The sequence below is a fragment of the Phacochoerus africanus genome, chromosome 8, assembly GCF_016906955.1.
Source record: "Phacochoerus africanus isolate WHEZ1 chromosome 8, ROS_Pafr_v1, whole genome shotgun sequence".
Taxonomy (NCBI): domain Eukaryota; kingdom Metazoa; phylum Chordata; class Mammalia; order Artiodactyla; family Suidae; genus Phacochoerus; species Phacochoerus africanus.
Genome location: NC_062551.1, coordinates 78,390,474 through 78,451,421, shown reverse-complemented (window position 1 = coordinate 78,451,421; position 60,948 = coordinate 78,390,474). Strand labels below are relative to the sequence as shown.

General features: G+C 49.3%; 1 protein-coding gene across 1 annotated transcript; it reads right to left on the bottom strand.

The window, feature by feature from the left end:
• Positions 1-5,810: 5,810 nt before the first annotated feature.
• Positions 5,811-31,632, bottom strand: CDA (cytidine deaminase). Its single transcript, XM_047792412.1, has 4 exons — positions 31,306-31,632; positions 16,215-16,326; positions 11,368-11,425; positions 5,811-6,332 (listed from the first exon to the last, which is right to left on the bottom strand). Exons 1-4 carry the CDS (start codon positions 31,457-31,459, stop codon positions 6,216-6,218), a joined length of 441 nt encoding a protein of 146 aa, XP_047648368.1. The 5' UTR covers positions 31,460-31,632; the 3' UTR covers positions 5,811-6,215.
• Positions 31,633-60,948: the final 29,316 nt, after the last annotated feature.

Below are 60,948 nucleotides of genomic sequence, written 5' to 3'. Positions count from 1 at the left end.
AGCCCAAGAAATGGCAAAAAGACCAAAAAAAAAAAAAAACCCCAAAAAAACACCCACTAACAGTATATAGAGAGGGGCTCATCATGCAAGGATCTCCTGTTTCAGCTCCCTCGAAGCCCAGAGGTGTGATATTTTACTCTTTTTGCTCTTTCTTCTAAGGTTTCTGCCAGATCCCTAATATCGCTCCTGATGTGGCAAACTGAGCTATTTAAGGCACAGCGCTGACCACCTCCCTCTCCGTTTCTCTAACACATACTCACACACATACCACTGGAAACTAATAGCTGGCAGAGCCTCCTTACCTGCCCGCTTGCATCTTTCACAAGTGTCCTATCTTTTTTTTTTTTGACTTCTGTCTTTTTAGGGCCGCACCCGCGGCATATGGAGGTTCCCAGGCTAGGGGTCCAATTGGAGCTGTTGCTGCCGGCCTACACCACAACCATAGCTACGCCAGATCCAAGCTGCATCTGCAACTTACACCACAGTTCACAGCAACGCCAGATCCTCAACCCATCCCTGAACAAGGCCAGGAATCGAACGAAGAGAACTCTCAAGCGTCCTATCTTAAAAAATCTATGTCTTGCCTACCAAAAAGAAAAGAAAGAAAATAGCTGATAGTTACCCTTTGGAATAAGGTGAATTCCTTCATAGAGCCAACCAGGCCTGCTTCCTCTGGCCCGCCTGCCACCCTCACCAATGTTTCTGGTTTCTTTCCTTTTCCTTGTTCAGGTGCATTTTCAATTTTTACATTTTTAGAGGGACCGCTCTCTGATATCCCCTCCCCTTGATTGTGGGCTGGACTTCAGTGACTTGCTTCTAAGGAATAGAATTTGGCAAAAATAATGGGATGTCATGGTTAGATTATTGCTCCCTCTCTGGCTCTCTTGCTTCCTTCTTCTGAGAGAAGCCAGCTGCTGTGTTGTAAACTGCCCTGTAGAGAGGCCCACTTAACAAGGAACTGGCTAGCAACAACAACAGCTGGTAGGAATCCTGCCAACAACCACACGTGTGAGCTTTGAAGTCGAGCCTTCAGATGAGTCGGCAGCCCCAGCTGACACCCTAACTGCCGCCTTGTAGGAGACCTTGAGATGACTCAGCACAGCCCAGATTCGTGACCTGCAGGAGCTGTGTGATAATAATTTTTGTTGTCCCAAGATGCTAGATTTTGGCATAATTTGTTCCATGGCAATAGGTAACTAATATGATCATTATGCTGTATTTTTCTGTTCAGTCATTGAGGTTTTTTTTTTGTCTTTTTGCCTTTTCTAGGGCCGCTCCTGCGGCATATGGAGGTTCCCAGGCTAGGGGTCTAATCGGAGCTGTAGCCACCGGCCTACGCCAGAGCCACAGCAACGTGGGATCCGAGCCACGTCTGCAGCCACAGCTCACGGCAATGCCGGATCCTTAACCCACTGAGCAAGGCCAGGGATCGAACCCACAACCTCATGGTTCCTAGTCGGATTTGTTAATCACTGCGCCACGACGGGAACTCCCAGTTTTTTTTTTTTTCTTTTTCTTTTTTTGCTGTGCCCAGGACATGGAAGTTCCTGGGCCAGGGATCAAACCCATGCCCCAGCAATGACAATGCTAGATCCTTAATCCACTAAGCCCCCAGGGAACTCCAGTCATAGAATTTTTAATTTCCCTTCCCTTAACTTCTCCTTTCCATAACCCTTTTTTTTTTTTTTGTCTTTTGTTGTTGTTGTTATTGCTGTTGTTGCTATTTCTTGGGCCGCTCCCGAGGCATATGGAGGTTCCCAGGCTAGGGGTTGAATCGGGGCCGTAGCCACCGGCCTACGCCAGAGCCACAGCAACGCGGGATCCGAGCCGCGTCTGCAACCTACACCACAGCTCACGGCAACGCTGGATCGTTAACCCACTGAGCAAGGGCAGGGACTGAACCCGCAACCTCATGGTTCCTAGTCGGATTCGTTAACCACTGCGCCACGACGGGAACTCCTCCTTTCCATAACCCTTAAACACTATGAACGACTAGATGTTCCTCCATGCTCGGATAATTATATTAAAATATTGTGTGTGTGCACATAAGACTTATTAGGCCATTCCATTATTTATTCTGCAACAGCATTTTCTGGCTTCGTTTCTGACATGGGCACCAGAGGGCCCCTAGCATCTGTCAATCATAGTCGGGTCCTCCTCTCCTCAGAAAAAGAGATCCTAAAGAATCCTGTAGTTTGCATAAGCAATTAGCAGCAGTTGGCAAGAGAGGCAGAAATATACATGCTTCTATTTATGTCTGTGGGAATGTGGGACTCTGCTTTAAGGTCCTAAAAACCACAGGCAGCCCTGAACAATAGAGCACATGCTCTCTGAAATCACAGCCCCCAGAGCAGCAGGGCTGCACCTGAAAGTGCTTTTATTTTAAACAAACACCCCCAGCCCCTCTGCTGCCAAATGAATGTCATTCTTCCGAACGGACATCGTTTGGATAATTTCTGGAATCCTTCTTTATAATGGCCTTCCCCAGTCTGTGCCCGTGCAGTATGAGAACACTGGGCTTAGTCCTCCAGACATTTCTCATTCTTTGGCCGGCCCCGAACCCCATGCCCCAACTGGCTGACCCTTCTCATGCCCTGGCTGAAACGTCCCTTCCTCCCCACTGCTCTGCCCATTCTCAGGCAAGCGCCACTCCTCCCATGACAGACCCCCAGAGCCCTTTCTTCCCCTTGGGTGACCCATGTCATGAGGTACTGAACTCATTCAGATGCCATTTCCCACCAGTAGACAGAGCCCTGTGGGGGCAGGGGTTTTATCTTTTTTACTGCTGCATCCCCAGGGTCTGGCCCCAGCCTGCCCACATAGTAGGCATTCAATAAATAAGTGAATTAACACTTAAGTTTACATCTAGGAGTTCCTGTCGTGGTGCAGTGGAAACGAATCTGACTAGGAACCATGAGGTTGCAGGTTTGATCCCTGGCCTTGCTCAGTGGGTTAAGGATCCAGCATTGCTGTGGCTGTGGCGTAGGTCGGCAGATGTAGCTCCAATTAGATTCCTAGCCTGGGAATCTACATATGCCATGGGTGTGGCCCTAAAAAGCAAAAAAAAAAAAAAAGAAAAAAAGGTTTACATCTAAAAGACTGTTTGCAAAAATCAAATCCATCCTCAAAGGACCCAGATCTGTTACCCTTAATAAAAGTTCAATAGCTGCCATGTATCAAAAGCCTTCTGAGGGCTCTCAGCAGTGCATTATTTCCTTCAATCCACTAGACAGAGTTATATGCTGGGAACTGTCATCCCTCTTTTACACATGAGAAAATTGAGACTCGAGTAATGAAATCACATGCCCAAAGCCACACAGTCTGGAGGCTGTTCAACTCCACAGTTCAAACCTGTAGCCATTACGCCATAGCATTTTTTTCCTGCTAAGTTCAAAAAAATGTTTTGGAAATTTAAAAAAAATTACATATCCCCACAAAGGCAAAACAACATGAATCTAGATTCCTGTTGAACAGAATTTTAACAGATGTTAACATCTTGGCATATTTTTCTTCCAGCTTCCTCCCTCCTTTTTTTTCTCCACTCCTCTTTGTTGAGAAGGGTGGGCTGAAGGCCCCTGCAGCCATTTCTTTCTCCTTTTATGCTTTTTTAAAAAAATTTTTTTAGAGCCATGGGTTGAAGTTCCCAGGCTAGGGGTCAAATCAGAGCTATAGCTGCTGGCCAATGCCACAGCCACAGCAGCACAGGATCCAAGCTGCATCTGTTACCTATACCACAGCTCATGGTAACCCAGATCCTTAACCCACTGAGTAAGGCCAGGGATTGAACCTGTGTCCTCATGGATACTAGTTGGGTTTGTTACCACTGTGCCACAGCAGGAACTGCCCAGCAGCCATTTCTAACGAAAGGCAGGGTGGGATTTTGCATCATGCAGTGATGTTGGAAATATAGCAGGTGGGTCTGGGTGTGCAATGGAAAAGCCAGTCCTACCAGACAGCAACCCCTGCAGATGCGCTGATCTCAGTAGAAAGGCCTCCCAGGGGAGGGGTGAATTACCTGTCCACTTCCTGTGTCCCCAGCAACTTGCTTGCTTAGGAAAGAGGAAAGCTGCTCTCGATTCTCACCCTGGCCAGCAAGGCTGGTTCCAAGGCCACCTCCTCCAGGAAGGACACCCAGAGCTGTCAGCCCCCTGGATAGGGCCAGGCCGGCTCCTTCCCTTAGTCAGTCCTCACTTTCCTAATTGCCCCAAAGACGTGACCCTCCTCACGCCCTAGAAGGTAACATCCCCTACCATTCCCGCATCCCCCCAACCCCTGCCACGTCGGCCACACTTGCACTTGGTACCCGCCTAGATCACAGTGTGTGTTTCTGTGCATTAGTTTGGTTCTGTTTACACCTCTCTCTCCCTGTCAGACTGCAAGTTCCTCAAGGGCAGAGATTGTTTCTTTCTTCCCTTTCTGCTTCTTAGGGCCACATCTGCAGCATATGGAAGTTCCCAGGCTAGGGGATGAATCAGAGCTACAGCTGCTGGCCTACACCACAGCCCCAGCAACACCAGATCCGAGCTGCACCTGTGACCTACACCACAGCTCATGGCAATGCTGGATCCCCAACCCACCGAGTAGGGCCAGGAACTCCTGGAGTCTGTTTCTTTTACATCTTTCTCTCTGCAGTATTTGGCATATAACAGATACCCAGTAAATAAAGACAGCCAGACATCAGCTGGGGGAGAGTGGAAAAAACCCTTGGAGTCAGACAGACCTGGTTCAAATTCCAGCTCTGCCCCATCATGGTGTACAGCAAAGAGCAGACACTGGGAGTTCCCACTGTAGCTCAGTGCGTTAGGAACCCAACTAGTATCCATGAGGATGTGGATTCGATCCCTGACCTCACTCAGGGGGTTAAGGATCTGAGGTGTTGCCGTGAGCTGTGACATAGGCTGGCAGCTGCAGTTCTGATTCGACCTCTAGCCTGGGAACTTCCATGAGCCACAGGTGTGGCCCTAAAAAAAAGAAAACAAATTAATTTTAAGAAGAATAAAAAAAGTAGGTACTGTTTTTAGACTAGAGTAGAAGTTACAGAATCTGGATTCTGGTTTGAACTTTGCTATAGTCTTGAAGCAAGTTATTCTCCCTCTCTGAAGCCCTGGGCCCTCGCTGTAAGAAGAGGGGGATACCCACTTCCCCAACTTGTTGGGTACTTTAAATACAAAATAATCCATGTAAAAGTACTCGACACACAGTAGGTCCTCAGAAACATTTGATATGTTCTCTAGACAAACTTGAGCCTCCCCCTTTATACTTTGAAATCAGCCACAACCAAGGGGGTGATGGCATCTAGTGCCCGGATCTAACAGCCTCAACCAGGCCCTAGAAATGGCTGGTGGCAATTAGACCTGGCCCAGCAGTCTCCCATCTGGAGAAAGCAGGGTCAAGAAGCCAAAACTCGGAGTTCCCGTCATGGCTCAGTGGTTAACGAATCCAACTAGGAACCATGAGGTTGCGGGTTCGATCGTTGGCCTTGCTCAGTGGGTTAAGGATCTGGCGTTGCCATGAGCTGTGGTGTAGGTTGCAGACTCGGCTTGGATCCCGCGTTGCTGTGGCTGTGGCTGTGGCATAGGCCGGCGGCTACAACTCCGATTCGACCCCTAGCCTGGGAACCTCCATATGCCGCAGGAGCGGCCCAATAAATGGCAAAAAGACAAAACCCAAACTCAGCTCTCTATGCCTAAAACCCTGCTCCACGGTGCCTACTTCCTCTCCTGGCAGAGAGAGTCCACCTTTCTATAAAGACAAATCACCCCATCCCTCCTAAGAGAGGAAGCAAGGATTGAGACATAGCAAAACCGTGCTCTCCTGAATCAGGACGCTCCATGATGTTTATAATTAGAAAAGTTGCTCAAAGCGGGCTAGAACCTTGTGGAGGCTGATGGGGAAGCAGCGCAGACTTGGTTGGAATTTTAAAGAGGCTCCACAGGAAGGAAAGAGAGGGACGAGGTGCTCTGAGCCCCAAGGAGGACAAGGCAGTTGCAACGTGGGGCTCTGACCCAGGCTGGCGTAAAACCCGTTATCACTTCAGTAGAAATCTGATGCTCGAATGTCATTTGGAAAAGTCATCTCGCCTGGTGCCTGTGGGCTTGGGAGCCATTCGGCAGGAGTCCCCAGGTCCGTGAGAACGTCCTCATGAAATTCTCCAGGTGGCTGTCCCCTTAAGCAACATGTGGGAACTCAGGGTCTCCCAGGATGTTCTCCACCTTTCACTGGATCTTCTGCAGGTCCTCGGGCCCAAAGGAGGCCGGCAGCAGCTCCTGGATGGTCCTGACAACGTATGTGCCATCCGGCTTGGTCATGTAGACGGCCCAGTTGGTGCCAAACTGGAAAAGAGGCAAAGCCAGTGTGAAGGAGGCCGTGCTGCCCAAGGGTTAGAGCTGAGATGGGGTCGAGTCTGGTCCTACCTCCTGCTGTCTAAACTGCCTCTCTGTGCCTCAGTTTCCTCATCGGTGAAATGGGAATGACAATAATCATACCTGGTCCATAGCGCTTGAGGGAGGAGCCAATGAAAGATGGCAGCATGTTAAGCAGTTAGCACAGTGCTTGGCACACGGGTTTTTTTGGGGGTTGTTTTCCTTTTTTTGTGGGGGGGCCCTGCAGCTGTAGCATATGGATGTTCCCAGGGTAGGGGTCACATCGGAGCTGCAACTGCTGGCCTACACCACAGCCATAGCAATGCCAGATCCAAACCGTGTCTGCGACCTACACCACAGCTCACAGCAATGCCGGATCCTTCACCCACTGAGCGAGGCCAGGGATCAAACCTGCATCCTTATGGATACTAGTTGGGTTCATTACTGCTGATCCACAACAGGAATTCTGGCACATGGTTAATGGGCAATAAATACTCTGCTCTGGAGTTCCTGCTGTGGTGTGGGATCGGCAGTGTCTCTGGAGCGCTGGAGCACAAGTTCAATCCCCGGCCAGGCATGATGGGTAAGGATCCAGAGTTGCTGCAGCTGCCGCAGGGGTCACAGCTGCAACTCGGATCTGATCCCTGGCCTGAGGACTCCATACGCCTCAGAGCAGCCAAAAAACAAAAACAAAACTGTCCTAGGGCTTTGTAAGAAAAGCATCTAACCCCTGGGTCAGACCTCCTCCTGCTATGACGGAAAACAATTAGTATCTGCTCTCCCTAGAGACTCTCGTTCACTCCCGACAACCAGGTTGCCGGCCTGCCTGCCCTATCACCCTGCACTTTGAACATGCACGATTTCACGAGCCACACTTTGAGGTCGATGGCTATTAGTCCCATTTTACTGATGAGGAAACTGAGGCTTCGCGGGGTAATGTCAGCCAAGCAGATTTTCAGCTCAAATCCGTCTCTGTCCTTCTCTTACCTACTAGGAGCGAACACTTGCTCGCTGTGTGAGGTTGGGCAAAAGTGAAACTCTTTGGGTCTCTTTTGATCTGTGAAATGGTTTTAGAGACAAAAGAATGCCTTTGGCCGGAAGATAGGTGTCCTGGGCAGAGAGCCGAATCAGCTGTGGGGTAACGGCAAGAATCTTGGAGTCACCAGACCGAGGCTTTACCTGGCCAGGTGCTGTGAGTATCAGAGGTGATGGGTATAAAACACCTGGACACAGTGCCTGGCATGTGGAAAATTAATTAAGAAGAATAGGGAGGGAGTTCCCATCATGGCTCAGCGGCTAATGAATTGGACTAGGAACCATGAGATTGTGGGTTTGATCCCTGGCTTTGCTCAGTGGGTTAAGGATCCTGCGCTGCTGTGAGCTGTGGTGTAGGTCGCAGATGCAGCTCGGATCTGGTGTGGCTGTGGCTGTGGCTTAGGCCAGCTCCGATTGGACCTATAGCCTGGAAACCTCCATATGCCACAGGTGCAGCCCTAGAAAAAGACAAAAAAAAAAGAATAGGGAGTTCCTGTCGTGGCTCAGTGGTTAACGAATCCGACTAGGAACCATGAGGTTGTGGGTTCGATCCCTGGCCTCACTCCATGGGTTAAGGATCTGGTATTACCATGAGCTGTGGTGTAGGCTGCAGATGTGGCTCGGATCCCGAGTTGCTGTGGCTCTGGCGTAGGCCAACGACTGCAGCTGTTTCAATCCCTAGCCTGGGAACCTCCAAATGCTACAGGAGTGGCCCCAGAAATGGCAAAAAGACAAAAAAAGAAAAAAAAAAGGAAGAATAGAAGCTGTTCCTACTGATGGCTAGTGGTTACTAGTGACAGCTCAGGTTTACAGCCTGCTGTTCATGCTCTTGTCTGAATCACCAAGTTATTACCCGGCACAATCAGTCTTCTGGCTTTTATAATTTTTTTTTCTTTTTCAGCCACCCCAGGGGCATATGGAAGTTTTCCCGGCCAGGGGTCAAACCCCAGCCGGGGCTGCAACCTAACACCAATGCTAGATCCTTGACCCACTGTGCCAGGCCAGGGATCAAACCTGTGCCTTCACAGAGACAGGCTGGATCATAAATCCGCTGTATCACGGTGGGAACTCCTGGCTTTTTATTTTCATTTTTCGGCTGTGCCCATGGCACACAGAAGGTCCGGGGCCAAGGATCAAACCCTTGCCACAGCAGTGACCAGAGCCACAGCAGAGGCAGCACCATTCCATAACCGCCAGGCCAACAGGGAACTCCAGTTTTCTGACTTTTTAAAATGTTTTAAGGGAGGAAATCTTTCTGTTGGCAGGCTCTGCCTGAGGGTATGGCTGAAAGTGGAGTGGAGGCGAGTGTAAGTGCCAGGCCCCAGGCCCCCAGGCTTCAGCTTTTATGATTTGCATTTTGGTTTCAGTCTTGCCTCTCTCCCTCAGCTTTTCCATTCACCTTCTCTCATTTGCCGACATCTGTTTGGAGAAAACAGCAATTAGACCAAGGCAGGGCCTTGGGAGTCAGGGAGCTGGCATCCTTTTGTGATTTCTGTATGTGGCCTTGGACCTGCCGTGGTGCTGGGCAGCCATTTCTGTCCCCTAATGGGAGATGAAGTCCATATTGTGAATTCTGTGCCTTTATGGGCAGCATTCTTATCTGCATTTGGGAAATGATTTCTGCTAACTGTGTCTGGTTTGCAGTCCTGGCAAGAAGCCGAGGGAAGACACAGATGTTCGCACATTTGAGAAATGCTCTGAAACCCTGAGAAACAAGAGCAAAACCAGAACAACTCTCACGTCTCCCAAATTCAAACAACTCCCAAAGCAGAAGCCCCCATGGGACATGCAAGTCCTATTCTGCAAAGTACCATTATGTCGCCTCAGAGGTCAAAAATAATCTGTCCCATCTATAGGATCGTCAAGGCAAGGGAGGCAGCTGTGAGGAGCATGGGCTTCGTGCTCAGCCTGAACTGGCCGTGGATGCCAGCTCACCTGCCACTGACTGGCTGGCTGCATGGCCTTCGGCAGGTCATTTCACTTCTCTGGGATGTGGGATAGGCGGGGCTTGGGGATTAAATGAGATACTGCATTTAGAGGGGCCCATGGTGCCACGTTAGAGCTCGAGGGGCTGGGGATTCTTTAAACTGGTGGGTTTAGCCTTTCAGGGACTCTGGAAGACACAGCCCCTTTGTGAATCCACGAAGGCTACTGATATGCCCCCTCCCAAATGTATGAATACACACCAGAAAATTCACTGAGCCCTGATTCAGAAGCCACGATCAAATCTACCCCTCTGTTTTTAGAATCGAAGAAACTTGAGGCCTTGCATCAAGGTGTTTGTGAAAAGTACCTCAAATCCCTTAAATACCTTCTGAAAATCATCAGTGAATCCCCTTTATTCTTTTCTTTCCCCAACTTTTGTTTTAATGTTATCAAATATACATAAGATCGACCATTTTCATCAATTTTTTTTTCCCTTTGGGCTGTGCCTGCAGCATGCAAAAGTTCCCAGGCCAGGGATGGAACCCATGCCACAGCAGTGACAATGCTGGATCTTTAACCCACTGAGCCGCCAGAGAACTCCCATTTTAACTTTTTTTTTTAATGGCTGCACCTGCAGCATATGGAAGTTCCTGGGCCAGGGATTGAATCCAAGCCACAGCTGCAACCTACATTGCAGCTGCAGCAGCGCTGGATCCTTAATCCATTGCTCTAGGCCGGGGCTAAAACGCTCACTTCTGCAGTGACCTAAGCCAGTGCAGTCAGATTCTTAACCTACTGCGCCACAGTAGGAACGCCCCATTTTAACCATTTTTAAGTGTACAATTCAGTTCCCTTTATTCTTAGAATAAAATTTACCCTCCCTTCACAGCCTCCTAGGCCCCATGTGATCTGACCCTTCCCACCCCTCTGACTTGACCTCCAATCACTTTTCCTGCCTCACTCACCATGTTCTAGCCTCTCCGGCCTTCTCGTGACTCATCCAGCCCACCAAGTGTGGGGACATTAAAGTTGCTGCTTCCTCCATCTGGAAATCTTTTGTTGACCTCGGTCTGCCTCATCTCTTCTCATTATTTATATCTCTGTCCAAATGCCCTCTTCAAAGAGAGGCCCTTCCTGGCCATCTAAAGCACTTGGCAAACTCTTTTCCATAAAGGGTCAGATAGTAAATATTTTAGGCCTTGTGGGCCATAAGGTGCATGTGGGTATATATATATATTTTGTCTTTTGAGGGCCGTTCCATGGCATATGGAAATTCCCAGGCTAGGGGTTGAATTGGCGCTGCAGCCACTGGTCTACACCACAGCCACAGCTATGCCAGATCTGAGCTGCCTCTGTGACCTACACCACAACTCACAGCAGTGCTGGATCCTTAACCCACTGAGCAAGGCCAAGGATCAAATCCTCATCCTCATGGATACTAGTCAGGTTCATTAACTGTTGAGCCACAAGGGGAACTCCATGTTGTAACTCCTCATCTCTCTATGTTGTAGGGCCAAAGCAGCCAGAGACAAGTGAATGAGTGGGTGTGGCATGTGCCAATAAAACTTTATTTACAATAACAAGCAGGAGTCTGGATTTGCCCCTGACCTATTGTTTGCTGACCTCTGACCCTGATCTAGAGTATCACCAGCTGCCTCTTCTGTCACTCTAGTCTCCTTTTTTCTGCATTCTTTTCTCTATAGCCCTCATCACGCTCAGAAACTGTGTATTTATTTTGTTCCTTATTTATTGTCTGTCTCCTGCACTAGACTATAAAGTCTGCTAGTGCAGGGCCTGGCCTGTGTTTTCACTGCCGTCTCCCCCGAGCAAGGTCAACGCCTAGCACAGAGCAGACACTCAATAAGTATTTGTTGAATGAAAGAATAATTTCCAGTGATTCATGCAAGCTTGGGAAGGCCTTAAAAGTCAGCCCAACCCAGCAAACAGGACAGTTGCTGTGTGTCCTCACTGGCAGGTTGGCTTGGCTCCCATGGCCTGGAAAAGCAGGGAGTATCCATTCCAGAAAGAAAGGAAAGCTGCTTACCTCTCTCATGACTTGCCTGCAGGCCCCGCATGGCGAAATAAAATCATCTTGCAGATCACTGGGGAAGCAGAGAATCAAACACAGATCAGTCTCTTCAGAGGCAAGAGGCTTAAACTCAGGCCCTGAGGCTTGCCTGGCTCCAGATTCAGGCAACTCACACCGGGCAGTTCCTGGTTCACAGATGCACTGTGTTCTAGAGGCTGAGAAGGGCACAGAGCTTTCCACACTGGCAAGAGGCAAGGCCATGGGCAGAACCATGGCTTCCACCAATGAGTTCAATAAAGCTTTAGTGAGCACTTACTGTCACTCCCACCCCAGGGACACAAAAGTTAGGGAGAATTTGTCTATGACCTTCAAGAGATTGCTCAGCCCAGTAGAACACTAGATAAATTATCTTATTTATTTATTTATTTATTTATTTATTTATTTATTTATTGCCATGCCCTGTGCAATGCAGAAGTTCCTGGGCCAGGTATCAAACCCGAGCTGCAGTCTGGACCTGTGCCACCTGGACCTGCAGCAATGCTGGATCCTTAACCCCCTGTGCATCACGGGAACTTCCAAACATTGTTTGTTGTTATTGTTGTTTTTGGCTGCACCCATTGGATGTGGAATTTTCAGGGCCAGGGCTTGAACCCATGCCATAGCAATGACAATGCTGGATTAATAATGCATTAGGCCACCAGGGAGCTTCCAAGTATTTTATTTTATTTTATTTCACTTTAGTCTTTTCTAGGGCCGCACTAGAGGCATATGGAGCTTCCCAGGCTAGGGGTTTAATTGGAGCTGTAGCCACTGGCCTACACCACAGCCACAGCAATGAGGGATCCAAGCCACATCTGTGACCTACACCACAGCTCATGGCAATGCTGGATCCTTAACCCCCTGAGTGAGGCCAGGGATCGAACCTGCAACCTCATGGTTCCTAGTTGGATTCGTTAACCACTGAGCCACAACGGCAACTCACAAATTGTCATTTTAAACAAAATGCAGTAAGAATGCATGGTAGAAAGGGGACATTTCCTGACTAGGAAGGGAGAGAGAGTATTTTCTGGGGGAGATAGCATTGGGCCCAGCCTGTGGAGGTTGTGTAGAGTTCACCAGTCACCACTAGTGAGCACCTGCTATGCTCCAAAGCTCGGTACTAGGCACTCACTAGACATTATTTCATTTAATTCTAGGATAACCTACATGTAAGAATGACCATGTTACCTTCGAGGATACAGGTTCAAGGGAGGTGAAGTAACAGAGTGCTATTCTGAAGCTCTGAGTGTTGCAGGCAAGGCATAGAGTCTGTGCAAAGGCCCTGAGGCATGAAAGAATAAGACACCTGTGACTCAATGAGAAAACTGGGCTCCTTGCATCTGTGAAAGTCAAAGAAAAGAAGCTCATGGCCAAGGGGTTGTCTCTGAGGATTAAGGCACCTGGAATCAGGCCTCCAGCTCTGAGCAGGACAAAGGATGGTGCTTAAAGAAAGAGTAAACCTCCAAGTGTGATGAAGCACCAGAGGTTAAGCCAGTGGCCACCCTCATCCTTGCTCTGCTAAGACACACAGCTCTGTGATATCTCTGGAAGATTACAGGATTTAAAATTTGGTTCTTTTTATTTTATTATTTTTTTCTTTTTATGGCTGCCCCTGCAGCATATGGAAGTTCCTGGGCCAGGGATCAAACCTATGCCAGAGCAGCCACCCAAACTACTGTAGTGACAACGCCAGATCCTTAACCAGCTACACCATAAGAGAACTCCTCTCATCCACTCTTTGGAGACTGGACTCTTCCCAACAGCCCAATGGGTAGGCATTTCTCTCCTTCACTTTACAGATGAAAAACTGGGCCCGGACTGCTGAAGCAACATACCCAAGATCAAAAGTGGAGCAGGCTTTGAAACCAGGTCTCACTAACCTGGGAGCCTGGGCTCTTAAGCTTGACTCAACATTCTGGCCAAGAGTAAGAATGAAAAGCTGGGGGAGAAGAACCATCCCAGAATGCGCTGGGTACACGGGAACCATCCTGCCTCACTTTCCCTCTTCTCCCTCTCCCCTGTTCTCTGCGCCTCCTGCCTTGTGCTGGGCATTGATGGTTTCTTATGGTTTGTGCTGACCTTGGGCACACACGGAGGGCAACTTATAGGACTTGACAGGCTGGAAACCTGTGACTTTGAAGACAACAGCTGGGACCCCAGAGGGGCAGGCTTATCGCCCCACCCCATTAGCAAAATCCCACCTGAGCTGTGCTCCCTCCATCTTACAGCCTTGGAGGGGCTCTTCGACTGTTCACACCCATCAATGTTAACAAGGGAGCTGGCACTTCCCATTCACAGGCTCAATTTTACAAATCATTAGTGTGGTAATGACCGCATTTCTGGCTCGGGGATGCCAGAGCAGGCTGAGTCCCCGGAGAGAAGCAGTTGGGTGCTGGAAAAAAATGCAGTTTTTGTGTAAACAAGGACATTTGCTAATCATCACTAGCAATACCCAGTCATGTTTGAAAGTAGATAATGACCAAGAGAAAAAGCCTTTCATCTGGAGTTCTCAACAGAGCAGGCTACCTCACCATTCCCCTTTTGTTGACTTTGGCCTCCTTTTCCCCAGAATATCATTATTTTCTTGGATCAACCTTGAAATTAAGTTATCCCCCCCTCTTTATAAAGTGTAATTCACATCCTGATCTCTGCTCATCCGCACAAAATGTTCCCAGGGTGGCCTCATTTATTCCTCCCAAAGCCGGACGGAAGCCAGGACAGACGTTGGTCACAGCAAGAGCTCCTGGAAGCTGGGGCCCTTTCTCCTGAAGCGCATCCATGGCTCCAGTTACTCAGGGGAAAAAAACCTTCAGTAATGAGGTCCACTGCGGGGCCAGACGGAGGCCAAATTTAGGATCTTAAAAAAGAAATGGCATCGACCTTACTCTCAACCGCTGCATTTCTTCCAGAAGGGTCTTGTATCTCCACCACAGGAGAGAGATCCACACTCCAAGTCCATGACCCTTGTGCCCAGATGTCTTTAAAGACTAATACTTTGGCAGCTAGGCAGTCTCTTTCCGGGTGGATCCAATACTTCTCAAATTATTTTCCTTGAACCATTATCCTTTTTTTCTTTTTTCTTTTCTTTTCTTTTCTTTCTAGGGCTGCACCTGTGCCAGATGGAAGTTCCCAGGCTAGAGGTCTAATCACAGCTGCAGCTGCTGGCCTACACCACAGCCACAGCAACTCGGGATCTGAACCTCACCTGCAGCCTACACCACAGCTCATGGCAACGCTGGATCCTTAACCCACTGAGTGAGGCCAGGGATCAAACCCACATCCTCATGGATATTAATCAGATTCTTAACTTGCTGAGCCACAATGGGAATTACCCCCCACCTTTTTTTGCACCATTATCTTGCTAACAGAGCTCTCTCTCACAGACAATGCAAGAATACATAGTTCAGCTAGTACCTGTTGTGGCGGAGCAGCAGAAAGGAATCTGACTCATCCGGGTGTGGGTTTGATCCCTGGCCTTGCTCAGTGGATTAAGGATCTGGCATTGCCGTGAGCTGTGGTGTAGGTCACAGGTGAGGCTTGGATTCTGTGTTGCTGTGGCTGTGGTGTAGGCCGGTGGCTGTAGCTCCTATTCAACTCCTAGCCTGGGAACCTCCATATGCTGCAGGTGCAGCCCTAGAAAGCAACAACAACAACAAAGAATATACAATTCAACATTAAGTGAGAAGCATAATGGGGTCCAAATTAACAAAAGAGCCTATTCATGCACCTTGCATCCTAAAGCCAAAGAGGTGGGGTCCAGGGCCAGCAAGAACCCATCGAATTCCCTCTGAGGGCACACCCATGGGAACTTGGATATTTATGTGTGAGGCATGTAGAGAGAGAGTTGATAAGTGCCCTTGTGCAGCCAGAACCTGGGGTGGAATCTGATCAGTATAGACCATAACCCGGACTTCCCTGGCTGTCACCCCTCCAGCTTGTCCTTGTGTCCTGGGTCTTATACGAGAGGTGTAAGACTGATGCCAGGTGAAGGAGCCGGCTAAAGATTCTGGTTTTGGCTCAAGGAAAGCAGAGAAGATGGTTCCCTTTCCTGGCAGGGGCCGGCACAGTGGAGTGAGCCCTCGAAATGCTAGAGAGGTATCTTCTGCTTCTCCACTAATTCCCAAGGAAGTTGCTCGACCTTTCTGGGCCTCAGTTTTTTCAACTGTAAAAACGAGTACAGTGTCCAGGAGTCTCTACCAAGTGATTTTTAGGTCCCTCCAGCTTTAGGTTACTATGTTGCCTTTCTTGTCTTTTTTTTTTTTCTTCTTTTTTCTTTCTGGGGTCTCACCTATGGCATATGGAGGTTCCCAGGCTAGGGGTCTAATTGGAGCTACAGCTGCCAGCCTACACCACGGCCACAACAACACGGGATCCGAGCCACCTCTGTGACTGACACCACAGTTCCCTGCAATGCCGGATCCTTAACCCACTGAGTGAGGCCAGGGATCGAACCTGCAACCTCATGGTTCCTAGTCGGATTCCTTTCCGCTGCGCCACGACGGGATCTCCCTAAGCTGCCTTTCTGTTGTATCTGGAGGGATTCTGTGGTACTTTGTGCCGTGTTGTTATTAGAACAAAAGCACACCTGCCCTTGTCTTAAGAGTTGTTTTTGTTGTTTACCTGCTTTTCAGACTCACCAAGGGCAGAGTCCATGTCTTATTTATCTCCTACCCTCCACACTCAGCCCAGCCCTGCAGTGCTTGGCTTGGCAGAATTGAGAAGTAAATGCATGTTAGGTGAATGAGTGGATGAGTAACAGGTGTGTGGGGGGTGCTGGCTGAGTGGCTGAATGAAGGTTGCCATGACTTGCCTTTCACACTCACCTGGCGATGGCAATTGCCCTGAACTCTTTGTATCCTTCTGAGATGGCCTTCTGGATGGCGGTCCGTTCAGCACAGACGCCCAGCGGGTAGCAGGCATTTTCTATGTTGCACCCTGAGAAGAGAGGAGAGCCCAGCGCTATTTCCAGCAGAACCACTTCCTGTTGTGTGTGTTGAGTAAGAGGCTTGCCCCATTCCAGGACAGGGAGGGACCCAGTACTCAATAAGGAGGGAGAAGAGGGCAATTTGACTGGGAGCACTGGGAGCCTCTGTGACCCACTGGTGCCGTGGCCCTTCCTAAGAACCTCCCACTCTCATTACTTACCTGATACCTGCATCTCGAGGCACAGCCTGGATGCAGGGGCAGCGTAATAGGGCAGATTAATTTAGCCTCATCTCCCCAGCAGAGATCAAGGCCAAGGGGCAATGCCGAGGGTTGAGAAGGCGAGCAGGACCAACCTCTTCCCAGCCCTGGGTCTCAGAGACAGAAGCCACAGGGTGGGGCATGGTGGTGATCCTGATTCAAAGATCGGCCTTGGGTAACATTTTTGGTGTGGATACCATTTGTTGGAGTTCAACTTGGGTTCTCTGTGAGTTACACTGCAAAACAAATTGTCGAGACAAAATACACTAACAAAAAAACTCCCGAGCTTTGTAAAAGGTGCCAGTGATTGCACAAGCCTTAAGATAATCAATCCCTTGGAGTTCCTGTTGTAGTGCAGTGGTTAACAAACCTGACTAGGAACCATGAGGTTGTGGGTTCGATCCCTGGTCTCACTCCGTGGGTTAAGGATCCGGCATTGCTGTGAGCTGTCGGCTCGGATCCTGCGTTGCTGTGACTCTGGCGTAGGCCGGTGGCTACAGCTCCGATTAGACCCCAAGCCTGGGATCCTCCATATGCTGGGGGAAGTGGCCCTAGAAAAGATCAAAAAAAAAAAAAAAAAAAGATAGTCAATCCCAGTATTCCTGTTGTGTCTCAGTGGGTTAAGGACCCAACATTGTCTCTGTGAGAATGGGGGTTTGATTGCTGGCCTTGCTCAGTGGGTCAAGGATCCAGGATTGTTGCAGGCTGTGGTGTAAGTCACAGAGGCAGCTTGGATCTGGTGTTGCTGTGGCTGTGGTGCAGGCCTCAGCTGTAGCTCTGATTCCACCCCCAGCCCAGGAACTTCCATATGCCTCAGGTGTGGCTATAAAAAGAAAAAAGAAAAAAGAAAAAAAAAGACAATCCCCAGGCCTCTGGTGGGAGGTAGCTGCCGAGGCTCAAAGCCTCCAATAAGGGGTTCCCCCCAGTGGGCCTCTCTGGAGTGTCCCCGGGGACAATGGGCAAGGGCTGTTCCCAGGATATAAAACGATGGTGTAACCAGGTTGGCTGCCCAACAGACTCCCCATTTTCAGGGAGATGAGGCCAAGAACAAATGGCCACAGGAGCTGGGCTTTCCCCTGACAGTCAGGGTGTGACATATAGCACGTGGCTCTTCATACCTTGTCCTTTTCCCTGAGGCAGGATATTCATTGTTCCTCAGGATTCACTCCTCCTTCTTTTAAGCAGGACAAGTGATTCTCATTCCAATATGGCTGATCACGCAGAGACTACACTTCCCAGACTCCCTTTTGCAGCAGAGTATGGCCATGTGACTTGGTTTCTGCTAATGTGATGTGGCCCACAGTGAGGTGGGGAAATTCTGGATCACATCTTTTGCAGAAACTGCTGGTCTTTTCCTTCCTTTCTTTTCCCTCTCTGGGCTGGGGTGGCACAGACAGCTTTGACCACTTTATGTCACAGGGATGGAGAACTAATAGAACAGAAGGGATTTGGGATCTTGGCCAACTCGTGGAGCAGAATTGAGTTGCCTGTTTGCCCTGGACAAGCTGCCTACTGTCTTTATTTTTGGCTGTCCGTGGGAAGTTCCTGGGCCAGGGACTGAACCCGTGCCACAGCAGCTGCTCAAGCCACTGAAATAATGCCAGGTCCTTAACCCACTGCACCACAAGGGAACTCCCCAGCTGCCTACTTTAAATCATTATGTGAGGGGAAAAGAGAACTCTGTCATGCTTGAGTCCTTGTATTTTGGGATCTTTTTGTAACAGAAATGTTTGCTAAATACAGAAATTTGTGCTAAAACTAAGATATGACTAACCATATGGTGGCCTGGTGGTTGAGGAGATGGTTGTCACTGCTGTGGTGTGGGTTTGATCCCTGGCCTGAAAACACTGCATGCCACAGGTACAGCCCCCACCCCTGCAAATCTAGGCATTCCCGTTGTGGTGCAGTGGAAATGAATCTGACTAGTATCCAAGAGGATGCAGGTTCAGTCCGTGCCCTTGCTCAGGGGGTTGGGGATCCGGCATTGCCATGAGTTCTGGTGTAGGCTGCAGATGTGGCTCGGAGCCCACGTAGCTGTGGCTGTAGTGTAGACTGGTGGTTACAGCTCCAATTTGACCCCTAGTCTGGGAACCTCCATATGCCATGGGTGTGACTGGCCCTAAAACAAAAACAAACAAACAAAAAATCTAAAATATGTGGTATTGACTTGGCGGCTAGGCAATGAGAAAGAAAATAACAGCTATAGCAAGATGGAAAGCTTGCTGCTCTGTGACAGGTTATTTGGCAAAGCCCCACCCTGCAATAACCTGGAAGGCAGACCATGTTATCTCCCATTAGGATTTTTCTCCCTGGCACTGGGAGACAGCCCTGTGGCAAGGATCGGAGTAAGGCTGTCATCTCCACCCAGTCATTGTTTCAGATGCCTCAAGGTAGCTGTCATTAAAATGAGGGAGTAGGGCTGGTCTGGGCTGGGCAGGGAAGCCAGTTTGTGAAAAAGGGAAGTTGGTAGCCTTAAGAAATATGCACAGGAGTTCCCGTCGTGGTGCAGTGGTTAACGAATCCGACTAGGAACCATGAGGTTTCGGGTTCGGTCCCTGCCCTTGCTCAGTGGGTTAACGATCCGGCGTTGCCATGAGCTGTGGTGTAGGTTGCAGACGCGGCTCAGATCCTGCGTCGCTGTGGCTCTGGTGTAGGCCGGTGGCTACAGCTCCGATTGGACCCCGAGCCTGGGAACCTCCATATGCCGCAGGAGTGGCCCAAGAAATAGCAAAAAGACAAAAAAAAAGACAAAAAAAGAAATATGCACAGAAAGGATTCGTTGGGTGGGGTCCTCCTCTATGAAAGCAACTGGGAGCAAATAGTCCAGAAGGTTTCTAAGGTTTTGATAGTATTGAATAGCCAAAGAAGCCAAAAGTCTTGTCCATGAAAGCCTGATTATTCAATCACTAAAGAAATCCCTAGGCCCAGAGCTCCTATCCTGGCACAGCGGAAACGAATCCGACTAGGAGCCATGAGGTTGCAGGTTTGATCCCCTGGCCTCGCTCAGTGGGATTAAGGATCCTGAGTTGCTGTGGCTGTGGCGTAGGCTGGCAGCTACAGCCCCAATTGGACCACTAATCTGGGAACTTCCATATGCTGAGGGTGTGGCCCTAAAAAGACCAAAAAAAAAAAAAAAGTGAAAGAAATCCCTAGACCCCCCTGAATTCCATTAGCAGTTGACAGAGCTGTGTGGCCCCAAGGAAAGCCTTTTCTCCAGCACCCACTTCAGATGTATGGTGGAGGATGAGAGTGGTCAGAGAAGAAGCTCCCAGAGGGTAAAGCGGGGGCCCCAGGGACAGTGGACAAGGAGGTTACACCTGAGCAGAAAGGGGAGGCAAGGAGTATTCCAGGGCAGGGAGGATAACTTGTTCACCGGATGTCCTGTTCTTCCCTTCTCACAATGGGAGATTTGATGACAGGTAGCCTTTCTTACTCCATGTTGTATATTTTAGGAGTGGTTGTGAAGTGGGGGGCAGATGATTATTTTTTAGTTTTCAGGCCACTACATTAGCAAGGCACCATCTCATCCTGAGAAAGGGGACTGTGCCCCACCATGGGATCCTGCTCTTAGCTGGGTGCAGTAAGCAGGTGGACTTTCGAGTTGCCACCCTCAGGAAGGTGGTGAGTCCTACATGTGGGAAGATGTACCCAGATACTTACAGGCCACAGGGGGTCTTGTGGCAAAGACTAATTGTTCCCAGTGTTTACACCCCTAAAGAATCTACTGGATGGATTTCCCTTATGGCACAGAGGGTTAAGGAACTGGCCTTATCACTGCAGTGGCTGGGATTGCTGCTATGGTGCCAGTTGTGGCCAAAAAAATTAAAAAGGAATCTATTGGAGTTTATCTGGGTACATGCCTATCCAGCTGGAGACTATATTTCCCAGCCTCACTAGAACCTTTGGGCGGTCCTCTAAGTTTAGCCAGTGGGATGTGAGTGGAAGTATGGAGTGAAACTTCTGATTGACATTTATATAGGCAGCCGGCTTGCCCCCTCCTCATCGAGGCTGAAGCATGGATGTGATATGTGACAGTTTTGAACATGCAGATGAGGACACCACTCTAGAGATGGTGGGACATCAAGGCAGGAGTCTGACCTCCTGAACAACCTTGTGAGCATAGCAGAACAGGCTGCATGTGCTGGACTCCAGCCCACCCCTGGTCTGCTAGATGAGAGAGAAGTAGGCAGCCATCTTGTTCAAATCACTGTCTTTGTATCTGTTTCATCAGCTGAGTCTGTTCCTTATCTACTGCACTCCCTTTCTTTAAGTCTGAGTCTCTATTGTGTTTGTGCAGAATTTTATTCCTCCTGCAGTCATCGAATTTGGCCACTGTCTCCCCATACATTTTCCTCACATATTTTTCTGTCCCTTCATTGTTTACATTGGCCACGCAGGAGGTGTTAATCATTTAACCCATCAACCAGTATCATGGTTCTCAGGACCACAGGCTTTCATGTCCAGGACTGATGGAGAGGGATGGGTATCACCAGATGGCCTGCCCTGTGGGCTGGTGCCCTGGCAGCACGTTACCTTTTGAGAGGAGAGAGGGTGTTCACTGAGAATCCAGCATGGAATGGCCAGGTGGTGGTAGGTGGGGACAGGTATGGAACCCTGCTTTGTGGAAGGAGGATGGGTGTGTATACAGGTCATCAAATAGTCTTGAGCATCAGTGGTTTTCACAACTTAGCACCTCTTCCTCTTTTGCTTTCTGGAGAATGAGCCTCACTTCATTTCTCAGCACGTAGTTCAAATGAGAGTTGCCAACTTTTTGCACATGACTTTGTTATTGGCCCAAGGATGAGCACCCGATCCACAGTGGTCCAATCAGAGTTGAGCACCTGGCCCACAAGGGCCAATCAGAGTTGAGTCCCTGGCCCACACTGGGCCAATCAGAATTCTTTTCTGTGAGGGATGTTCCCTTCCTCTCTAACACTAAGAGCTGGGCCTGGGCCTTGCTGGTGGCCTGGCTTCCCTTCTTTATGGAGGAGACCAAGAAGAGGCAATGAAATGGACATGTGGATGAGAGATGGTGGGAAAAGAGTCTGGCCTGGTGCCGGCTGCCCCTGCAGCCCAGTGACACTCCAGGTCTTCTACCATGTAGTCACAGGAACCAATACACTCTGCTTTTGTCTGAAATAGTTTACATGTTTTTCTATCATTTGCAGCTTTTGCAGAAATCGGTTCCTAGAATTGGGGTACAGAACAAGGAGCAATCAAGGCATTGCAACCCTGAAAGCGGCTGTTGACGTTTACTGACTGCCTACTTTGTTTTTTTTTTTTTTTGGTCTTTTTTTTTTTGCCTTTTCCAAGGCCGCTTCCGTGGCACGTGAAGGTTCCCAAGCTAGGGGTCTAATTGGAGCCATAGCCACTGGCCTACGCCAGGGCCACAGCAATGCAGGATCCAAGCTGTGTCTGCAAACCTACACCACAGCTCACGGCAATGCCGAATCCTTAACCCACTGAGCGAGGCCAAGGATCGAACCTGCAACCTCATGGTTCCTAGTTGGATTCATTAACCACTGCGCCACGACATTTGTTCATATCCACACATGAGTTCCTGGAGCCTAGAGATCCAGTCCTTTACTGCTCAGCCTCTCTGCTAGGTCAGGAAAAGGTCAATGAATAAATAAACCAGTATCTCTCACCTCCCACCTAATCTCCCCAGCCTGGTTCCTAATCTCTGCCTGGAATGACTTCCTTGCCTTCTCCTACCTGGCTGCCCCTCCCGCCTTTGCTGACCTTCGACCTTGCTGCACTGGACTCCTGCCTCTCCTGGATTAAGATCCTCGCCTGCCTTGCTCCCCACTCCACTTTCTGTCTAGCAACCTCCCAGCCCTGCCTCTTCCTGGACTCAGGGACACTCCCCATCAGACGTGATTCACAGAAATCTTGGGTTTTGCTGATAGGCTGTGAAAGCCAAAAGCTGCCAGACTGCAGAAGGCCCAGTCTCTAAGGGCAGGAGCCTGTGTCTGCTTTTGAAGTTCAGAATGGTCTCCTATAGAGGCACCTTCCTTTACTATGTGTAAAAACTTCAACAGGCCAGTTAAGGAGAGGGGGGCACGGGGACAGAGGTTGTTTAAGAAGGGAGCATGCTGAGTTCCCGTCGTGGTGCAGTGGTTAACGAATCCGACTAGGAACCATGAGGTTGTGGGTTCGGTCCCTGCCCTTGCTCAGTGGGTTAACGATCTGGCGTTGCTGTGAGCTGTGGTGTAGGTTGCAGATCCGGCTTGGATATCCCCCTTTGCTGTGGCTCTGGTGTAGGCCAGTGGCTATGGCTCCAATTCGACCCCTAGCCTGGGAACCTGCTGCGGAGTGGCCCAAAGAAAGAGCAAAAAGACAAAGACAAAAAAAAAAAAAAAAAAAAGGGAGCATGCTCACATACTCCACTGTTTAAACAGAATGGTTTTTTTTTTTTTTTTTGACTTTTTTAGGGCTGCATCCGCAGCACATGGAGGTTCCCAGGCTAGGGGTTGAATTGGAGCTGCAGCTGCTGGCCACAGCCACAGCCATGCCAGATCCATGCCGCAACACCAGATCCATGCTGCGTCTGTGACCTATACCACAGCTCACGGCAATGCCAGATCCTTAACCTACTGAACGATGCCAGGTATCGAACCCGCAACCTCATGCTTCCTAGTTGGATTTGTTTCCACTGTGCCACAGTGGGAACTCCAGAATGTTGTAGAAAGAGCCTGTAGGTTCTGGTTTGCCCTGGGACCCTCTGCCCTCCTGGCTCTGAGGATTTGGGAAAGGGACTGAACCATCTTGAAGCTCAGGGTCCTCATTTGTAAAATGAAAATGACAGTGCCTTCCTCTCAGGCCTCTAGTGAGAATGAGTTGAGATCATGCATGGAAAGCAATTAGCACAAGGCCTGGGGCAGAGTAAGTTTTTACCAGCGGGCGCTGCCGTCCTTAACTGCATGAAAGTTGAGGCTTGGGCGATGGTAGGCCTGTGTGACTGAGCTTCTGCTCCTTGTAGACACAGTGTGACTGCGGCCCCATCTCTGTCCTTCAGGCAACTTGAAATCCTTTCCAGAATTACAAGGCCCTCGTCATCTGGTGCCAACCTGCCTACTTCTTGGACCTCATTTCCCTTTGCTTGCCAGGATAGTCCTGCCACAGGGCCTTTGCACCTGCTGTTCTAACTGCCTAGAGCTCTCTTCCCCCTCTAGGCACATGGCTCACTCTACCCAGGTCTCTGCTCAAATGTCACCTCCTGAGAGAAGCCTTCCCTCATCACTCTACCTAAAATTCCTTTCTCCTCCCACACCTGGAACCCTCTCAATCCATTTATCCTGCTTTAACAACTTAACACTTCCCTGAAATAAATGTCTTTATTATCTAATTTCCCCATTATTCCCCAAGTATAAACAAGTATAACTTCCTGAGGGCAGGGACATTGTCTTTTTTTTTTTTTTTCTTTTAATGCCCCCACCTGCAATATATGGGGGGATGAAATTGGAGCTGTAGCTGCCAGCCTGCACCACAACCACAGCAACGCCAGATCCAAGCTGTGTCTGTGACCTACACCACAGCTCACGGGAATGTCGGATCCTTGACCTACTGAGCAAGGCCAGGGATCAAACCTGTATCCTCACGGATACTAGTTGGGTTCGTTTCCACTGTGCCACAATGGGAACTCCTGACTTTGTCTTCTATTGTGCACTGTTATATGCCCAGGGCCTAACACAGTGAGGCCAGGGAGGCTCTCTGTTACTTGCTATTGAATGAGTGGAATCTCCCACTTTAGTGCTACTTCTCTGAGATGCAAAGGAATAACTGTATTTGGGTCCTCTGTTAAGTTCAAGTGCAATTTCTCAGTCTTGCTTGGGGAAAAAAAAAACAAAAACAAAAACAAAAACAGAAGAAAAGGAGGAAGAAGAGAGGAAGGAAATCCTTGGCCATGAATTGCGATCCTGAAAGGCCAGACAATTTTGTTTTGCTTCCCAAGCCCAGAAAACAGCATGTCACCTATCCAACTCCATTCCCAGCATTTCCCTTAACTGACTCTGAAATACACAGAAGGATGAGCTGGGACGGTGCCAAGTTAGGAATCCATCATTATAAGATTGGACCGAAAATAATACTGTGATGACAGTGCTGTTATTACTAATTGTTTTCTTTTAATATTTTATTGCTTTCCTTTTATCTGCTAGGCACTCTGTGGAACACTTCATCTGTATTATGTTATTGTTGTTGTTGTTTTTGCCCCAGCTGCCCCCAAGGCATATGGAAGTTCCTGGGCCAGGGATCAAAAATGAGCCAGAGTGGCAGCTTATGCCATAGCTGCAGCAATGCCAGATCCTTAACCCACAGCGCCGGGTCCGGGATTGAACCTGCACCTCCAAAGAGACAAGCTGGATCATTAACCCACCGTGCCACAGCAGGAACTCCTGTTAATCTTGTTAACAGCTCTGTAAGGCAGATCCTATAATAACCCCATTTTACAGAAAGTAAAAGCTGAGGTGTGGGGCAGGGAGCCAGGACTCACATCCTGACCTGTGGCATTTCAGTGAGGATGTTTGAGGTAGTTTGGTGCTTCAGGCAGGGCTCAGGTTGGATGTCATCAGGACATTAGCTAGGAAAGAAGTTCACAAGGAGGTGATTCGGACCCAGTCCCCTGGAAAAGAGAACACTGCTGGAGGGTATGGTCCCCCTCTCTGCGTCCCCTCTGTCTTCTGGCAGATCTTAAGATTAGAGCAGAGGTTCTCACGATCAAGCAAGTGGGCAGCAGCATCTTCTGAAGGGCTTCTTAAAAGATTTCTAAGTTCCCATTGTGGCTCAGCGGTAATGAGCCCAACTAGTATCCATGAGGGCTCGGGTTTGATCCTTGGCCTTGCTCAGTGGATCAAGGATCCAGCATTGCTGGGAGCTGTGATGTAGGTTGCAGATATGGCTTGGATCTCGCATTGCTGTGGCTGTGGTGCAGGCTGGCAGCTGTAGCTCTGATTCGGCCCCTGGCCTGGGAACTTCCATATGCCTTGGTGTGGCCCTAAAAAGCCAAAAAAAAAAAAAAATTTCTGAGCCCCACTCCTGGAGTTTCTGCTTCAGTAGCTTTGCACTTGAGCCATTCATATTTCTAAAAGTGCCCAGGAGGTGCTGAAGACCGCACACAAGAATTACCAAACTAGAGAAATGTCACGTCCATGTCCTTGAAGAAAGACTCCACTCTCTCCACATTCCTGTCTCCCTGTCCCCGACAGGTGCAATGCACAGGGTCACAAATGAACTTAGAATAAGTGAGCTATAGAGTTGAGGGGTTTTACTGGTGTCCATCTTTGTAATGAATTGCTTTCTTTTTTGGCCATGCCCACAACATGTGGAAGTTCCTGGGCCAGGGATCGAACCCTCGCCACCACAGTGACAATGCTGGATCTTTCATTGCTAGGCCACCATGGAACTCCTGTAATGAGCCACTTTTGAATGAGAGTGGAGAGGGCCAAGGAATGAGGCTGGCCCAGTGGGTGAGCAGGGCTGTGGGGAGAGGAAGGTGGTTAGGGAAGCCTGCTCAGACTCACTTAGAAGTGCCGTGGGTGGAGCTGGGGGGCCTGGGTTGGGTCAACCGCTGCAGAGAGGGGTCATATGGAGCATCAAAGAGAGATTGTGAAGGAGACAGGGAGCCCAGCAGGGAACCAGGAGGGCAGGGGCTGGTTGGGGGAAGAAGGATGAAGAATCAGATGGGTTTCTTTTGGTTTTTGTGATAGGGCTGCACCTGTGGCATATGGGCCTTCCCAGGCTAGGAGGTGAAAGCAGAGCTGCAGCTGCCAGGCTACACCACAGCCACAGCAAGGCCAGATCCGAGCTGCATCTTTAACCCACACCACAGCTCATGGCATCTCCGGCTCCTTAACTCATGGAGCGAGGCCAGAGATTGAACACACATCCTCATGGATACTAAGGTTCCTTACCACTGAGCCACAACATTAAACTCCGATGAAGGATCTGGAGCTGTAGCCACTGGCCTACATCACAGCCACAGCCAAGCAGGATCCAAGCCTCCTCTGTGACCTACAACCGTAGCTCACAGCAACATCGGATCCTTTAACCCACTGGGTGAGGCCATGGATACTAGTTGGGTTCACTGCCACTGAGCCACAAAGGGAACTCCCATTTTTTTTCAAATACAGTTTTTTTCCTCCCAAATTACAGCTGATCTAATAAAGTGCTCCACGCCCACCCCCATGGCAATGAAACATATAAAGTGCTGAAATCCCAGAGAGAGGAGGGAAGCGGGAGACTGACCATTGCCAAAGTCCTGAGGGCGTGAAGAAAAGATCCCCCACTCCTTGGGGGCAGGGGGGCCTGCAGGGTAGTCCTCCTAGTCTCCTCCACCCCCTCCCTGGCTGAGCACTGCCACATGGGAGGCCCTGGCTGCCTCCATCCCCTGCCCCCCATCCCTCTTGGGTCCCCTCTCTATTCTTTGGGGTCCTCACTGCCCCTGCCCCCAGCAGCTCTTCCCTGGGGAGTTCCCCTCTTCTCTGCAGCTGCCCCCCAGGTAACCACAGATGGTAACTCTTATAGTTATTAATTACCATCCTGGTGGCCCAGCTGTGAGGGGCCCAAGACCCAGGCTGGGGTCAGGGCTAACAGAGGAAATATAATCATCACTATGAGATTCTGACAGCAAGACCATCAGGCTTGCTTTTGAATTGGACGGGACCCCAACTGCCTCTGAGGGTGAAAACTCCGCAGAGGTTGGTCTTCTGCGCAGCCGGAGAAAGTCACAAAACTAGGCAGACCTGTCCCACTCTAAGCGATAAACTCAGTGCTAAGTTCAGCTGTGCCCTCTCTGCCTCCTAATTGGCTCTAATTCATCCCTTGATAGCCTGTCAGGTTTTTCTTTTTTTTTTTTTTTGGTCTTTTTGCCTTTTCTAGGGCCGCTCCTGCGGCATATGGAGGTTCCTGGGCTAGGGATCTAATTGGAGTTGTAGCCACCAACCTAACCTACGCCACAGCCACAGCAACGCCAGATCCAAGCCGCATCTGCAACCTACACCACAGCTCACGGCAACGCCGGATCCTTAACCCACTGAGCAAGTGCAGGGATCGAACCGGCAACCTCATAGTTCCTAGTCGGATTCGTTAAGCACTGAGCCATGATGGGAACTCCCCTGTCAGGTTTCTTCTGGTTGCTCAAGGTTCCCTTTTCTCCAAGCCCTGCCTTACTCTATCCACACTTCCTTTCCTTCCAAGTAAGGAGATTCAGAGATTCTGGCAAATGCCCTCCATTCGTCCTGCCTTCTCAGGACAACTCTCTCTGCCCCCTTCTGCATATCTACCCTGCAGCAAAGGCGAGGGGCAGCAGCAAGAGTGTGGCATTTGGAAGCAGATCATACTGATCCTGTTATCTCGTTTATAAAATGTGTGCTTGGGAATTCCCGTTGTGGCTCGGCAGGTTAAGAACCCCACTAGTATCCTTAAAAGTCTTCCACAAATCTGCCCCCAAATCATCACCATCATTATCCCATCATTAATAGCAGTGATAGTGGAAGCAGCCACTGTTTGTGATATGCTTATCATGGTCCAGAAACTATACTCATCACTTTAGCTCCTTTTTTCTTTCCATTTTTTTTAGGGCCACACCTTCAGCATATGGAAGTTCCCAGGCTAGGGGTCCAATCAGAGCTGAAGCTGCTGGCCAACATCACAGCCACAACAACACGGGATCCAAGCCACATCCGCAGGCTAGGCAGCAGTTTGCAGCAATGGCGGATCCTTAACCCACTGAGTGAGGCCAGGGATCGAATTCGAATCCTCATGGACACTATATTGGGTTCTTAACATGCTGAGCCACAAGGGGAACTCCATTTTAGCTCCTTTAAAGACAGATGCTCATTTAAAAACTCACAATTAGGGGTGAAATTCAATGTAGTTAATGACTGATGCAGCTCAGGCACCAACAATCAGGGAGGACCACTGGGTCAGGCACACCAGCTCTGTTCAAAGCCATCGTGAAAGGCAAGTGTTGGGATCCTCAGTTTACAAATGTGTAAGCTGAGACTCTGGAGAGTGAAGGGTTTTTTGTTTTTTGTTTTTGTTTTTTTTTTACTTTTTAGGGCCACACCCACGGCATATGGAAGTTCCCAAGCTAGGGGTCGAATCAGAGCTATAGCCGCTAGCCTACACACAGCCACAGCAACGCTGGATCTGAGCCACATCTGTGACATACACCACAGCTCACAGCAATGCCGGATTCTTAACCCACTGAGCGAGGCCAGGGATCGAACCCGCAACCTCATGGATACTAGTCAGGTTCATTTCCGCTGCGCCACAAGGGAAACTCCTGGAGGGTGAAGGGTCTTGCCCAAGGTCACATGACTGATAAAACAGCCGCACCAGGATGCAAACCCAGGGGGCTCTAACTCCTCCAGGACCTGTACCCCATCCCATGAGGCCTCCACAGGTTCCCACTGCACAGTCCTCTCTCTGGTGACATCAGGTCCTTCCCTGCTATTTAAATAGGCCACGCTTCTGTCCATCTCATTTCATTCCCTCCTACAATTATTGGTTGAGGCCCCACTTGGAGCCTTGGCCTGTGTAAGAGGAGGGGGCCTGCATGGGGGCAAGGACTGTCATCGTTCTTTCTTCCTTTCCTTTCCTTTCTTTTCTCTCCTCCCTCTTTCTTTCTTTCCTTCCTTCCTCTCTTCCTTTCTTTCTTTGCCATTCACTAATCCCCAAACTCCCAGACCCTTCCCCTCCCTCCCCTCAGCAACCACAAGTCTGTTCTCTGTGCCCATAGCTTTGTTTCCGAGACTGTCATTTCTGCTCACAGCAGTATGTCCAGCACCTGGTGCATGACCTAGCACATAATTGGTCCTTGGCAAATATTTGTGAATGGATAAATCAATGCAAGGTTGGGGAGAGCCCCTCTCCATCTGGAGGGGCTATGGAGGCACTGGAAACCATCAATGGCTCATTGCCTGTTCAGGCCTTAGAGCCATGGGGCAGTGTGGGTTGCAATGTTGTTTGCAGTGGTGGTTAATGTTTAATGCTCACCTGAGCCCCCCGGCCAGGCCTGAATTTGCACAGGACACTCGGATTCTCTCTACTCCCTGCAGGAAAGCAAACTTGGGAGTCAAGGGAACGCTGGGTTCCAATCTCGGCTTGTGATCTTGGGCACTTAACCACTCCGAGCCTCAGTTTCCTTCTCTACAAAGGGGTGGCATAATCCTGCCCTGCAGGACTGGAAGGGTTGGAGGGACCGCATGAGTCATGGTCCTTCCTCATCCTAGCCCTCGCTCAAGGTTACCTCTCCTGTTCAAAGATGTTTAAGACCCAAGTGACTCATAGAGCCAGCAAGAACCTCAAAAGACAGGAGGTGGACTTCCTGTTGTGGCGCAGCAGAAATGAATCTGACTAGGAAGCATGAGGTGGCAGGTTTGATCCCTGGCCTCACTCAGTGGGGTGAAGGATCCAGTGTTGCCGTGAGCTGGGCCGTGAGCTGTTGCCGTGGGTTGCAGACGTGGCTCCGATCTGGCGCGGCTGTGGCTGGCAGCTATAGCCCTGATTCATCCCCTAGCCTGGGAACCTCCCTATGCCACGGGGGTGGCCCTAAAACCAAAAAAAAAAAGACAGGAGGTAACTTGAACACCAAGAACAACCCAGAAGAGGCACCAGAGAGGGCGCCGAGGTGTGGGCCCCCCAGTCAAGTTCCCTGCGGAGCAGTGGGGGTGGGACTGGCTCACACCTGGCCCAGGGCTGCTGGGTAGTTAACAATTAGATGGACACACAAGTGAGCCTCTGATCCTTTAACTAGCGGCTGCCAAGTGGAAGGGGATTCTGGGCGGCAGGACTGGGCATTCCCCCGGGGTCCCTCTGTGCCAATTCACATCTGCTCTCAGGGTGGTGGTAGGAATGGGAGGGATGGAGAGGGGCACGGCTTCCCTGCCATCTCCAGGCCCTGTTCCTCCCTGTCCTCGAAGAGGATGTCCCTCAGCTCGGCAAAAGCAGGTCTGAGTTTTTGTTTCAGCGAGCGTTTCTTTAAAACCAACAAACCGAAGGAAAGGAGCTTAGGAACAGATTAGTGCCAACTCAGATTCTGGTTCCCCACCTCCCTGAGCTGGCACTCACTGCTGGTTACCCAAACCCGGTCGCCTTTCCTCCAAGACTCCCTGCAAGGCGCTCACAGCCCCCCCCCCCACCCCAGGAGTAACCCCTGGATTCCTCGATCTCAACCCCCCCTCCCCCGCCATCTCCCTGCGCAGTGGGTGACAGGAGGAAAGCAGGGTCTGGGGGACCCTAGCACTGATCACTACAACCTGTGTGACCTTGAGCCATGTCATGGCTCTGGACCTCAGTTTCTTCATTGAAAAATGGGCACAACACCTAGGTGAGTGTGCGGAGGGCGAGGACTTACTGCTGAAATCCTGGAAGCTTTAGGAGGGTGCCAGACAGAGGAGGGCTCAGAAAGTGTTAACCCTCTCCCTCCCGCTCCAGGACTGCGGATGTTCGGCATTTATGGACTCACCTTCCTGCTTTCCCTTCCCACTTCCTTCCCCATCTCTCCTTGGCTTCCCAGTCCTCCAACAGGGGAAAAACCACTGGATGTGAGCAGCATATTCACCCCCACAGTCTGGGACAGCGGGCAGGGCAGGGACGAGGGGCAGCGTTCCGGGGGTGGTCCAGCGACGAGAGGATAGGGCACCCTCCTCCCGCCCATCCTGCTGGTCCTCCTCTGACCTCCCGCCCCGGCTGCCGCGCAGGGGGACCCCGGGGTGCCGCTCTTACCGGAGAAAATCCTCCCGTCCCCGGTGAGGAGGGCCGCCCCCACCGGGAAGCGACTGTAGGGGCAATAGGCGGACTTCTTGGCCTCTCGGCAGGAGAGGAGCAGCTGCTGGACGTGCTCGGGCTCCAGGGCAGGACTGGGACGCTCTTGGGCCATGTTGGTCCCCTTGGGGCTGGCAGAGGAGCGGAAAGAGACCTCACAGCCAGTGTGGGCTGGGCCCCACGGCGGCAGCAGCTCCTCCCCCCCGGGGTGTGTCTCTGCCTAGTGGCTCCCAGGTGAGAGCCCCCGGGGATGCCGGGCGGGGCCGGGCCGGGGAGAGGAGCCTCCTTTGGTTTGGGGTCAGAGGGCGTGGTGTGTGTCCCAGGGAGGAAGGATGCCACTATGTCCACGTATGCTTCCCACTTCCCCTTGGGGACCACTCCCACTGCTGACACACTGATGAGTAAAAGGTCAAGGGATGGGCGTCGCTGTGTGAGGGGTGACTGTGGACACACACACCTCAAGGGAGAAGCTGTTATGTGGTCTGTGTGAGGTCTAGGAAGTCCAAGCTCCAAGGATGGAAAACTCTTCATTTTGTTGAATGACTTCTTCCCTGAGTGATGTGATGAGACTGAAAGGGCAGGTGCTGGGGCAGCCGCAGTGGCTTCCCAAGTCAGGGAGCGTGAGGTGGTGCAGTTAAGACCAAGCTGCTTCTTACTCTTTTCTTTTCTCCTTTTCCTTCCTTGCTTTCTTGCCCTTTTTTTTTTTTTTTTGTCTTTTTGCTATTTCTTGGGCCACTCCCGCGGCATGTGGAGGTTCCCAGGCTAGGGGTCGAATTGGAGCTGTAGTCACCGGCCTACGCCAGAGCCACAGCAACGCGGGATCCGAGCCGCGTCTGCAACCTACACCACAGCTCACGGCAACGCCGGATCGTTCACCCACTGAGCAAGGGCAGGGACTGAACCTGCAACCTCATGGTTCCTAGTCGGATTCGTTAACCACTGCGCCACGACGGGAACTCCCTCTTGCTCTTTCGTTTTTTATGGCCACACCTGTGACATATGGATGTTCCCAGGCTAGGGGTCAAATCAGAGCTGCACCTGGCAGCCTCCGCCACAGCCCCAGCCAACACCAGATCCGAGCTGCACCTGTGACCTACACCACGGCTCATGGCAACACCGATCCTTATCCCACTGATTGAGGCCAGGGATCAAACTTGCATCCTCATGGATATTAGTTGGGTTCGTTACTGTTAAGCCACAATGGGAACTCCTGCTTCTTTATTTTCACCCATTCTCCTTCCACCTCCTCTCTGTCTCAACCCAGAATTAAAAAGGATCTCAGCTGGAGGGAACCTCTGAGATCATCCACTCAGGCTGCCTCATTTTTTTGTTGTCATTGTTGGTGAAATAGCCCTTGGGTTGCTGATAAAGGAAATGAATTTGCATCCTGGCTCCACCACTTCCCGCACGTACAACTGTTGGCAGGTGATTTGACCTCTCTGAGTCAGTTTCTTTATCTATACAATGGGGATAATGATCATCTCTGCCCTGCATTCTGGGATTAGAGAAGAGCTCAAGCTTTGAAGATTAGTAGATCTTAGTTTGAATTCCAGTTCTGCCATTTGTTGGCTGTATGACCTTGGGAAGTTAATAGTGCCTCTCTAAGCCTCAGTTTCCTCATCTATAAAATGGGTGCACTGAAGTTCCGTTGTGGCTTTTTGGGTTAAGAACCGGACTAGTATCCATGAGGATGCCGATTCAATCCCTGGCCTCGCTCAGTGGGTTAAGGATCCGGCATTGCTGTGAGCTGTGGTGTAGGCTGGCAGCTGCAGCTCTGATTCCACCCCTAGCCCAGGAACTTCCATATGCCACAGGTGCAGCCCTAAAAAAAATAAAATAAAATAAAATCGGTGCACTAACAGGATCTTGCAGAGCTGTAGTGAGGATTGAATGAGATAGAATGTGTGTACTGTGAGTGTGGTTGGAGGGCCTGTAACATCAGGATGTGAGCACCCTTTGTGATTCCATGCAAATTGGGTTATTGTCATTAAATGAATTGGCCAAGATTACCTGAGAAGGGCAGAATGCCAGTTAGGGTATCCAGAAGCATGCAAATGTCCCCAGACCCCCAGCAAATATGAGTGAATCTACAGCTTCTTGTGGGGGGAGCGGGGTGAGGGGGTGGGGAAGGGGGGAGGAGGCAGAGCTCCTTGCCCTGCGTGCCGACGTCTCTGGGCTCTGTCAGCCCCGCCTCTCTGTGTCCTGGGCCTGGAACTCAGCCTTTTGGAGACACAGGCAAACGCCCAGCTTGGCCACTGTAGAGTTGGGTAAAGTTTATCTCATTTCCTCTTCCCCTCCCCTCCCTTCCCTCCTTCAAATTTCCACACACCCTGCTCTCTGAGAAGGAGCTGGTTTCCTCTCCCTACAGTTTCGGGTCCCTCCCTTCTCCTCCTGGAGCTAAACCTTTGGCATCTGGAGCAGTTTCCTGAATCTGAGGCTGGGCTGGTGGAGACACCAGCAGGAGGTCTCCCCTGCTTCTAGTCCTGCACAGTCTTGGGAACGCCAAAGGCCCGCCCCCAAGGCTCAAGGAAAGAAAGCAATGGATGTCCTGCGACCACATGTGCCCACGTGACATGGGAACAATTCTAGAGCTTTTGGCATTTGAATAGAACCACGATGGGGAAGAGTTATGGTACCCTGTTGGCTTGCCAGGCCTGTCAGAGAGCAGTCCTCTTCCAGTCCCCTGCCCTGTCTTGACTCACTCCGGCTCAGCTCAGCCCAGCCCAGCCCTGCTCAGGCCAGGGGCTGGACTCCTTGGCTCCAGGGTACAAAGAGAACGTGGATGACCTCCAGGCTAATTTTGGCCCTTGGGACTTTCAAAGCTCTTTACTTACCCATGATCATAAATGGGGACAGTGCCCATTGCAAATCCAGCTGTTTGGAACCTGGGAGCCAGCAGGAGCTCCGGAAATCCTTAAAGAAGGGGATTGGGATGGTCATCTGGATAGAAGGGGAGAGTAGGCCTGGAGACTCGCTTAGAGCTAAATTATCGGTGAATGATTTCTTTTGGGGGGGGGCTTTTAGGGCTGCACCCATAGCATATGGAGGTTTCCAGGCTAGAGACCCAATTGGAGCTACAGCTGCCAGCTTATGCCACAACCACAGCAACTCGGGATCCAAGCCGAGCCTGCAACCTACCCCAGAGCTCATGGCAACGCCGGATCCTTAACCCACTGAGCGAGGCCGGGGATCGAACCCCCAACCTCATGGTTCCTAGTCAGATTCGTTTCCACTGAGCCACAACGGGAACTCCTAGATGAAAAATCTTGACAGCATTTTTGAAACATGATTTAATTTCCACTTTACGTTAAAAGAAAAAAAGTTAGTTGCCCAACTCAAAGAATAGGATTATCGAAGGAAGACCTGTTTTAGGTGGGAGTGGAGATTATCAAAGACCCAAAGCCCTCCCCATCGCCCACCCCCCAGGCCTTTGTTCTGTGTGGAGAACCACCCAGATTCCTCAGATCACTCACTTATCTGCTCACTCACTTATTCATTCGGTGGAGTTACTCCTGGTCACTCATCCTCTTAGCTCTTTCCATGTGTGGGCCAGAGCCTGTGCTAAGTGCATACATTGAATTATTTCATATCATCTTCACCACAAGGTAGATACTGGCAATATAATTGTTCAGATTTTGCTGATAAGGACACCTGAAGAAGTGGATCTCAGATCTGAATTTGTTAGGCTCTCACCCATCCCAGAACTCATTTTGGAGCTGGTAGAATGGCCATGCAAGGAGCATCTGGGCATCTGACCAATCAGTTTAAATGTTCCTTCTGCCTCTTACTACCGCCTGTGTACTTAGGCAAGTCAGGTCATCATTCTATGCCCCCTTTCCTCATGTACATAATGAGACAACGCTGGTATCGCCTATGGCGGTGTATAGTGACCAGAGTCCTGTTCTGCTTAGGAAGCTTTCTCATTTCTTTTATTTTGATTCTTTTTTTTTTTTTTTTTTGTCTTTTTGCCATTTCTTGGGCCGTTCCCGCGGCATATGGAGGTCCCCAGGCTAGGGGTCGAATTGGAGCTGTAGCTGCTGGCCTATGCCAGAGCCACAGCAACATGGGATCTGAACCGTGTCTGCAACCTACACCACAGCTTACGGCAACGCCGGATCCTTAACCTACTGAGCAAGGCCAGGGATCGAACCCACAACCTCATGGTTCCTAGTCAGATTTGTTAACCACTGAGCCACGACGGGAACTCCCTATTTTGATTCTTTTGGAGGAGCTGCCAACCACTGTGCTCCCACTGCCTGGTGGGATGGGGGGTTGATGCAGGATGGTCAGTAAGAGACCTGGCTGTCCACCAAAAAAATACAACCTGAAAGTTGAGAGTTAAGTTTTATTTGGGGTGAAATTAGGACTTAAGCCCAGGAGATAGCATCTCAGGTAGTCCTGAGAAACGGCTCCAAGGAGGTGAGGGGGGAAGCTAGGACATATGAGTTCATATATATATATTCTCACAGGTGGCCATGACATCTTTTGTTTCCCCCACTAACTACAGCCCAAGAGGCAGTATTTGAGATAGCTCTGAAATATGGCCCCAAAGAGGAAAGGGGGGATATCAAGATATAAGTCATAGGAGTTCCCGTTGTGGCTCAGCAGTTAACAAACCCGAATAGCATCCATGAGGACATGGGTTCCATCCCTGGCCTCGCTCAGTGGGTTAAGGATCCAGGGTTGCTGTGAGCTGTGGTGTAGGTCACAGACGAGGCTCAGATCCCGCATTGCTGTGGCTCTGGTGAAGGCTGGCAGCTACAGCTCTGATTGGACCTCTAGCGCGAAAACCTCCATATGCCGTGGAGCCCTTTAAAAAAAAAAAAGTCATAAATGTGAAGGGGGAGGTGCCTGCAGCCATGCACACAGTTAACAGAAGTCTGCTGCTGGTTTCATGATGGTTACTACTAGTTACAGACATCAGTCATCATTGGCCGATTTAGTGTTTTTCTATATGTGAGGAGATGCAAGAATTGGGCTCATAAAGTCTTCTCCTAAAAATATCTGACTATCTGAAGGCCTGTTCTTCCCATTTTCCCAGAGCACAGAGTGCCTCCCAGGGGGTGCTGTGGGTCAGCAGCTGCAGTGGCTCATGTTCTACTCCATGTAGAGGCTGATGGCAAGTGTCAAACTTCAGTCCCCATCACTTTTCTGCTGAGTCAGTGGGAATGCTGGTTTCTCCCACTATGGTTGCTAAACAAGGAGGATGTGACTATTGCTGACAGCTGCTTTGCCCTCTGGGTAGAGACAGCCTGATTGCAAAGTGAAGCAGAACTGAGAGATGACATGAAAGAACCCTGATTTCTCTCTGAGCTTCTGGATCCAGCCGTGCCTGAAGGCACACATCTAGACCTACTTTTTTTTTTTTTTGTCTTTTTGCCTTTTCTTGAGCCGCTCCCGCAGCATATGGAGGTTCCCAGGCTAGGGGTCTAATTGGAATTGTAGCCACTGGCCTGTGCCAGAGCCACAGCAACATGGGATCCAAGCTGCATCTGCAATCTACACCACAGCTCATGGCAATGCCGGATCCTTAACCCACTGAGCAAGGCCAGGGATTGAATCCGCAACTTCATGGTTCCTATTCGCATTCACTAACCACTGAGCAAGGCCAGGGATTGAATCTGCAACTTCATGGTTCCTAGTCGGATTCATTAACTACTGAGCCATGACGGGAACTCCAATTGTTTGTGGATTTTCAATGATGGCCATTCTGGTCAGTGTACACCCATTCATTCTGTAATTCAAATTTTTAGTAATTCTAGTATGAGATAGAATTCCAATTTGATTTTTTCCCATATGGATATCCAATGATCCTAGTACCACTAACTGAATACTCTGTCCTTTCTCCAGAGATCCACCATGACAGTTATGTCAAATTTCAGTTCTATATATGGGTGGGGATGGTTTGGTTGGACTTTCTATTATGTTCCATTGGTGAATTTTTTTCATGTCTACACCCATGCCATATCTGTCTTTATTATAACTTTATAATAAGTGTTGATTTCTGGAGGCCCTCACCTTCCTCCACGTGCTCCCACCCCCGTCTTGGGCCTTTGATCTTCTATATACCTTTTATAATCGGTTTTTCAATGTCCATTGAAAACTCTTATACAGCCTCTGAAGGAATTTGTAAAAGGTTGGAGTATTCTATTTTTTGATGTTTTGGTAGAATTTTCCTGTAAAACCATCCTGAGCCTCAATTTTTTTTTAAAGAAAAAAAATTAAACTATCAATTTAATTTCTTTAAATATTAAAGAGCTATTTGGTTTTCCTATTTCTTCTTGAGTCAGTTTTAGTAATCCAGTTGTGTGTGTGTGTCTGTGTGATTTATTTATTTATTTTTGGTCTTTTTAGCACCGAACCCACGGCATATGGAAGTTCCCAGTCTAGGGTCAAATTGGAGCTGCAGCCGCAGGCCTATGCCACAGCCACAGCAAAGCTAGATCCGAGCAGAGTCTGCATCTTACACCACACCTCAAGGCAATGGTAGATCCTTAACCCACTGAGCCAGGCCAGGGATCGAACCTGAGTCCTCATGGGCACTATTTGGGTTTGTTACCACTGAGCCGCAATGGGAATTCTTTTTTTTTTTTTTTTTGTCTTTTCTAGGGCCGCTCCTGCGGCATATGGAGGTTCCTGGGCTAGGGATCTAATCGGAGTTGTAGCCACCAGCCTACACCACAGCCACAGCAACACCAGATCCAAGCTGCGTCTGCCACCTACACCACAGCTCATGGCAACGCCGGATCATTAACCCACTGAGCAAGGGCAGGGATCGAACCGGCAACCTCATAGTTCCTAGTTGGATTCGTTAACCACTGCGCCACCACGGGAACTCCATCTGTGTTTTATTTTTTAATTTCATTCAGTTTTTTGGTAGGGGCCACACCTGTGGCACATGGAAGTTCCCAGGTTAGGGGTTGAATCAGAGCTGCAGCTGCTGCCAGCATATGCCACAGCTATAGCAATGCCAGATCTGAGCTACATCTGCAACCTATGCTGCAGCTTGTGGCAAAGCTGGATCCTTAACCCACTGAGCAAGGCAAAGTATTGAACCCACATCCTCAAGGATACTAGTTAGGTTCATAACCTGCCAAGCCACAGCAGGAACTCCGTGGATGTGTTTTTTACAGCTTTTGTCAGTTTCATCTAAAATTTCAAAATTCCTTGAGTTCCCGTTGTGGCTCAGTGGTTAACGAATCCAACTAGGAACCATGAGATTGCGGGTTCAATCCCTGGCCTTCCTCAGTGGGTTAAGGATCCGGCGTTGCCATGAGCTGTAGTGTAGGTCGAAGACACGGTTCAGATCCCACGTTGCTGTGGCTCTGGCGTAGGCTGGAGGCTACAGCTCTGATTAGACCCCTAGCCTGGAAACCTCCATATGCCAAGGGAGTGGCCCTAGAAAAGGCAAAAAGACAAAAGAATTAAAAAATAAATAAAATTTAAAAAAATAAAATTTCAAAATTCCTGGCATAAAGTTATATAGGGTGTCCTATTATTATCTTTGAAATTTCTGATATTATCAGTCTTTGTCTGTGACTTAGCACATGGTTGATCTTTGTGAATGTCCCACAGGTATAGGAAAGTTTGGATGTTTTATGTTTGTTGGACCTAAAGTTCTATATGGTATTTGGGACTTATTAATCATGCTCTTCAAAAAATGATGCCTTTCTGGAGTGCCTGCTGTGGCTCAGTGGTAATGAACCCACTAGTACCCATGAGGACACAGGTTTGATCCTTGGCCCTGCTCAGTGGGTTAAGGATCCAGTGTTGTCATGAGCTGCTGTGTAGGTCACAGACATGGCTTGGATCCTGTGTTGCTGCGACTGTGGTGTAGACCAATAGCTGCAGCTGCAACTCAACCCCTAGCCTGGGAAGTTCCATATGCCAGGAGTCCAGTGCTAAAAAGACCAAAAAAAAAAAAAAAAAAGCCTTTCTTATTTGTGTCTAATGTATTAGTTTTGGGGAGAGATTTCTTAAAATCTCTAACTAAAACTATTCATTATATATATTTTCCATGTGTTCATATCAGTTGTTGCTTAATATTTTTTAAAGCTATATTGTTAGGTCCATATATATTTGTGACAATTATCTCCTTTGACTTATTGTTTATTTATATATATTATCCCTTTTTATTTCTCACGATTTACAAAACACCTATGGAGTTCTTGTTGTGGCTCAGCAGTAGCAAACCTGACTAGTATCCATGAGGATGTGGGTTCACTCCCTGGCCTTGCTTGATGGGTTAAGGATCCTGCATTGCCATGGCTGTAGTGTAGGCCAGCAGCTATGACTACCTTTCTACCCCAGCCTGGGAACTTCCACATGCTGTGGGTGTGTCCCTAAAAAAGACAAAAAACAAACAAACAGAACACCTATATCTTTGTCCCCTGATATTAATCCTCTGATTAATATCCTGGTAATCCCTTTTATTTTAAGGGTTTTAGCATGCCATAGAGCCCCTTTGACAACCTGGGGAGGCCTGTTAACCTCTTTTCAAAATAATGTTTTAAATGCTTAGGATTATAAAGTAAGCCAGTTGTACTGAAATACAGTTATCAAATATTTAAAATATTTATGTACTTCTTTTTTCTTTTTTGGCCTTGCCACTGTATATGGTGTTCCTGGGCCAGGGATCATATCTGAGCCACAGTTACCACCTAGGGTGTAGCGGTGGCAATGGATCCTTAACTCACTGTGCTGGGCCAGGGATCGAACCTGTATCCCAGTGTTGCAAAGATGTTGCCCATCTCATTGCACTACAGTGGAAACTCCTGTGTACTTTTAAATTAATGCATTAATTGGAGTTCCCGTCGTGGCGCAGTGGTTAACAAATCTGACTAGGAACCATGAGGTTGCGGGTTCAATCCCTGCCCTTGCTCAGTGGGTTAACGATCCGGCGTTGCTGTGAGTTGTGGTGTAGGTTGCAGATGCGGCTGGGATCCCGCATTGCTGTGGCTCTGGCATAGGCCGGTGGCTACAGCTCTGATTAGACCCCTATCCTGGGAACCTCCATATGCCTCGGGAGCAGCCCAAGAAATGGCAAAAAGACAAAAAAAAAAAATTAATGCATTAACTAACAAGATCTAATAGTAAGCCTAATAACTACCATGATTTTGAAATCATGATAGAAGTAAAAGGTATTTTGGGATACTGCAATAAAGTGATGTGAAAATATTTATGATTTATATTGGTGACAAAGTCACAGACGCTGGTAATATTTTTGTGATTTGTTGTCTACATTTATAAATGATGGGAATACTAAATTTTAGTTAGAGGTTAGTGAAAATGAAGGTGTATTTTTTCCTTCCATGTTCATGGACTCCCTGCCTTCTATCCAGTAATTCAGTGGGAGTCCATGGGCCCTAAGACATGAACATTTGCCTTGTTTATTTGTTTTAACTTTTTTTTTTTTTTGTCTTTTGTCCCTTTAGGGCTGCACCAGCGGCATATGGAGGTTCCCAGGCTAGAGGTCTAATCAGAGCTACAGCTGCCAGCCTACACCAGAGCCACAGCAATGCCAGATCCAAGCTGTGTCTGTGACCTACACCACAGCTCACAGCAACCCTGGATCCTTAACCCATTGAGTGAGGCCAAGGACCGAACCTGCAACCTCGTGGTTCCTAGTCAGATTCGTTTCTGCTGTGCCACAACGGAAACTTCTTGTTTTTTAATCTTTTGGCCCCTTGCTGTAAGTGAGTCTGTTACAATGACATATTATTGGCTTTAAAAATATCTCTTCTAAAAGTCTCTGTCTTTTGATTAGGTACTTTGATCCATTTATACTTACTGTAATTATTGTTATATTTTAGATTTCCCCTGCCGTCTTATTTACTATGCATATATATATCAGTCAGAATGAGGTTTGACTTACAGAAAACTCTAAATAATAGAGGTTTAATTAAGATATAATTTTACCTCTCTTTAAGTCTAGGACCCCAAAGTCACCAGAGATCTGGTTTCACCTTCAGGTTCATCTTATGATCCAACATTGCTGCAGGAGCCTTAGTCTTCACAAACTCATTCCAAGCAGCAGGAAGGAAGAAGAGTGGAAGAAAAAATAATTAAAAGGGTGCACTCCCACTTCCACTTTATTAGCCAGAATTTGGTTAACTGGTCTTATCTAGTAGCAAAAGAAACTGGGAAATGTTTTCTTTTAGCTGGGTATATTGATGACTTGAATAACGTTGGGGTTATTTTACTAAGGAAGAAGAGGTTGGTAGACATTGAATGACTATTGCGGTCTCTGCTTTAATCTCCCCACCACATATGTGTGTCCAGCTCTCAGGGGCAGTGGCTCTGAACCTTCAATATGGTACCTGACCCAGAGAGGATCGGCCTGCCATCTGGTGGCAGGTTGGTTACATGAGATTCCTTTCATTATGAGGTAGTGTAGATTTACCCTCAATGAAATAGACATTTATTCTAGTTATTGTTTCACATTCTCTGCTGGCCAAGTTTCTGCCAGCAGCTTCCATATGCCACAGGGTTTGATCCCTGACCTTGCCCTCCTAAACCTTCTGTGTGGACTCTGTTGGCGGCAATGGAACCTTGACCAACAGATTCTATTTTATTTTTGTTTCTTTTTCTGACTTTCATTAAATCCATACTCTCCCCCCTCACCAGTTTGAAATTTATTTTTGAAATTTAAAAAACCATTTCTACCAGTTTGAAGTTATTATAAACTTCTATTTTGATGACTCTCCATAATTATTACGAGTCATCTTTACGTTTATTTCCTCTGTCAATGTCTAAAGCTTATCAACATTTATATTTTCCTTCCCACCAGGACACCACCTTAGCATATTCTCACTTCTTTCAGTCCACTGCCACTCCACTACCGAGTGGGTTTTCTTTGGGATTTCTAGGGCAAGTTTGGAGGGAGGAAGGCAGCTGACTTGTTAGTTTGTGATTATCATCAGAAATCAGAAGTACATCACTTCATGGAGTTCCCATCGTGGCACAGTGGAAATGAATCCAACTAAGAACCATGAGGTTGCAGGTTCGATCCCTGGCCTCACTCAGTGGGTTAAGGATCCGGCATTGCCATGAGCTGTGGTGTAGGTCGAAGATGCGGCTCTGAATCCATGTTGCTGAAGCTGTGGTGTAGGGTGGCAGCTGTAGCTCAGATTGGACTCCTAGCCTGGGAACCTCCACATGCTGCGAGTGCGGCCCTAGAAAAGGCAAAAAGGCAAAAAGGCAAAAAAAAAAAAAGAAGTACATCATTTCTAACATAGGTTTAACTCTTCAAAAAATTGCAATGAAGAACAACTTCCTCCCATTTTTTCACATGAGAATGTGAATGCACTGAAGTGCACGGGCACTGTTAACTTATTTTTCTATGGTTCTTGGAATCAAATTTCTGCTGCCTTCTCTGTGTATACACTCAATAATTTAGCACATATTTATTGAGTAACTACTATGTGCCAAACACTGTTCTGTACTCTTGGGATGTGTCAGTGGCCAGCCGACAAAAATCCCTGCTCTCGTGGATCTTACCTTCCAGCAGGGGTGAAGGGTAATAAAAATGATGATAATGCATGTATGCACTATATAGTATGTGAGGAGGTGGTAAATCCTATGGAAAAAAGAACAAGTATTTAAAAAAATTTTTAAAAACTTTATGATTTTTATTTTTTCCATTATAATTGGTTTAGGGCTCTAATTTCTACTGTACAGCAAAATGACCCAATCACACACATATATATATATATGTTCTTTTTCTCACATCATCCTCCATCATGTTCCATCACAAGTGACTAGATACAGTTCCCCATGCTATACAGCAGGATCTCATTGCTTATTCACGCCAAATGTGATAGTTCGCATCTATTAACCCCAGACTCCCAATGGAACCCACTCCCTCCCCTGCCCCCTTGGTAACCACAAGTCTGTTCTCCAAGTCCATGAGTTTCTTTTCTGTGGAAAGGTTCATTTGTTCTGTATATTAGATTCCAGATATAAGTGATATCATATGGTATTTTTCTCTTTGTGACTTACTTCACTTAGCATGAGAGTCTCTAGTTCCTTCCATGTTGCTGCAAATGGCATTATTTGGTTCTTTTTTAAGTCTGAGTAGCATTCCATTCTGAATCTTCTTAATCCATTAATCTTAATTAATCAGTCTTAATCATTAATCTTAATCCACACATCTTCTTAATCCATTCATCTGTCACGGACATTTAAATTGTTTCCATGTCTTGGCTATTGTGAATAGTGCTGCAATGAACATAGGGGGTGAATGTATTTTTTTTCAAGGAAAGTTTTGTCTGGATATATGCCCAAGAGTGGGATGGCTGGGTCATACGGTAGTTCTATATTTAGTTTTCTGAGGTGCCTCCATCCTGTGGAAAAAAGAACAAGTAGAGTGGGGCCAGGGGAACGGGCAATGCCAGAGTGGGGAGAGGCAGGTCTTGGTGTGGAACCTGGTGGTCAGGGTAAACCTCAGTGAGAAGCAGATGCCTGAAGCAGGTGAGAGAGTAGGCAGGTATCTACGGAGGAAACCGAATTTCCAGCAGAAGTAATGACCACCGCAAGGAAAGCCAGGTACATTTTAACCTCGTTTATGTATGTCATTGACAAGCACATTTTTTCCCCTGTGAATATCTCAAATTTCTACTTTTGTAAAATTATACAAGTGAGCACAAGTAGAATTTGGTAAAATTATACAAGTATGTACTCTAAGTAATTAAACACCAAGCAAGTCTTGGCTATCCTTTGTTTTGTTTTGTTTTGTTTTAGGGCCACACCTGCGGCACGTGGAAGTTCCCAGGTTAGGGGGCGAATCAGAGCTAAGCTGCTGGTCTATGCCACAGCCACCGCAATGCAGGATCCAAGCTGTGTCTGGGACCTACACCACAGCTCATGGCAACGCCGGGTCCCTGACACGGTGAGTGAGGGATCAGACCTGCATCCTCGTGGATACTAGTCTGATTTGCTTCTGCTGCACCACAACGGGAAATCCTTGGCCATTACATGTTAAAACACATACCCCACACCACAGTAGGCTAAATATTGTTCATTGGCCCTTGATATTTATTCTGACTCCTGCTATGGTCTGCCTTCGATAGCAGAGGCCAAATGACTAAAAACAACTTTTTTCTCCACCTGTAGCTAGGGTCTGGGTGAGATGTAATTCTGCCAATAAGATTCACCTGCATGAGATACGGAACCTCACATGGGACTGAGCTAGCTCCCTGTGACACCAGCAGCCAGAATCAAGTTCTGACCAGTGTAACCATGCAGCTGGACTCTACGTTCCAGAGTCTAGTCACCAGCTTCACTGGTGCAGGACAGCTGGGCAGCAGCAGTGGAGGGAGCAGTGACCTTGGCAGCTATTGTGATATGACCCAGAAACCAAGGAGAGCCCTGACTTCCACCACTCCAGCTTTCCTGATAAATTTGTAAGCATCAGCTGCCTGTATTAAATCCCTTTCTTTCTTTTTTTTTTTGTCTTTTTGCCTTTTCTAGGGCTGCTCCCATGGCATATGGAGGTTCCCAGGCTAGGGGTCGAATGGGAGCTGTAGCCGCCAGTCTACACCACAGCTCACAGCAATGCTGGATCCTTAACCCACTGAGCAAGGCCAGGGATCGAGCCCGCATCCTCATGGATACTAGTCAGATTTGTTTCCCCTGAGCCATGACAGGAACTCTGAGAATGAGGATTTTCTTGATACTGCCCATTCATATAAAACCTAGAAATCAAATAGGTTTCTATGTGATGACAACTAAAGCTGCTGTAAGACTAAACTATCAGCCATGACCTCCAACTCCAGATTTTTAAAAATTATAAGAGCCTTATTGTTCTCAATGATTGAATTTAAAATAAATAAATTTAAAAGTTTGAACCAAAAAAAAAAAAACAAAACAAAACCATATGCACTAATAAAAGTCAGCCTCGCTGTGGATTGAAAATATTTGAAAAATAATTTCAAGAAGTTCCAAAAAGCAAAACTTGAGTTTGCCATTGCTGGCTTCTATTTACCTAGCATTTACATTGCATTTACAACTATCTACATAGCATTTACATTGTATTAGGGATTATATATGCAATGTAGGGGAGCTTTAAAATATGCAGGAGGATGTGGGTAGGTTATATGCAAATACGACATCATTTTATAAGAGGGACTTGAGCCTTCATGATTTTAGTATCCTCAGGGGGTCCTGGAACCAATCCCCTACGGACACTGAGGGATGGACACTGAGGGATGACCGTAGTGCTTTTTTCTGTTTTATGTATCAGAGTTGCTTATACTTTTATTTAAAAAAAGGGTTCACTGCCAAAACACATGGGACCCAGCTGCAGGACCTGGAGCATTCCTTAACCTCACTTTCCTCATCCGTAAGGTGGGGGTGACAATAGCACCTCTCCCCCGGGGTTGTTGTGAGGAGTACATGAGATCATGCGTGTGAGGCACTCAGGACAAGGCCTCGTGCACAGGGAGCCTCAGTAAGTGTCAGCTGCTGTTATTATTGTTGATGATGATGTTCTGAGTCCTGTCAACCTTGGGACTTTGGGACCTGCTTGGCTGAGTTCCATCTTTCTCTGTCATCTGTGCTTTTCTCAGATCACTCTCCTTCCCAGCCTGGGGCCCAGAGACAATAGCCCCCATGCTCCAAACATCCCAGGGGACCTCCCAGGCCAGTTCTGTCCCTACTCAGAGCCCAGGGACAAAGGACTGAGGTCAGAGCTGGTGGGAGAGGGACAACTTTTTCTGGAACTCTGCACAGGGGTCTACTCTGGGCAGCACCAGGCACTTGCAAATTAATTTTTAACATGGCCCAGGGGAGTCCAAAGGGCTGCGTTCCAGCTTGTGAGATCATGAGATCCCATTCCCCCCCAGGGGTCTCTGGGTGGGGTAGAGGCTGGCCTGTGGGCGAGGCAGCAGGAGAGCAGGTCCCAAAGTGGCACCCTCTATGGCTACCCTCGGGGCTCCTCCAACCAAGGTGAGCCAGGATGTGGCCACAGGTCTTCCCTCCTCTCCCAGGTCATGGCTGCAAGGACACGGTGGGGGAAGGGGCAGAAGGAGGAGGATTTGTCTGCCTGAGGAGGGGGGCAGCAAGAAGAGCCCTAGAGAGGTGGTGACACTGCAGCTGGGTCTTGAAGGATAAGCAGTTCACCAGTGAGCTGAACAGGGAAGAGCATCCTAAGAAGAGGGAACAGCTTGAACAATGGCTTAGAGTGGCTGTCCATTTCTGCTTCCCTGTAGTGATTAGTGGGAAAAAATTTTAAAGTGTCACATATATGCGGGCTTGTTCTGAGGCCTGCAGAGGAGGATGCTGGGGAGGGTACCCTAAGCCATGGCCAGTCCCAGATAAAACACGTCCCAAATGAATGACTGGATCGGGCAGCTGGGAAGGGGCGGGAGGGAGCATCAGAGTTTGACAAGTGCCCAGCAAGTATGAGATCAAGCTGGGCAGCATGACACATCCTCATGGCCACCCTGCAAGGGAGGAAGGCTGCCTGCTGTAGAGATGAAGACAGAGAGGCTCTGAGAGGGGAACTCGGTTGCACAGGGTCCCTTAGAACGCAAGACAGTGGCAGAATCGATTTGTAGGATCCTAAATGCCATTCAGGGAGAGAACAAGAGGTTCGATAGGACGTGTGACAAAAATGGGCAGCTGGGTTCTCCTCCTGTGCCTGGGCAGCTCAGCGGAGGCTGGGCCTTTCCTAGCAAACCTGGTTCTTCAGAGAGGGCCCTCCTGCTCTCTCTGGGGTGGGGCTCTGGGAGTGCAGAGGGCCCCTTTGCTACACCAGCTATGGGGCCAGGCCCTAGCAGGGCCCAGGACATGCCATGTCCCCCTGACTGCAACCTCCACATTCAGGGACACATTTCTTGGTTTTGCTTTTGCTTTTTAGGGCTGCACCCATGGTACAGAGATGTTCCCAGGCTAGGGGTTGGATCAGAGTTTCAACAACCGGCCTACACCACAGCCACAGCAACACGCAACCCGAGCTGCATATGGAACCTACACCACAGCTCACAGCAACGCCCGATCCCTGACCCATTGAGCGAGGCCAGGGATCGAACCCGCATCCTCATGGATACTAGTTGGATTCATTTCCACTGCGCCATGATGGGAACTCCCATGTCTTGGTTTTCCTCCTCCTTCTCTGCTGTCTCCATCCCTGGCTTCTTTTCTGTTCAGCCACTAAGCATGGTGGGTTCTCTGCCTCTGCACACGTTCGCTCCTCTCCTCTCCCAGATGATTTCATCCAGAATTATGGCTTGAAGTGTCATCTAGAATCATCACTTCCAAACTCATATGCCTTGTTCTTGGAAATAGTCTTGCATATCCAGCTGCCCACTTGACCTCTCTGCTGGGGCGTCTATCAGCCTCTTCATTTGAGGAGATCTAAAATAAAACTTCTGGGGCGCTCTTTCCTCAGGTGAGGAAAAGGAGAGGCCACCTCCCTGGCTTGAAGTCCTAAGACTGCCCACTAAAGAAAACATAACTCTCAACTTGAAGAAAACAAAAAAACAAAACTTCGGAATTCCCGTCGTGGCTCAGCGGTTAATGAATCCGACTAGCATCCATGAGGACGCAGGTTCGAGCCCTGGCTTTGCTCAGTGGGTTAAGGATCTGGCACTGCCATGAGCTGTGGTGTAGGTCACAGACATGGCTCCGATTCAACCCCCAGCCTGGAAACCTCCATATGCCTCGGTGTCCTAAAAACCAAAAAAAGCCCCGAAACTTCTGTTCGGTTCTCACTCAACTCCCCACTTGTTCCTGCCCCCCCCCCCCCCATGTCTCAGTTAAAGGTATGATGAGTTACTCAGGCCACAAACCTAGAGGTGACCCTTGATGCCTCGCCTCCCTTCATCCCCATTCACTCTATGACCAGGCTCTGGCTCTACCTTCAAAATATGTTTTTAAATTCAGCCACTTTGGAGTTCCCGTCGTGGCGCAGTGGTTAACGAATCCGACTAGGAACCATGAGGTTGCGGGTTCGGTCCCTGCCCTTGCTCAGTGGGTTAACGATCCGGCGTTGCCGTGAGCTGTGGTGTAGGTTGCAGACGCGGCTCGGATCCCGCGTTGCTGTGGCTCTGGCGTAGGCCGGTGGCTACAGCTCCGATTCAACCCCTAGCCTGGGAACCTCCATATGCCGCGGGAGCGGCCCAAGAAATGGGAACAACAACAATAACAACAAAAAAGAAAAAAAAAGACCAAAAAAAAATAAATAAGTAAATAAATAAATTCAGCCACTCCTCCCCATCTTCCCCGCTCCAGCCCTAGTCCCATGGAACCGCTGGACCTCTAGTTAATTCTCCTGCTTCCTCTTTTACTCCTTCTCCCAATTCCATCCTTTAAAAAGTGGTCTGAGTGACCTTTTTTAAAAAAAATGTGTGTGTGTGTGTGTCTTTTTAGGGCCATACCTGTGGCATATGGAAGTGTCCAGGCTAGAGGTTGAATCAGAGCTGTAGCTGCCGGCCTACACCATGGCCACAGCAACACAGGATCCAAGCTGTGTCTGCAACCCACAACACATGTCACTGAAATGTGGGATCCCCAACCCACTGAGCGAGGCCAGGGATCCAGCCCTCGTGCTCATGGATACTAGCAGGGTTCCTTAACTTGTGAGCCATGACGGGAACTCCTGAGGGACCTTTTGAAAACAGAAACATCCTAGAAGTTTCCACTGGTTAGAATAGACTCCAAAGCCTTTACCTTGGCTCCACCCCCCCCTCCCTATGTCCTGCATCACCCCACCAGCCACATCCAACACACCAACGATGCTCTCATCACGGGTCTTTGCACAGGTTGTTCTCTCTCCTGGATGTCTCTTCCCCAGGTGGGTCTTCAAACGGCATCTGCTGTGAGAGCCTTTCCCGACTGCAGTGTCCCTATCACGCTCTCCTATTACTCACTTTCCTTCAGAGGGCGTATTGCTATCTGAGAGCATTAGTTATGGGTTGACTGTCTGTCTGTCTGTCTGTCTAGAATGACAGTTGGATGTTTATCTTGTCTTCTGGGCACCCAGACTAGTGCTTGGCACACAGTAGAGGTTAAAAAAGCAGGAGTCTCCTTTTGGCTCAGTGGTAATGAACCTGACTAGCATCCATGAGGACAAGGATTCCATCCCTGGCCCTGCTTTGTGGGTGAAGGATCTGGCATTGCCATGAGCTGTGGTGTAGGATGCAGATGTAGCTCGGATCCCGCATTGCTGTGGCTGTGGTATAGGCCGGCAGCTGCAGCTCCGAATTGACCCCTAGTGGGTGTGGCCCTAAAAAAAGAAAAAAAAAAATATATGAAAGGGAGGGAGGAAGCTACAAAGTACAGTTCAGGGCAAATTCTGGGGCCCCAGAAGAGGAGACCCAAGAGTCCATAAGAGATTTGTCGGTATCTTGGTTACTTAATCTTAAATAATTGCCTGTTGGGGTCACCTGCTCTCTGTCTGAAATTCCTTTCCTCCCCCATTTAAGAGCAGTCAGGCTAAAGTCCTCTCAAGGCAGCCCTTAACTTCCCAGTCTGCAGCCACTGCAGGCAGATGTAAGGTGACCTCACAGAAATCTCTGGTCAATTCACTTTGGGTAACTGGAGGCCAACAGGGAGGGTTCCCCCACAAGGAAACTCGCCTCCATGGTATGATAATAATAAGGACTACATTTTATTGAGCTCTCATTTCATGCCAAAGATTTTTAAATGCTTTCCATGAATTTCCATGTAGCTCTGATTCGACCCCTAGCCTGGGAACTTCTATACGCTGCACATTTGGCCCTATAAAAGCAAAAAAAAAAAAGGAACAACCATTGTCATTTGCTGGCAATATGGATTGGATTACTTGGGCCTTTCTTTTGCTGGTCTTGACCGGGGTCACTCACAGGCAGTCATCCAGGGGAACAACGGGGGCCAACTGGTTTAAGACGCCTCTCTCACATGTCTGGTGGTGGGTGCTGAGCTGTCAACTGGGCCACGTGTCTCCAGCAGGCCAGCTGGGGCTTCTTCCAAGTGATGGACGAGTTCAGGACAGCAAGCCCCAGCGTGCGGCATTGTTCGAGCCTCTGCTTGAGTCACATTTGCTGCTGTCCCATGACCAGAGGAAGTCACACAGCCAAGCCCAGAGTCGGTGTGAGTGGGGACCACACCGGGAGAGAGGGAGTTCACCGGAAGCCATTACTGAACAATCTACCCAGAGGTTAGTATATTATTATCCATGTTTTCCAGGCGAGGAAACTGAGGATCAAAGAGTAAGAAGCACACTCCAGGCCACATGGCTACGAAGAGGCGGAGTAGAAGAGAAATCTTTGGCTCTCAAGCCCCAGGTGCTCCACTGCTTTGCACAGCTCCTCACCGTGAGGAACCAAGTCCCCACCAAGGGCAATCACAAGATGTCAAGTTTGTTTTCCCCAGGTTCCCAGGTCCCCCTTTCACTCCAGTCAGTCAAAATCACATCAGCTTAAGTTAAATAACCTCTGTTGCTGAAGCTACTCATCTGTAAAATGGGTCTAGTAATAGAACTCTCTTTTCCTATCATTTTTTTTATTGCTTGTTCTTGCCCTGCTAGAAGGGGGGCCCCTTGAGGGCTAGGTTTTTTTTTTTTTTTCCTTTTCACGACCACACCTGTAGTATATGGAAGTTCCCGGGCTGGGGGTTGAATTGGCCAGCCTAAGCCTCAGCCACAGCAATGCCAGATCTGAGTTGTGTCTGCAACCTAAGCTGCAGCTTGTACCAACTCCAGATATTTAATCTGCTGAGCGAGGTCAGGTTTCAAACCCACCTCCTCATGGAGACTACCTCAGGTCCTTAACTCACTGAGCGACCATGGGAACTCTGAGGGCTGGGATTTTTTTATTTGCTTTGTTCACTGATTTATCCCCCGTGCCTAGAACTGTGCTGGAATAGAGCAGGTTCTCAATAAATCGTCACTGAGTGAATAAATAGTTGGATGGATGAATGAGGGGTTAGGAATAGAATAGGTGGGAGAGGATGAGGGAAGAACAGAATTATTGCTTTGGAGTTCCCGTCGTGGCGCAGTGGTTAACGAATCCGACTAGGAACCATGGGGTTGCGGGTTCGGTCCCTGGCCTTGTTCAGTGGGTTAAGGATCCGGCGCTGCTGTTGAGCTGTAGCGTAGGTTGCAGACGCGGCTCGGATCCTGTGTGGCTGTGGCTGTGGCGTAGGCCGGCGGCTACAGCTCCAATTCGACCCCTAGCCTGGGAACCTCCATATGCCCGCTGGAGCGGCCCTAGAAAAGACAAAAAAAAAAAAAAAAGAATTAGTGCTTCAAGAAATCTTGAAAAAAAAAAAGGAGTTCCCATCATGGCGCAGCGGAAAAGAAACAGACTAGGAAACATGAGGTTGCGGTTCCATACCTGGCCTCCCTCACACTCACCGTCTTAAGGATCCGGCGTTGCCATGAGCTTGTGTCACAGACCCGGATTGGATCTGGCGTTGCTGTGGCTCTGGCATAGGCTGGCAGCAACAGCTCCCATCAGACCCCTAGCCTGGGAACCTACACATGCCGCAGGAGTGGCCCTAAAAAAAGGACCAAAAAAAAAAAAAGAGAAATCTTAAAACAAAACAACTCTAGGAGTCCCTGTTGTGGCTCAGTGGGTTAAGAATCCGACTAGTATCCACGATGATGTGGGTTCAATCCCTGGTCTTGCTCAGTGGGTTAAGGATCCAGCATTGCTGCAAACTGCAGCGTCAGTTGCAGACACGGCTCGGATTTGGCGGTCCTGTGTCTGTGGCCTAGGTCAGCAGCTGCAGTCCTGATTCCACCCCTACCCTGGAAACTGCCCTATGCCGCATGTCCGGCCCTAAAAAAAGAGAAAAAATATATAAAGGCCACTGGCTTCTCTTCTCTGCCTGGAATGGTTTGCAAACCACCTCTTGGGTCTTTAAGCCCTACGGTGAGGGGGTCGCCTCTTCAGGGATGCCCAGTTTTCAGGGACACGGACCCTTTCCACCTAGCGGCTGCCCCCTCAGCGCTTGGCTCCCTCCGCATCCAGCTGGCAGCTTGGGGAAAACAAAAACAGGGCTTGCTCGGGGCGGGGCTTAGGGACCATGTGAAAGAAGCTCACATTTCATTGGCTAGAACCTAATCACGTGGACGCACCTGGCAGCAAGGGAGGCCGGGAAACACGCAGCCACGCCCAGAAGGAAATTGCCTCAGGGAGGGCGAGGCACCCACTTTGCTTACACCACAGTACTTTTTCTTTTTTCTTTTCCCTGCATGAATCTCCTTCTCCCAGAATGCATTGACTCATTATGTTTTTTATTTAATATTGGCCTCTCCTCACTAAGATGTGGGCACCCCAAGGGAAAAGATCCTTGTGTGTTTTGTTCACCTGGGAACCCAGGGCAGAGCCTGGCATGCAGGAGGCGCTGGATATTTATCAAAAGGAAGTTGAATGGATGCGGGCGTGGGCCCCTGGCCTGCAGCCCCAACCTGAGAGCACAGTAAGCACAGAGGGTCAGTGTCTCCTCTGCCTGCTGCTGAGAAGCCTGCGGTGGGGAGCTGGGAAGTGGCTGGGCGTGGCTTAGAAAGGGCGCTGGTGCCCCTTCCCAGGGCCGAACCCACCCTGTACAGGCCTGAGTCCTCTTCCCCTTCACGTCCTGCATCCAGTGCCTTCTGGCCAGGACCTCTGACTCCATTCAGGCCAAGAGGCTTATTTCTCTGGCGAAGGAGCCGTTGTGGCTGAATCTCTTGTACCCTTGCTCTCCTCATGCACAGGGCAGCCTACACAGTCCGTTTCCCCACCCAGAACCTGCTGTGGTTTTTGTTTGTTTTTTTTGTTTTTACAGGTGGTGTATGGAAGTTCCCAGGCTAGGGGTTGAATCAGAGCTACAGCTGCAGACCTACACCACAACCACAGCAATGTGGGATCCAAGTGAGTCTGCAACCTACCACAGCTCACGGCAATGCTAGATCCTTAACCCACTGAGTGAGGCCAGGATGGATACTAGTTGGGTTCTTAACCACATGGGTACTCCCAGGACCTGGTTTTTTTAAATGTAAAACACAAAGGGGAGCTTGATTCCTATTTTCCAATTTGGGGGGACAAGCACATGGCTATGTGGCAACTTCAGAGCATCCAAACTGTAGAGTGGTCCCTCTTTGGGAGCTTTCCTGTGCCTCATTTTCGAGAGGAGGAGACAAAGCCCAGAGAGGTAAGGAGACTTGGCCAGGGTTGCCCAGTACTCCAGTGGCCAAGAGCCCCCGGGCAGTGCCCCACATCACTCTCTCAGAGGACCAGGTGTCCAGGTCCCCTTCAAGGCTCATTCCCTTTCCTGGGCAAGGCAATGAGAACGCCTGTGGGCAGGAGAATGGGCAGCCGGGACACAAGGAGACAAGAACAGGTGGCTCTGGGCGGGGAGGGGAAATGAGATACCGCTCTGAGCTCTAGCTGGAAGCTCACAGTGGGGTCAGGGACCAAGCGGAGAGGAAGATGGAAGCAGCAGAGAGAGGTGGTGACTTGAGGGCTCAGAGAGGGGCTCTGGTTCTGGCTTTGAAGGTGAAGAAAGAACTTCATCCTGATTTGTCACCTCTTAAGCCCTGCAGGAGCCCTATCTGCTGCCAACCTCTACAGAAGTGGGCAGCCAGCACTCTCTCCGGCAGCCAGGGCCACCAGCCCCTGCGGCCGTGATGTAGCACAGACACCTCAGCGCAGAGGAAGAAGCGTCCCTGGACCAGCAGTCAGGAGGCTTGGGTTCTATCTGTCAATTCACATTGTTACTAAGCTCCTGCTGTGTGCCAGGCACTGTCTTCAGCAGGCAAGGTGTCGGCTTCACAGGGCTTCTATTCTAATTAGAAGGCAATAGTGTATCGATGACAGGCAAACACACACGGGACCAAGGTCATTTCAGATGATGACAACAAGTAGGGTAATGGGAGAGAAGGATGGCTGGCTCAGTGTTAGTTTGAATTGTGGGGGAGGGTGGGAAGAGGGAGGACAGCTCTGAAGACGTGACACTGGAGTTGAGATCTGTGTGCAGCAGCCATGCAAAAATCTGAGGGAGATGTGGTCCCTCCATGGGACGTGTCAAGTGCAAAGGCCCTGAGGCAGAAATGAGCTTGTGCTTCGGGCAAATGACTGGCGGGTGAGAGGGGCAAGAGGAAGAGTATAGACAGAAGCCCCTTCCTTTTGTCGTTATCTCGGCAGGATTTGAGTACATCCTATCTCCTTTTTGGCCCCTTCATTTTTGGCATCTGTAAGTTTAAACAAACCTTTCTTGGTCCTATTTCCAGTTTTTATTTTAACAGCTTTTGCACAGAGGACAGGATATTATTAGTCTGGGAGTCAGAAGACCTAAATTATGGCCCCACATTTTCCAGCAGCAAGCGTGTGACCTTGGGCAAATCCCCTTTCTCATCTTTAAACCAGTGGGATTGTACCACAGCCTCTAAAGGCCCTTCTGGCTGAGACATTGCAGCCCCAGGAATTCATGTTAACCCCCCCCCTTTTTTTTTAAATCAAGAGATGTTCAAGTTTTATATAAAGAAGTTTTAAAAAACTGATTGACAAACGCACGCTCACATTAAAGAAATAGAAAGGCATTTCATACCAGTTTCTGGGATCACTATGGAACCACCCCCCCCTTTTTTTTTACCATCATACCTGCGGCATATGGAAGTTCTTGGGCTGGGGTCTAATCAGAGCTGCAGCTGAAGTGTATGCCACAGCCATAGCAAGGCAGGATCTGAGTCACATCTGCAGCCTATGCTACAGGTTGCAGCAATATTGGATCTTTAACCCACTGAGCGAGGCCAGGGATTGAACACACATTGTCACAGACGCAATGTCGGGTTCTTAACCCACTGAGACAATGGGAACTCCCTTGATCCGGTTTATTTTCAGCCCACATAGGGATCTGCTCAGCATACATCTGCTCCTTCCGCCAGGATCTGTACACAGCTGACATTTATTAGATGCTTTTCAAAATACCAGCCAACTTGAACAGACATTAGCAGAGGATGGTCGAATACGTTGTGTAGCTATTAAAAGAATGAGTTGGACTGCAATCCACTGAGCTGGAGGGAGGGGCATGATGTAAGTGGTGAAGCTAGCTGCTGGATGTGTTAGAGAATGACTCTGTGTTGGTGAAAAGCAAACAACAAAATCTCTCTGTCTGTGTGTATGTGGATTTGTTTATGCTCACAAGTCAGGAGAAAGGTGGGAGAGGATAAGCCGCAATAGGTAACGTTAGTTATCAAGGAGCGTGTGTGTGTGTGCGTGCTAGCGTGTGCACACACATGTGCCTCCCCTAAAGACAGTAGCACATGGCCCAGGACCCATCCCACCACCTGGGCCTGCTTATTGATGAGACTTTGGCAGAGGGGCGCTGTGATGCCAGTCTCCGAGTGTGTGTCCTTTGGAGACACAGGGAGATGGAGAGGGACAGGGGCGGGCAGTATCCACTTTGATCTCAGAATGTCCCTCTCCCCTCCTGGCATCTGTGACTCTATTCCAAAGGCTGCTGAATGATCACAATCTGAGGCCGGTTTTGGTGGCAGGAGATGCTGCGCAGGGCCTGTGGGATCCGAGATCACAGGTGTGATTACAGCACGAGAAGCAGATGCCCCATCCAGCCTGCCCTTTCCCGTTCCTGCTTTAGGGCTTCAGAGGCAGCTGGGGCTGCCAGGGCTTTCAGGGGCTGGGCCATCCCTCTGACTGAAGACACAATGCCACCAGCCAGCCCTCAAGGTTACCCTGGGGGCAGCGGTGTGTATGTGGGAGGAGCTTATCGTTTGAGCTCCATCAGCTGTTTCCTGGCCATGTCACTCTCCCCTCCAGGGCATCCCTTGCTGAGGTTTGTGTTCCTCTCCTTTGCCCTGGGCTCCTTCCCCAAATAGGAGCCCTTCAGCCTGCGTGTTCAGGCCTCCCTCCAGCTTTTGCGTCTTAGCGTCAGTGAGGAAGGGCCCTGCCCGTGTCTGGCACTTGATGCTTTTCAAAGACCTTGCATATTCCATGCCATTTGAATGGTTCCTTCCACCAGTCCTCTGAGGCAGAAATGATTACGGAGAAAATGGAGATTCAGAGCAGCTAAGTGACTTGTCCATCGCCCGGAATGAATGGCAGGCAGTTCTGGGCCTTTGACTTCAAGACCAGCCTGCTCAGCCCAGGCTGCGTCCTCAGAAGTGCCCCCTCTGCACTGACGTTCCCCTGGGAGACTGGCTTAGTAGGCCACATTTATATCTGAGGACCCAACTCCCTAGTCACAGGTGAGGGGACAAGGGTGGGTTCTCCATCTGGGGTGACTGCCCAGACCCTGGCTGCACCCATCAGCCCTGTGCTTCAGCATGTGAGCCAAGGCCAGAGGCTGATGAGACAGATAAAGGGCCACGTGGAGTCAGGGTCAAAGCCACGTGCTGATTGAAGGGGTCTACTGGAAAAAAAATGCACAACCTAAAGGGTGAGAATTTGAAGTTCCTATTGTGGCTCAGCAGGTTAAGAACCTGACATAGTGTCTGTGAGGATGTGGGTTTGATCCCTGGCCTCACCCAGTGGGTTAAGTATCCAGTGTTGCTTGGATCCAGAGTTGCTGTGGCTGGGGCTGTGGTGTAGGCCGACAGCTGCAGCTCTGATTCGACATCTAGCCTGGGAACTTCCATACGCTGCAGGTGTGACCCTAAAAAGAAAAAAAAAAAAGTTGAGAATTATGTTTTGTGTAGCCAACAAAACTGAGGACCTAATGCCAGGACACATCATCTCCTATCACTCGGAGGGATGGCTCCATAGGGACAAAGGGGTGGAGGGATCCAGGATATATAGGAGTTTTTGCAACAAAGACAAGTAGTCAGAACATCAAATGACGACTGTTAAAGAAAACCAGACATCTCAAGTTAAGGAATTTAGCTTTTCTATGTGTGGGGAGATGCAAGAGTCTGTGCTCACTGAAGTCATTCCTTTGATGTGCATTGCAGCTCTCTGGGGCTGGTATCCTGCTTTTCTCCATTCTGAATCCCCTCAGGGTGCCCATGTGGGGATGGCTCCCATGGCTGAGGGCTTGGCATCTGGCAGCCTGTTTGTCTCTATCCTGAGCACTCTCAGGGCTCACTGTCTGGGTGGCTGTATTGTGATGGCTTGATGGCTGCAGCATTGTTTGTTGACTGATGTGGCAGGTGATACTTTTCACTCACAAAGACTTGGAGGGAAGGAAGTCGCACTGTAGGCGGGGAGACCAGAGAGGTGCTTGACAGAGCAGCCCAGATGGATGACACGGTGACCTCAGACAGGGAAAGAGCCTGGGGACTTTTGGATTCCATTTGCTGCCAGATGTCCCACAATTGGGCACCATGACAGACACTTGCAATGATCCCCATTTTTCCAGAGTTGGGGACCTGATGAGAACAGAGATGGCAGGGACAGGGCTCTCTTAGATGCAAATGACAGAAGATCCATTTCACATTGGCTTAAGCAAAAAGTACAGCTTATTGGCTCAGGGCACTGAAAACTCTGGAAAGAGACTTGGGCAGGGCCGGTGGGATCCAGATCAAGCGACACCATGCGGCTTAGTGACACTTGGGACTTGTCATGGATCAAGTGACACCATGGGGCTTGTGGCCCACTCTGCTTTCTGCTGCTGGCCTCTCAATCTCTCCTCTTGGTGGCAAGATAGCAACATCAGACATACTCTCTCCTCTCAGCAACTCCAGTAGAAAGTGAGAGTATCTCTCCAAGAGTTGCAACAAAAGTTCCAGGGAGTTCCTGTTGTGCCTCAGTGGGTTAAGAACCCAATATAATGTCCTTGGGGGTGTGGGTTCAATCCCTGGCCTCACTCAGTGGTTTCAGGATCTGGCATTGCTGCAAGCTGTGGCATGGGTTGCAGATGCAGCTTGCATCCAGCTTTGCTGTGGCTGTGGCAAATGCCTACAGCTGCAGGTGCAGCTGCAGCTCTGATTCGACCCCTAGCCTGGGAACTTCCATATGCCGCAGGTAGGGCTATAAAAACAAACAAACAAAACCTCCAAAATTCCCAGAACTAAATTCCACTGTCTCTGACCATGGCGCATGCCCATCCCATAACTAATCTCTGGAATTATGAACATGGAATATTCTGATTGGTCAGGCCTGGATCATACAGCCTCCTCTGGAGCCCAGGTGTATGAAATCAGCTCCACCAGAAGCCCAGGGACCAAGAACAGAGAATGGTGGTTTCACCAGGAGCGTCAGGGCAGCCAGTCTCAAGAAGAGTGTGTGAGTCAAGGTGAGCTACATGCTGCAGTTGACACCCCAACATGTCAGTGGCTAACAGTGCAATTTCACTTCTTGCTCCCATTGGTGGAAGGGCAGGGGCTCTACTTCATGTGCTCATCCAGGGACCCAGGCTGGTGGAGGCTCTATCATCCTCGACACATAGCTTCCAAGGGCACCCTGGGTGATGACAAAGAGCAGGCTGGCAGGAGAATAAAGCCAAGGTTATGTTTCCTTTGGGTAACATTCATCAGTTGTATTGCCCAGAACTCAGTCGTGGGACCACATCTCAGTGCAGGGGAGAGGGAGAGTTTCATTGTGCCCAGGGCAGGAGGGGGCGGTGGTCTCCCCATAAAGGGAGACTGGATGAATGCCAAGCAGGCCCCAACAAGATCCACCTGTGCTTTCTAGTACAGCCTAAGTCCTTTTGCCTTTGTCAAGTGTTCTCAGCTTGCAGAAGTACCGGCCCAGTCTTCCCAGCTGAGGTCTACTTTATGATGGCTTGAACTCCACCTTCAACCTTAATCCCTCGCCTGCCCAACCTCCTCTCCTCTCTTAAATCAAGTGGTGAGGAGTCTCAGTTATTCTGGATCAGTCGACAAACCCATATATACTCTATGGACAGGTAGGCCGTCAACCAAAGGGAGAGAGGGGACAGTTTTGGCTCGGAGACTTATAGATCCGGATGTTAGCCCCCTGCATCCTTTCTGGCTATCCTTTAACTGGCCCCTAAGCCAGAAAACTCTTCCTCTTCTTCATAGCTTCATAGGGGAGGGAAAGTGGCCCATCACTCATAAAGTTTGGCATCCCAGCTTTCTGAAGACCTCGGCTGGGAAGGCTATGTGCCAGCATTGCTGCTGGCAGCAGCTAACCAATCATTCATTCATTCATTCATTCACCTCTGGTGCTTACTGTGTGCCTGGCATTGTGCAGGGTGCTAAGGTGAAAAGAAGCATGAGATATTAGGTCTAATCTGGTGTTAAGTCAATCAGGCTTATGTCAGGTGAACAACTGGAGATGAAAATAAGACAAGCTGTAGTTGAATCTTCTACCATGATTTAAGATGACACCATCCCAGGACATAAACAAGCAATGTATTCAGTGTCTCAAAGACCAGGCCCCTAATCTCCTTATGCCAGATCTGTCAGTAAGGAGAGATCCAGGTAAAATGATAATACATAGAAATAAATATAATAGCAGCCATTACAATTTATTATGTGCATCAGGAACTGAGCTAAATAAATTACCCAAGTGTAAAGCTTTCATTTTCCCACCATATAAAATCTAGATGCACCCACCCCTGTTTTTACAGATGGAAAATTGAGGCTCCAAAAGCCTTCAGAAAATGATTCCAAATTATAAAGCCATCAAGTGCCATCTCTGGGACCAGCAGTCAGGTCTTGACTGCCTGCGTGTTAAATTAGAGACGGCACCTGTCTGGATGGTGCTCCCACTGCCCAGACGGCACACCTGGAGGGTGGTCAGTCATCGCCAGGTGCTGCTCTGTATTGTGAGTGGCAGCCCTGTGCTGGGGCCGGACTAGAACAGAGAGTGTGAAGGCCCAGTCCTGGGGCTTTGGAGCTCAGAGCAGACTTCTGGGACAGAGGCTTCCGTTTCCTCCACTGGCCTCATCTCTTGGGCTGCTGCTCTTCTCCCCGAGAATAGCCATCTGCCTGAGCAGGCCGTCTGAGGATGTTTGCCTTCAGCGTCTCCCAGCAGAAGCCTGGCAGAAAGAACACCTCTCCACCCCCTTGGTTTCCTATCCCACGATGCCTCTTCCATCTGGCGCATTCATTCATGTATTCATTCAACAAATTAATATTGAGCCTCATTCTCTGCCCTGTCATGCGTGGTCCAGCTACTGAAGGGGGTGGGGATGTATGAGAGGTAAGACACATGGAAACCGGAGGCACAGGTGGAACCTGCTGAGGACCATGAGCAAAGCACAGGCCACATCCTGTGTGAGATCACCCCAGATTTGGCAGGAGTGGAGGAGGGGGGTGCTATAAGGAGAGCTTTGGAGGGGGGTTGTGCTGGGCCTTGAAGAGAGGGTAGACTTGAAGACCTGCAGCTCGAGGCAAGGACATTCCAGGCAGTGAGGTTGGCACGGGCCTGAGCCTGGAAGCAGGAGCACATGGTGATGTCTGGGGACCTGGGAGCACGTCCGTCTGTGGGAGAGGAGCAGTGAAGTCAGGATGGCATTGGCGGGGGAGGGGGAGCCAACTTTATCTTGTGAGCTGGGTGCTGTGGCTCAGTCTCAGCCCAGCCCCTTCTGACTGGGATCCGGAGATCGGGAAACAGGAGTTCCTCTTGTGGCTCAGCAGGTTAAGAACCTGACTAGTAGCCATGAGGATGTGGGTTCGATCCCTGGCCTTGCTCAGTGGGTTAAGGATCTGGCATTGCCACGAGCTGTGGTATAGGTTGCAGATGAGGCTCGGATCTGGCGTTGCTGTGCTGTGGGGCA

What these genes read in the sequence shown, in the direction of transcription:
- CDA (XM_047792412.1), bottom strand. Translation starts at nt 31,459, where the DNA reads ATGGCCCAAGAGCGTCCCAGTCCTGCCCTGGAGCCCGAGCACGTCCAG. An exon ending in GGACGGGAGGATTTTCTCCG is followed by an intron (nt 16,327 to 31,305) that starts GTAAGAGCGGCA and finishes CTCTCTTCTCAG; the next exon opens with GGTGCAACATAGAAAATGCC. An exon ending in AGGGCAATTGCCATCGCCAG is followed by an intron (nt 11,426 to 16,214) that starts GTGAGTGTGAAA and finishes CTGCTTCCCCAG; the next exon opens with TGATCTGCAAGATGATTTTA.